This window comes from Glycine max, chromosome 6, assembly GCF_000004515.6.
Source record: "Glycine max cultivar Williams 82 chromosome 6, Glycine_max_v4.0, whole genome shotgun sequence".
Taxonomy (NCBI): Eukaryota; Viridiplantae; Streptophyta; class Magnoliopsida; order Fabales; family Fabaceae; genus Glycine; species Glycine max.
Window position 1 is genome coordinate 18,791,311 of NC_038242.2, and position 71,516 is coordinate 18,862,826.

General features: G+C 33.6%; 5 protein-coding genes, 1 long non-coding RNA gene and 2 other non-coding genes across 11 annotated transcripts; 7 read left to right on the plus strand and 1 right to left on the minus strand.

The window, feature by feature from the left end:
* The first annotated feature begins 7,684 nt into the window (after nucleotides 1-7,684).
* LOC102661850 (uncharacterized) lies at nucleotides 7,685-8,652 on the plus strand. Of its 2 annotated transcripts, none has more exons than XM_014776606.2 (3): nucleotides 7,685-7,958; nucleotides 8,060-8,184; nucleotides 8,419-8,652. In XM_014776606.2, the coding sequence occupies exons 1-3, from the start codon at nucleotides 7,834-7,836 to the stop codon at nucleotides 8,616-8,618; spliced, it is 450 nt and encodes a 149-aa protein (XP_014632092.1). In that variant the 5' UTR covers nucleotides 7,685-7,833; the 3' UTR covers nucleotides 8,619-8,652. The 2 variants fall into 2 exon arrangements, with proteins under 2 accessions (XP_014632092.1, XP_014632093.1); XM_014776607.2 differs by having other exon boundaries at nucleotides 8,428-8,652.
* Nucleotides 8,653-19,102: 10,450 nt separating this feature from the next.
* LOC100813657 (ATP synthase subunit gamma, mitochondrial) lies at nucleotides 19,103-25,056 on the plus strand. 2 transcript variants are annotated; one of them, XM_006581953.4, is made up of 9 exons: nucleotides 19,103-19,375; nucleotides 19,495-19,538; nucleotides 19,717-19,869; nucleotides 20,074-20,187; nucleotides 21,167-21,294; nucleotides 22,010-22,132; nucleotides 22,331-22,450; nucleotides 24,249-24,370; nucleotides 24,733-25,056. In XM_006581953.4, the coding sequence occupies exons 1-9, from the start codon at nucleotides 19,281-19,283 to the stop codon at nucleotides 24,800-24,802; spliced, it is 969 nt and encodes a 322-aa protein (XP_006582016.1). In that variant the 5' UTR covers nucleotides 19,103-19,280; the 3' UTR covers nucleotides 24,803-25,056. The 2 variants fall into 2 exon arrangements, with proteins under 2 accessions (XP_006582016.1, XP_040872562.1); XM_041016628.1 differs by having other exon boundaries at nucleotides 19,107-19,381.
* Nucleotides 25,057-51,391: 26,335 nt separating this feature from the next.
* Nucleotides 51,392-55,898, plus strand: LOC100814193 (phosphoserine phosphatase, chloroplastic). Of its 2 annotated transcripts, none has more exons than XM_006581954.4 (8): nucleotides 51,392-51,529; nucleotides 51,655-51,886; nucleotides 52,203-52,335; nucleotides 52,422-52,529; nucleotides 53,879-53,972; nucleotides 54,832-54,981; nucleotides 55,057-55,110; nucleotides 55,510-55,898. In XM_006581954.4, exons 2-8 carry the CDS (start codon nucleotides 51,664-51,666, stop codon nucleotides 55,633-55,635), a joined length of 888 nt encoding a protein of 295 aa, XP_006582017.1. In that variant the 5' UTR covers nucleotides 51,392-51,529; nucleotides 51,655-51,663; the 3' UTR covers nucleotides 55,636-55,898. The 2 variants fall into 2 exon arrangements, with proteins under 2 accessions (XP_006582017.1, XP_014632094.1); XM_014776608.3 differs by having other exon boundaries at nucleotides 51,454-51,529; nucleotides 51,624-51,886.
* An 809-nt stretch (nucleotides 55,899-56,707) lies between these two features.
* On the plus strand, nucleotides 56,708-60,089 carry LOC121175072 (uncharacterized). The gene is made up of 2 exons (XR_005892076.1): nucleotides 56,708-56,780; nucleotides 59,733-60,089. It is a non-coding gene; the product is annotated as an uncharacterized lncRNA (long non-coding RNA).
* Nucleotides 60,090-62,845: 2,756 nt separating this feature from the next.
* Nucleotides 62,846-66,985, plus strand: LOC100800319 (glutamine--tRNA ligase). Its single transcript, XM_026128727.2, has 4 exons — nucleotides 62,846-62,971; nucleotides 63,065-63,151; nucleotides 66,615-66,812; nucleotides 66,902-66,985. Exons 1-4 carry the CDS (start codon nucleotides 62,861-62,863, stop codon nucleotides 66,983-66,985), a joined length of 480 nt encoding a protein of 159 aa, XP_025984512.1. The 5' UTR covers nucleotides 62,846-62,860.
* Nucleotides 66,986-67,131: 146 nt separating this feature from the next.
* On the minus strand, nucleotides 67,132-67,851 carry LOC102661275 (uncharacterized). Its single transcript, XM_014777137.2, has 2 exons — nucleotides 67,549-67,851; nucleotides 67,132-67,338 (listed from the first exon to the last, which is right to left on the minus strand). The coding sequence occupies exons 1-2, from the start codon at nucleotides 67,849-67,851 to the stop codon at nucleotides 67,132-67,134; spliced, it is 510 nt and encodes a 169-aa protein (XP_014632623.2).
* A 1,058-nt stretch (nucleotides 67,852-68,909) lies between these two features.
* Nucleotides 68,910-69,070, plus strand: LOC113002039 (U1 spliceosomal RNA). Its single transcript, XR_003267567.1, has one exon. It is a non-coding gene; the product is annotated as a U1 spliceosomal RNA (small nuclear RNA).
* Nucleotides 69,071-70,009: 939 nt separating this feature from the next.
* LOC113002050 (U2 spliceosomal RNA) lies at nucleotides 70,010-70,205 on the plus strand. The gene has a single exon (XR_003267578.1). It is a non-coding gene; the product is annotated as a U2 spliceosomal RNA (small nuclear RNA).
* Nucleotides 70,206-71,516: the final 1,311 nt, after the last annotated feature.

Here is a 71,516-nt window from a genome sequence, read left to right on the forward strand (position 1 = left end):
ACATATTGCGGTGGATTTTGAGAATTTTCACTAGTATGGGGTGGTCGATACATAACATATTGCGGTGGATTTTGAGAATTTTCACTAGTAGGGAGTGATTGGTTTTGCAAATAGCCATAGTAATATTGATAATATTATATTGATTGGGATCCATTTTAGAGAGAATAAAAAAATTGACACTTGATAGCAACAAAAAAATATATGCAGTACAAATGAATCATGCAAAACATGCTCAACAATGCACAATTTATAATGAACAGTGCAAGTGCAACACAGTGAAAAAAAATACACAACGGTCATATGCACATTCAACGGTACAAATGCCAAATTTCACAATCAACGGTAATATCTACAATTTTAAAAAAAATTGTGATAAAAAATTTGTGATAAATGGTACAAATGCCAAATTTTACAATCAATGGTAACATTCAAGCACTTTTTTCGGAACTTTCCCCACCTACTGACCTTTCACTCTACTCTTTCCTCCAAAACCTGCTCCTCTCACCCACTCCTTCGAGTTCCAATGCACCACCAACAACAACAATCACCACTTTGTCCCCTCTCTCCTTCCAATCCCACCCCAATTCCACACCATCTTCCAAAACGCGCTTCACGACAACCCTCTCCTCCTCAGGGCTTGAAGAGAAACAACCCTCTCCTCCTTTCAACCCTCTAGCTTAGGGCTTGAAGAAAAAGAAAAGGCCTAATGGCACACCCGCCACGCTAGACGTCTCCGACGACGCTGTTTCGCTCAAGCCCCAGCACCACCAGCAGCTCCACAACCACGGCAACAAGGCCAAGCACGTGTGGAAGAAACACGTGTGGGTCCTCCTCCTCTACTCTGTCACACCCTCCACGCTTGACGTCTCCAACGATGTCCTTTCATCTACGTTGTCCTCTTTGTCATCTGGTTGTGGGTCTGCAGCGGCTTCACATTTTTTTGGTTTCCTTTTTGTCCCTTCTTCTTTCTTTGGTACACAGGATTTGCTTCTTGTTGTTTTTTTTTAATTTTATTTTATCCACACTTGATAACTATGAAAGTCGGTACTCTTTAATTTGTGCAATTTTTTTGTAAAATTTCATCTCTGCGTTTGTTTGAACTGTTCATCTTCTTCCTCTTTGTTGTTCTTGTGGTTGGAGAGTACAAATTCTATAAAATAATGATTTTTTATTCATAACAAACAATTGCTTATATAAGGAACCAAGAGTCTGCTTAAGAAACCGAACCTGTCACATCATTGTACTCCAATGCAGAAAAACTCACAAGAGACCGTTTCTTAACCTAAGAAACCATGGAAGCACCTCCGATTGGAGATGCTCTTAATATTAAAAAAAGGAAATAACTTATCAGTTAAACTAAATTGTCCATATATTTATATTTTTTGAATTAAATTAATCATTTTTATAGTTTAGAAATAAAATTGTCACCTTGAGCAAACTAGAGGTGACTATTTATCCTATTAAAATTATAAAAATAAAAGTGAAGAATGCAAGAAACGTGAAAGAAAGACGCATGTTGAATACGCATTTTCCTAACAAATGGAGTGATTGGAGCACCGAGAAGACACGGAGTGAAAATGATCCTAAAGTGAGGGGTGCCACTCCTGCGTTACTCTTTTTTGACAAACAAAATGATTTCTTCCATATTCTTGATATTTCCTTTTTTTCTCTTTTGTCCTTTTATCTTCTTTTTTTTGTCTTTTTTGTCAACCCAGAGAAAAAAAGAAAATGAAAACTTGTTGAGAAAGTTTCTCAACAAAGAACCGAGCATGTGACGGTTCGAAAAAGAGCTTCTTCTCACTCAAACCCTTTTTCGTGTTATGGGGTTAACAATTTTGAGTTGAAGAAGGTTTTCATCATCAAAAAAAGATTTAATTTTGTTTTATACACACATTACTCATACTCATACACACTACTATACATTGCTTTCATTTTTCTGAAAAAATCAAAATATTATTACAGTTTTCTCATCACTCGAGAACGGTGGGACCCACCCCTGTAATCGAACCTTCACAATGCAGCAACCACCATCACCCAAGGAACATCACAAAGTAAACAAAAAAACAACACAAAAGCTCATTGTAATTTTTACTTTCTCTTTATTTATTTATTCATTTTTTTTTCTTTCTTTCTTTATTTTTCATTTTTATTGTTTGGTTTTTCGCTGTTACTAAGAACTTAATATTGGGGGTGACTCGAAGAGCAAGGTTGTTGCTGGGGTTTATCTTCTTCTTTATTGTAGCATTGTGTTGTTTAATTCGTTTCAAGAGTAAAAGATTCACATCACTAGTTTTTTTTTGTTGTCCTGGGAAAAGATGACGGTTGTTCCCTAACCCACTGGATCCTGGGTCACGGTGTGTGACTGTGCTGGTTCAATGAAATTTTGCATATGATAGAATATTTTTCTTCCAACACGAGTTATTTCATATTCAAGGATCAATTAGGATTTCAACCCTAAATTACTTGATTAAGGAACACAAGCTTAGGGGTGGGAATAGGTCAGGCCGCCCTACAGGGGCCTATGACCTGGCCTACATAAAGCCTAGCCTGAACTGACCTATTTAATGAAAAGGTTAGGCTCAGGCTTTAGGCCGGCCTATATATATATATATATATATATTATTTTTTGGGTATCAATATATAATATTATTTTTTGGATACAATTAATTTTTTTTGAAACTATCAGACTTTGATTACACATTACTGCTTCATAACTTCTATTCCTATGATCAAGGACTTTAATTACAATTTAGGTGTGAGTCATGTGCCCTTTTATATTCTTCATTATTTTGATTGACTTTCCTTTTTTTTAACTTTCCTATTAGATTTCTACTCCATAAAATATTAAATATTTATTGTGAAGAAGACTTTTAAAAAGGCTATCAGGTCAGATCCGGCTTTTAAAAATGTCAGGTCGAGCCAAAATAAAAGTCTTTGATATAGGTCAGGCTCAGGCCTCAAAAATCCATCGTAGGCTAGGCTCAGGCCTTTCAAAACCTGGTCTGGCCTGACCTATTCCCACCCCTACACAAGCTGCTACCACTTGTGTCAACTATTAATGATACATCACTAGTTAGTTACTTACTACATTTTGAAGAATATTTGTCGTTAAATAAATGTAATAATGAGAAGCTTTCATGTGATGCTCCAAAATTATTGCTGACGTTAGGGTATAGTTGGTGATTATTGATTACAGCCATAATTATATGAGTAAATAAGTTGCTGAAATCGCCCCTTCATCTGGGAACTGATTGGCTAATTAATTGCCAAGCTTGTACGTATGTATGAATCATATGTGCCCTGAGCTTGTTGTGGGTAATGGGGCTTCTTGATTTTACAAACCAATAGCAATTTCTTCAAACTCATTTTTTTCCCTTTACAAAGTAACAATCAAATCTAGTTTTGAAGCTATGCTCAAGGTTTCTAGGTTATCACATTAGAACCTCACTGGTTGTGAATTGTGATTCCATTCATGTTTAGCTTTCCCACTTCACTTGAGAATTATAATTTGCTTCTTAATTTTCTTGGGGTTTAAATATGTTTTTAGTCTTTGTAAGTTTGTATTTTTTTCAATTTTAGTTCCTATATCATTTTTGTTTATTTTTAGTCCATGTAAATTTGTGCTTTTTCAACTTTGGTCCTTGCAAGATATTTTGTTCATATAAATTTGCGTCTTTTCAATTTTAGTTCATTTAAGATTCCATTGGTTTTTTCATTTTTAGCCCCCATTAGTTTGTGCTTAAAGAAACCAAAATTGAAAAAGCGCTCACTTACAAAAACTAAAAATTAACAAAAAATCCTACGGGGATAAAATTTGAATAAATACAAACTTAAAGGGACTAAAAATGAAAAAAAAAATACAAATACCAAAATTGAAGAAGCGTGAACTTATAGGAATCAAAAATATATTTAAGTCTTTTCTTGGATATCAAGTTTCCTCCAAAGAGGATTTAGTGTCTTCAAATAGAATGTCTGCCTCAAGCAGAGCTCACCCAATTAGCATTTGTATTACCATACATCTCTGCGTGTCACTTATTTTTATGTAGTAAAACTTTTCTTGAGGTTAATAAAATCAATGGCATACATGTTCACATACAGCAAAGGGAATTTCTGGTTTTGTTATTGTTAGATGGTTAATTAATTTTTTTATCACTTTCAACAACCTTGTTTGCAAGACATTTTTACTTATTCCACATGTTAATGGGCGGTTTCAAGATTTATTTTTATTAAAAACGTTTTTTTTATAACTTAGCTGTTCTTTGTACTAGATATTTATTTGTGTTTGTTGTCCCTTGCAGGCTGAAGTTTGCGATATATGTGGCGCTCATGGATTTGACGAAACAATTGTTACTTGTTCTAAATGCAACATAAACAGTGAACATTCGTAATGATCTTCCATTGACCTTTCCCTTTTTTCTACTTATATTCCTTCTTTTTGTGTCTTTGATTTTTCTGAACTTATTACTTTCTTATTTTGTTGCCTTTAAGAAAGATTCTTAATACTAAAAAATTAGGCCAGCGGTACTTATCTATTTGAATTTGCATACTTTTGTCCGGAAGCTTGAGAACTTAAAAAACCTTAAATATACTATCTGCATAATTAGTAATATCAAAGAATGATTAAAAAAAATGAAAATTTACAATTTAATTTGGCCACATAATTTTACACATTTTCTATGACTTGACAGATTATTGCTTTTGGCTTTTAACCAATGGTTTCGATATTTGCCTTTGTAGTATAAGTGCAGCATTAGAACCTTGTTTCTAAATCAATGTTATTTGCACTCCTTTTCAGTTACTGCATGCAATTTAATACCTTAATAGTTCCTATAGACTGGATTTGTGAGCCTTGCAAATCCAAGGATGTTTCAACTTCACCACGTAAAGTGTATCAGGATATTGGCTTGAGGGCTTCTAAAATGCGATGGCCTGTCGAAACAGGGAGAGTGAAGTTCCTTACCGAGAATGAAGTCATGAGACTTTCTTCGGCTAATTTTCCCTTGCCAACGACCCGGAAGACTGTTGGATCCAAAAATGTTTCAAAGATTCCCTCCTTGACTCCAAAATCATATCCTTCCATATCTCACCTCTTAAAGTACTTGGGAAGCATCCAAGAAATGATGAAGTACATAAGAAGTCAATGACTAATCAACATGCTTCCTGCTCATTATCAAAAGGTGAGAATTTCTCTCCATATTTGTTGCCACCCCTATTCTTCTGTTCTTTTAGAAACAACACAAATCCCTCTTAACATTTATGATACATGTTCTAATTCTTAAAGGCACAAAATTTTTAAGCGGAGGCTGAATTTTCCTGGGTTTTAATCTGATTTAATGGAATTAAAATGTTGTGCTTGCTGATACCTGTTAAGTCAATTTCCTAGTGTCACTGCTTGGATTCATTTTAATTGTATGATATAATTAAACAGAAATAGTCTTTAAGTTAATAACTTGACTTGATTGTTCTGAAAATTTTATTATACATTTAGTGAGCTAGATTTAGTTTTCATCCATTGACACTGACTACGTAGAACCCCAGTGTGACTGGTTTAGAAAGAATGTTTAAAGCCTTTGCTGTGAAAGTTTACCATGAGGTATGTGTTTGTGATTTCTTTTTATGAGACTATGGATGTTGTAGGACCACCAAAGGAGTTTATAAGAGAAAATCAGCTACCCTTGGGTGGAGCAACACCTGGTAAAAAAGTTCAAACCCATGATGCTCAGAAAGAAAATCCTACAAAAGGGGCACCTTTTGAAGCTTTATCAGCAGGAAAATCTTCCCCTATTGTCGGTTCAGGCAGGATGCTTTTCTCGTTATGTCTGATGCTTTTTTCTATTGTTTGTTGCATTTACTCAAGTCTCTTCGTGCAAATGTGGGCATGTATATTAGTATGTATCATGATATTAGTTACTTGTAGCCTGTGGGTTTTGAACTATCATCTCTTATTTTATTCCTTTTATTTTTTCTCTCTCTTCTTTAGGTGGTATCCCTCGTGCTGCTGCTGAATGTAACAAATCTAATATTGAAAAAAGTGGCCTTCAGAGTGTTCAGGAAAACTTAAACCTTCATTGTAAATTTTTACCCTCTTCATTTCCTGCTTGGAGGTATGTACCTCTCTTCCCTTGTCACTGATAACTTTTTCCCCTTAAATTGGTCTTCCTGTCATTTTCATATTAAATTCCAATCTGTAGTAACTAGCTAGAATTAAAGTCTCAAATTTCCTTTCAACTTTATATTTTATTGTTTACTAATTACAGTGACATCTTTCAAGCAATATCAGAAATGACTATGTACATGGGTGCATAAAAACTATATACATTTACATATGTGCAGTGTACTTTTGTCATTTGTGATCTTTTCTCTAATTTTGAATATTTATGTTTGGGGAAAAAGTTTTTCTGCGTCCCTTTATAGTGGCAAATATCAATCCCTTGTGACAAATACTGGCATCTTAGGGTATAAATATAATTACAAGCCATCACAATTGCAAAACTTGGATTCTTATTTTTGTTAAATAAATGGTGGTGAGCTTGTAAAGTTTGTGATTAAGTCCCTAGACTTCTAATATTTTTTAAGTTCCTCCTTGTAAATGACATTCTGTTAGCTATTGGTAAACCACAGGAAACTTGTATGAAAACTCAGCATTGGGGCCTATAGAATTAGGTTGAATGTCAATAGGTCCCTATAGGAATAATCACACATTACAATTTTTTAACAATTCTCAATGCTTTTTCCCTGTTGCCATGCCTAGAAAAGATACACGAGAGATATTAGTGTAATACTTATTGAGAAAGAGGAGATTGAAAATCTAATAAGGTTATTGAGACACTTGCATAGAAGGTTACTGCAGACACCAATGATGAGAGCAAATTGCATGTTTTTTAACCTTGTGACAAGAGATAGAACATGACCAAGTACACTTAGGAGATTTTTAAAAGGGATCTTGTCGAATATTTTAGTATTTATCTGTGTTTGGTAGCTTAGTTGGTAAGCTTTATTCAGAAGGTAGCAGTGTATTGTCACTGTCAATAGTCCTTCTCTCTCTTGTGTCTTGTATATATATGTATCATTTTGAAATCAATAGAGAATGTGAGAATATTTCTTAACTCACCTCAGTCTTCAAGTGATCTCATGATGAATAATATCCTTAAAAACTTCGTTTTTAACTGAGCCAACTGCATTGTGCGATCCATGTAACTAACCTCACCTAATGATGATGCTATTTTTTGATTGTGGTTATTATTACAAATCAACCTATTGCTGCTTATAATTATAAAAGCATGTTTCTTGTGAGGGGTGATGATAGTTGTCCAGATATCCTAACAAATCCCTTCTTGACTCCATGGTGCACTTATGCAGATCACTGTCCTCTTTGCTGCTGCTAAATTATTGAACATTTACTTACTACTTCTTCCCTTTCTTGAAGCTGAATTTGTTATTACCAAATTGGATCTTTCTGGCTGCCCGAAAACAACTTATGTCAATAGAACATAGGCTAGATCCTTATTTCTTTTATTTCTTGGTCTCTTGGATCCAATCTTTGATTGCCAAAGCATTTATCTGAAAATAGAGGTTGTTATGGGTACCACGTGCAACAGTGCAAGTGTCAATCATTTTAGGAATGTATTGCAAGTATTATATGACACTTGCAAATGCTTTGCATTTAGTTGGGTGAAGATTACAGTTTTATTAATCTGAAATCTAACATGTTGACCATTATCTAGGGGTCAATTCCAAATTCTTCAAACTGCTGCATCTAGTGAATTTTATGATGGGCTTGAGGCCCAACCACCATGCATTGTTAACAAGAAAGCATACAAATTTTCAACAGAAATGCCACCAGTCCTTCAACTGGAGTCACTTCCTGTGTTGAATGCCTTGACTGACATATTCCAGGATAATTCTCCAAGGCTTCAGGATATTGCATTGTATTTCTTTCCATCAGAACTTACTGAGAGGTCAGCTTTTACTTCTTATTTTGATGATCCTTTTTTTGTGCCAGCCAGGGAAGTTACTGTTGTTTATGCTACTTATACTACATGTTCTGAATTGAATGTAGGTCCAGAAAGAACCTGGATAGCATATTGAAGTTTATGAATGCTGAGAAATCAATGCTGAGAAGTTATATTAATGGAGTAGAGTTGCTGGTATTTACCTCAAATCAACTTGACATGGACTCAAAGGGTATGTAAACTGTTTTATGCATTAGCTCTTCTCTGCCACTTCCTTAACACCCTAATCTACAATTCATTTCTATGAATATTGATATCAAAATTAAGATTAGAGAGAGCAGGTTCAAAATATTAAATTTTTCTTTTGAAAATTGTTTTTTTGAATTTGTTTGTCGCATTTGCCTGCATGGCTCAAACAGCATTTATTACTGCATTTTGTCTTGGCGAAGATAACTAGTTTGCACAGGTGCTATAGCTGCAGTAAAGACTCGACATTTCCTGTGGGGATTGTTTCGCCAAAAGAAAATTGATAAAGCTGTTGAAAGAGTACCTGACCTGGAGCTAGTTGATATGGACATCGATATGATTGGGGGAAAAAACATGGTAGGGAGAGCTGATGACGTTCAAAATTATAAACCCAAGAGTGACATTCCTCTAGGCTTTTGAAGAATTTACCAAAATGTCTAATATTTTATTTGTACGAGACAATTAATTTCTTGTATTTTAATTTTTTTGTTTGGACAAAGTAATTCAATTTCAATGAAATTTAAGTTTTCATTTTTAAATATTTATTTAAAAATTAAAATTTCAATATTGAATGAAAATAAATATGAGTCATTTTTTAAATAGTTAAATATTCAAAATAAATTTAATGTTATAAATATATAATAATAATTTTTTTAATATTTAATAGTTAAATAATCAAAATAATTATAATGCTAAATAATTTTGAATCTTACACAATATTCTTGTAGTAACACACAAAAAAATTTGAATTAAATAATACTGTAAAATTAAAAGATGAATGATATATAATTCTTTATTCTTGCTAAAAAAAATTAATTACCTAGTCTCTTAATAATTTTAAAAAACATATTAAAATTAAATAATTATGTAATTTAATGATAATTATCTCATACAAAATTCAAATGATACTAATTTTAACAGAAGAAAATACTTTAATCCATGTCAACACCTAAAATCATATATCATCAACATTGATATCACTTCACTTATAATATTCAATAATTCACTAATTATTTTACAAATTAGAGGATCCAAAACAAATAACATAATCAAACAATTTTAGAATAATAAATTTTTTTCTCTTGCTTTGTAAGAATGCAATTCCTCTCTATTTTTTGCTCACGATAACCTGACATAGAAAAAAGAAGATAATATAGTCACAACAGGAAAGACAAAATATCAAAGGTAAATAACTATACTGAAAATATCAGTTGAAGTAATTGCATTGTTAACTATACTAGGATCCATTTCTTCTCAATCCATTTATCAGACCACCATGTTAAACAATAAAACTAGCACTGATTTAAGTTGGCATCATAATCAAGTTTGGGACATATTCACATGTTCTGGCAATTCAGATAGATTAGGTTAAGAATCCCCAGAACAGTAAAAGGATAGACTATAAGTTGATTTTAAGAAAATTGTGATATTTCTACGGGTGATGCTTATGAAAATTATGAGGAATTTAAAATACTATGGAACTCAATTGTTAACAATTGAATACCCTGCATTTGTAAAAAATCTCATTCAGATAAAGTAATAAGATTTGTTTAATTTACAAAATTTCTTGTTCGAAAAAAGTAACTAAGGTTGTGTTTGGAATTTGGATAGAGAATTTTAAAATTCTAAGAAATTTAAAATGTATAGAAATTTAAATGCCTCAATTAAATTCCTTGAAATTTTAAAATACATAGTTTAGGTAAAGCAATATAAATTCCTAGTGCTCTAATTTTTATTTTATTTTTGGATAAAACACATCAGCTAGTAGCCTGTGGTATGTGCTACGATACATGGAGACCATGAAAGGCTCAAGAAGGGTGACAAAGTAGTAAAGTACAGATAATAAGCTTTGGTGTTGGCTTTAAATGAAACAGTTGTTTGTGGGAGGTAAAGAAGGATCTGGGGGATACAAAATTACACATCAGTGAGACAACTGCATTGATGGTTGCACGTTTGAAATTACTTGATCCCAAAAATTTTAGAAACACAATTGGGTAAGATATCACCTTCTATAAATTACATTGAGGAGACCAATTAAATAGTTGCAAAAACATATGAAAAAAAAATACTAAAGGAAAGATTAACAGCCAATCAGGAACCTACTTGCCATAGAAACCAGAACAGATAAAAAAAAGAAGAAGATGATAAACAACGATTTATACTTCACATTAGCTCAGGCATTTCATCAAATAGGTTGTAGGCAAGTAGGCAAGTATGCAAGTTGGTTAAATACTAAAACCCCCAAAGTCCTAACAACCAGCCCAACACAAGGCATCAACTACCATTCAACATGATGTATTGTAGGGAGACTTGACCATAACAACCAGTCATACTAACCAGCCCAACTACCACTCAAATCGGAGGCATGGGTGGGTTACAAAGCTAGATTTATAAACCAAAGTTCTTATAGAAGAATAAACACAAGCACCTAGAGTGTATGGTCTGTTCCTAACAAATTTGCAAAAATTCCCACAATACAAATTAACGAAATCAAACAATGAGCAATGAAATCAAACAATAAGTACCCACAGTACAAAATCAATGAAAGCAAACAACTAAATAAAAAATAAATCACAAATTAACGGAAAAAAATGAACACACCATGGCACAACGAGAGTAGGTCGAAATCGCAAGGGGAACTTACTTGAGAGAGAGCTAGGTGTGGTGCATGAGGGTGGCTGAGAGGGAGAGAGAGGTACGGAGAGAGCTAGTATGCTGAGAGGGAGAGAGCGCGCTAGCATCGTGAGAGAGAGCGTGCGGCTGAGAGAGAACTATCATCGTGAGAGTGGCTGAGATGGAGAGAGAGCATGTGGCTGAGAGGGAGAGAAAGCCTGAGAGTGGCTGGGAATTTTAATTCCTCTATTTTTGGTGAGAATTTGAAATTCTGTCAATTTACTTTATTAAAATGCTTCAAAAAAATGATGACATTTTAATTACTTCTAAAATACCCTATCCAAACATATCATTTTACAAGGAAGCATTTTAATATCTCAGTTAAAATACTTTACTCACTTTAATTGCTCCATCCAAACACACACTAGTCTGTTTGGATGGATTATTTAAAACAGGGAAAGTAATTTTTTAGAGGATTTAAAATTTCTAAGCCTAAAATTTTCTGTTTGGATGTCCTGTTGAAAGGAATTTGAAATTTTAGTATTTTAATGGATAATTCTCAATTAACTAAAATTTTGGAATTGTAAATCCTGTCTAACAGACGTAAGTGAAGGCGCCGGCGAGGCCACTCGTGGCGGCACCAATGAGGGCACGGTCGAGGACGAAGAGGGTTTTAAGGAGGGGCTTTGGGGTGGGCCAGGCCCATTTGGAGGTGGAGGTGAAGGGGAGAGTGGGGGTGTGGGAAGAAAAGTGTGTGAGGAGAGAAGGGAAATCGGTGAGGGTTGAGATTGAGAATTGTGGGGTTTGGGGGAAGGGAGGCCGAGAGAGGATGAGACTCTAGCCGAGAGAGGATAAGAAGGTGTGGTGTACTTGTGTTGGGTGTAATGAAATTTGGGAAATGAAAGAAATTTAATTTCTTTATCTAAACAAAAAATTTTGAAAATGAAAAAAAAATTAATTTAAAAAGAAACAAAGAATCTTGACTCCATGTCCATAGAGGAACTAGGTGGAACATTGAAGGTTCATGAACAAGAACTACAATAGGATGAGGGAATCAGAAAAGGAAAATCTTTGGGCTCTGAGTGCACAAAACATCAAAAAGTTCTCAGCATCCACCTTTATATCAATGTACAAGAAACCTTTCAATGCATCCACATCTTTTGATGATGAATCCGATGAAGAAGAATCAGACCATGAGATCAACTAGCCTTTTTAACCAAAAAGATAAGAAAGATGTGGAGAAAGAGAGGCAGATCTAACTAGAGAGGCATGTCCAAAAAGTCATCCAAGAGATAGAAAGGACAAAGAGAAAAGCTTTATGATCTATTGTGAGTGCAAGAAGCCAAGACACTTCAAGTTTGAATGTTTAGACCTAGAAAAGACAAAGGACAAGAAGAAACACTTCAAGACAAGAGACAAGAAGGTGCTCATGAGAATATGGGAAGACTGGACCGCACATCGTCTAACAAAGAGACAAAAGAAAAAGCAAATTTCTGCTTAATGGTTGATACAACATCAAAAGAGTCTAAGTTAAATTCAGATGAATAGGTAAATCTCAATGACCCAGAAACTCTAAAGTTAACTTACTATGAACTTCTTTTCAACTCGTCCATTATGTCTAAGGCTTACAAAAACTTGAGGAAGGATTTCAAAAACCATTCTAAAGATCATATCAAGCTGAAAAAGGTTCATCAAGATATGAGTTCCTTAATTGATCTTTATCAAAACAGTAAAGTCTACGACACCTCGAAGGAAAATAAATCCTAATGGGAAATAAGGTCTCAAAAGAATGTGATATGTTAATGGGAAACTCTAAGATATTAGAAGACAAAATTCAATCTGTACAAACAGAGCTAAAACAATTAAATGAGCTTCATGATTTTCTTAATGAAGAAAGGTATGGCCTATGGAGGGAGTGTGCACAATACCATGATTATGATAACTTGAAAGAAAGTAAGCGTAATTTGTGGGTTGAATGTAAAACTTATGAGAAAACCCTGAAGTTTCTAAATGATAAGCTTGATAAGAGTGATGATCTTAGAGGAAAACCTCAAGATATAGAAAAACTTCATCAAGAGATTGATTTTTTTTAAGAGAAACACTATCTAAGTTTGTTGGAAGCACTGAGAATCTTGACAATATGTTGAGATACTATAGATGTCCTTCTAATAGATTTGGACATGGATATAAGGAAAATGCTTATGTTCATAATGAGAAAACCACTATATGCTATTTTTGTGGAAAGGTTGGACACATGACGTCCAAGTGTAGAAATCTACCTAAGACAAAGTCATCCAATGCTTTCAAAACTAACAAAAGAAGACCCAAAAATATTTAGGTACCTAAAAATAAAATAATTCCCGTTGTAGATATTCTTCAACCACAGTAAGGACACACCAGTCATGGTACCTGAACAATGACTTCTCACAACACATGACAGAAGAAAAGTGTATGTTTCAATGTTTGACCCCAATGCATGGTGGAACAATCACTTTTGGTGGCAATCAGAAAGATAAAATAACAGGAGTAGGTAAGATAAACATTGACTCTTATCCACATATAGAAAATGTTTTATTTGTTGAAGGTTTGAAACATTATCTACTTAGCATAAGTCAATCATGTGATAGTGGACATAATGTTTCCTTCAACAAAGAAAGGAATGTTGTCTAGAACAATGATGGCTCAATACTGTTTACTGCCAAAAGAAAAGGTAATTTATACAAGATTAACCTGGGTGAGCTATCTAAGCAAAATGTAACATGCTTGCTGACCATAAAAAAATATCTGGGTATGGCACAAAAAGCTTGGACATATTAGCTTGAGATTAATCTCGAAGCTACAAAACCATGACCTCGTGAGAGGATTACCAATGTTGTCATACAAAAATGATTTGCTTTGTGAAACATTTCAGAAAAGGAAACAAATCAAAAACTCATTTTCAAGTAAAACATTGTTTACACTTCAAGACCTCTAGACCTGTTACATCTTGATTTAATTGGCCTACCCAGAGCCTCTTCAGATAGTGGTAAAAGGTATGGTATGGTCATAGTGGACGAATACTCAAAAGATGGACATGGGTTATGTTCCTTGCCCACAAAGATGAGTTTTTTTGAAGTCTTCTTTAAATTTTATAGAAGAATTCAAAATGAAAAAGCAGTATGCATCACTTCAATCAAAAGAGATCATGGTGGGGAATTTGAAAATGAAAATTTTCATCTATTATGTGAAGAAAATGGTATTCTTCATAACTTCTTGACTCCTAGAACACCATAACAAAATGATGTAGTTGAGAGGATGAATAGATCATTACAGGAAATGGCAAGGACCATGCTTAATGATAATTCTACACCTAAACACTTCTGAGCTGAAGCAGTGAATACTGTTTGTTATTTACAAAACAAAATTTACATAAGACTCGTCCTAAAAAAGATTCCATATGAACTATGGAAGGGACGAAAACTCAACATTTCATACTTCCGTCCCTTTGGATGCTAAAGTTTCATTCTTAACACTAAGTACAACTTGGATAAGTTTGACACTAAGTGTGAAAATGGAATATTACTTGGTTACTCTGAAACATCTAAGGGCTATAGAGTATACAACTCTAGAACCTCAGTAATGGAAAAAGATATCCATGTGAAGTTTAATGACACCAAGTCTAATACAAAAATATCAAAGATGGATGAGTCTATTACAGATTTAAGATTGGACGATTGCATTGGACCCTCAACAACATTTACAACAACAAATCAATCAATAGAAGTAGACGCATCCAACCAAAACATTGGACCACCCTCAGTAAGTTAGAAAACCAAATAGGTGAATCCTAAAAAAGAATCATCCAGAGAACCATATCATAGGCGACCCCTCAACCAAGGTCCAAAAAAAGACATCTCTCAAACAACAAGGTCACACAACACTCATATATGAAATTGAACCTAAACACATTGATAATGTTATGGAAGATGAACGTTGAGTCAAGGCCATGTAAGAAAATATGCGTCATCCTACACTATGGCTATGGTGGTTGTCGTCAGAAAATATGCGTCATCCTTCCTAAGAGAGAGTGCATTTTGAAAGTCCTTCCTCAAAAAGAGTCGTTATGCGGGAAGAAGAAAATACAAGGAAGAGAAAACACATTCTCAGAATGCGAGAAGAAGAAAAGGCAAGTAAAAAAATGAGTCCAATAGGTAAAAAATGAAAACTTCATATGACAAATCTGTCTGTATGTCTCACTTTTGGAGAACCAATCAAAGATGGTCATGTTGGTAATTATTTTTGTGACATTTTCGTTCCTCTATGTCACGTGAGTTTTTTCATTAACGGTAACGGATGGAAGTTAACGGATGAATTTGTCGCATTTTTTTTTTACTTTTGGGGATTAAAATTTGATTTTTCATCTTTCGGGGATGAATTTGTTAGTGTACTATACATCCAGAGACAAAAATGACTATTTACCTTTTAATAAAATTTAATAAAATATTATTTAATTAATTTTAAATTAATTAATCATAATTAAACACTATCTAATAAAATAATGAGATCTAATTATATATAATAAATTAATCTCATAATTTTCTTTTATCCAACATTAAAATAAGTATATCATTTATCAAGACCAAAACAAGTATATCTAATAAAAAATTTAATGTAATTAAATTTAACATAATTAATATGTAAATAAAATATAGTTAATCTTTTTATATAATTTTAATGTAATTATACCTACTATGATATTAAATATTTTAAAAATGATAATTAAAAGTATGATACTGAATATTTAATATATAATTAAAAATATAATTAATTTTTTTACACAATTTTAATGTAATTATATTTAATTTGATACTAAATATTTAAAAAATGATAAATTTATATATGTTTATATATATATATATATATATTATTGAATAAAAAATACTAAGTATAAATTTGCAAATTTATAATTTAATAAAACCCATGCTCAACACAAATATAAAATCTAATATTTATTTTTAGTTTGAAATCCTATAAAATCATTTTTACTTAGATATTGTATAAAATAATTTTATGAATAAATACTATTTTTGAAAATCTTTATATTATATAATTGATATGTTTATACTAGAAATTAATTAAATATAATTAGTTAATATATTTATTATAAAATAATATTTTGTCTTTATGTTTAATAATTTTATTTATGAAAATTTTGTTAATTAATATTTATAGAATAAGATTAAATATTATTTTTACATAATTATATAATAAGTATTTTAATATTAATTTATTAAATATACTTTAATTACAAAAATATTACATACGTAACAATATCATAAATTAAATTAATTTTTATAGTGTTGAAATTTTATACATAAATACATTTGAATAAATTACATAAGATTTGTTTCTCATAATTGTCTCCTTTTATTATAATAAAAAATTAAAATATTTGTAATTAACTTGATCAAAAAATATACATATGTGATAATAATTAATTTATTTAAATTTTAAATATGAAGATTTACTTGTTTTAATTAACTTAATCATATTTAAATGATTTTTATGAACTAAAAAATAGAAGAAAAAAAACATTTACAATTTTTTCTATCATATACAGAGAGTATTTTCTTTTCTAACTTGTTTACTATAAAAAAATGAAGATAAATATATATTTCAAAATTTTATCAGATATACTTGGTCTAATCTTGATAAAAAAAATGTTATAATGTTGGATAAAAAATAATTGCAAGATTAATTTATAAGGCATAGTTAGATCATATTATTTCATTAGATAAATTTAAAATTTATTAGATAATGTATTAATTACAATTGATTAATTTAATGCTTATTTGATAATACTTTTATTGAATTTGATTAGATGAATACAAAACTAATTAGATAATACTTTATTAAATTTGATTAAATGATGTAATAATGTAAATCACGTAACATTACATGATTGAGTAATACATAAGTCATTACATGATTGGATAATACATAAGTCATACAGGTGTGACTAACTTGTTTTCAAGTCACAATGAAGTAACAACCAGATTTTAAAGAGTTTTAGATCAAGTAAGGAAAATGCTCGAAATAATTTTTTGCCTTAGTTATATTTGAAGGTTCAATTTGACTTTTTAATTATTAAAAATTCAATTTGATTCATCAATTGTTTAAAACATTTCAATTGGGTCATTCAATTATTTTAAAGTTCAATAAGGTCCTTTAATTATTTAAAACATTACAATTAGGTCCTTTGTAATGAAATATATAAATTTTGATTTTAAATAGTTGAGATACCTAATTGATTTTTTTAAAAAGAGTTAAAGGACTTGATTGAATTTTTTAAATAATTAAAGAACCTTATTAAACCTTTTAATAATTAAGGGACTCAATTAAACTTTTAATAACAATTAAGAAATTAATTATATAATTAAGCCTTTATTGTCATAGGTCAGAGACCACGATGTTCCCCAACATATTGGGTCATGACTAATTCCACTCGGAGTATATGATTGTTGTTTGTTCAAGAGAATTTTACACATGTGGGAATCAAACATGAATTCTCCCACTAAGTAGATTATTTTCACTCATGTGAACATAGCGAAGTCTTGTACCACTCGTCAACCCGTTGATTGTTTAGAATATTTTTTTATAACCATGGTATTGATATAAAATTATTCCCGCCGAAAGTAGTAACAAATATTCTTCGGGGACCTCGAGTGCACACAAGGTAACTATTTTTCTCCTAACACGATTTATTTCATACCCGAGAGCCAGGAACATACCGACATTAATAGGAGTTGTTGCCCTGGTTTTTTTCCAATTTAAAAACTTAATATATTAATATTATTTATTTTATAGAAATTTTGTTTTTTTATTGAGTAAAGAAATCTGATTTAAAATTAATAATAAGTTTGTTCTTGAAAAATGAAAAATACAAATTTAGTCCTTGAATGTGCAAAAAATGCGACAAATTAGTTTTACTGTTAAATTTGTAAGATTATTTTGTCATTAAGTTGTAATGTTCAAGGATCAATTTCAGAATAAATTATATTTTTCAATGACCAATTTCACATTATGTTGTAAAGTGTATTTTCATTAAATTAAATTATCTGTAACACTAATTTATTGCTTTTTTTTTTTACACATTTAGGGATTAAATTAAAAAATTTCATTTTTTTGAAATCAATTTATCAACAACTCACACTTGCATGGGCGAATTTGACTATTTATCTTTTTTTTTTTAAATTAAAATTATTATTCAAATAGATTTGATCTCTTAACTTTATTTTTTAAATAATAAATAAATAATATTTTTTAAAGAAACATCATCTCAATATTATATTTTATGAAAATTTAGTTATTATATGATCAATTTTTATCTCTTAGCTTTTTTAAATTGTAAAATTAATAGTACTTTTATCCTTTTTAAGAAATTTAATCTAAATATTGAACTGTGACTTCAGCAAGATCGACAAAGATCAAGAGATATTGTACCTTACAGATTTTTTTAAATTCATATTTTTATTTAATATTTTAGTAGCAAGTTTATACTTGGTAATAAAATGTAAGGTAAACTTTTATTGAATACTTATTAGTATATATTGAAAAGAAATTGTTGAAATGATAAATTATTGATTATTTTTGGAACACATATAAAAAAGACATTATGTGTTTTTTTGGGTGATTAGACATTATGTGTTTTGATAGATTATTAACATAATTTAATGTATTAAAACATCAAATTAAAAAATTAATGGTATATAGCTGTTGAATGTATTTTATTTTTTATAATTGGTCCTCCCTCTCTTAAGAGTTTGGGTCCATTTATATGAAGGACTAATCAGGATTCATGTCTTTTAATTTTGGTTAAGTAACTCAAACTGTTATTATTTATAAATATTTGAGTGTAGAAACCATGAAGTGATGAAGTAAAAAAGAAAACAAATTGGTTAAAAAAACAGAAAAAGAAATATATTATCGGAAATTAAGTCATCATTAATCACCTTTTTTAATTAGGAATTAGGTAATTGTTTTATCAAAAGAGAGAGAAATTTTTAAGTGTTGTGTGCAAATAATTGTTTTATATGGTTGAGTATACAATTTTTAATTTTAAAACACGATCTATTTAGATAAAAAAAATAAATAACCAGGGTGGGGGCTTGATAAATAAAAACACAAGACGAAGCCACTATTTTATTTAATTAATTAATTTGTTGTAAATGTAAATTACAAATTTGCAGTATTTTTTTTTATCAATATTTTGCCAGTATTTACTTACCTAGTTAGCAGTAACAAACCATTTGGAAAAAATCGAAAAGTCCGTGGGATTTGTGACAACACAACGCTGTAAAGTACTCCTCAATTCGAAAACGCAGTGTTTTAGCATTGTTCCTCAACACACACACACAAAAAAAACTCCCTTGTATATTGTTGCAGCTCTAGCTAGGGTTTCGCAAGTGCGATCCAAGAAGAACAACGACGATGGCGATGGCTGCAGCTCTGCGTCGCGAAGGAAGGCGTTTGACCCAACCAATCAACGCCCTCCACTCTTCTCTCAATTCCTCCCTCATCTCTCAGTCAGTGTTTGTTCCCTTTCTCTCATTATTCTTCTTTATCAAAGTTCCTAACTCTTCGATTTTCGAGATCTCGATCGATTTCACACACTAATCGAACTTTTTTGGTTTCTCTCTTTCAGAGACCAAGCCCCTCATGGCGCGCGCTCCATTTCCACTCAAGTTGGTACGATCCGTTTTCTTAATTTCGTTCTGCAGTGAGTTTTTTTGTTTTCTTTCAGCATTATGTGATAGAGATAGAAGGTTGGCTTAGTGGTGAAGGGAGAAGGGAACAAAAACTAATAAACTAACAACTAACGTTTGTGGATAATTTTTTTCCCAACGTTATGTGATGAATAATGCAGTGAGGAACCGAATGAAGAGTGTGAGGAATATCCAGAAGATCACCAAGGCCATGAAGATGGTTGCCGCGTCCAAGCTGCGGGCCGTTCAGACCAGAACTGAAAATTCCCGCGGCCTCTGGCAACCGTTCACCGCTCTTCTCGGTGACGATCCCAGTATGTTTCGCGATCCTATAATTATTATTGTTGTTGTTGTTGTTGTTGTGATCTATTTTGGGATCTTAATACATGTGAAACTCCTTCATTGGAATTTTTTTATGAATTAGGTATGTGGTGTGTTACTAGTGTGTTTGTTGTGTGTGGAATTTAATTTTATTTGTCTGATGCACTGACCTTGTTTTGGTTTTGTGTTTGTCTAAGGTGTTGACGTTAAGAAAAACGTTGTCGTTACCATCTCTTCGGACAAAGGTCTTTGTGGTGGAATCAATTCCACGTCTGTCAAGATAAGCAGGGTTTTGAACAAATTGAATTCTGGTAATTTTTGCATTTGGGTGATGTTAAACACTGTTTTTTGTTTTGTTTGACTGGATTGTTTTTAGAATGTTAAAATTGAAAGGGTTTCGAAATGTATAAGTTTGTAATGTTTGATCATTTTATGAGCTTAAATCTCTGAACATAATTCGTAATGCATGTTCCCAAAATATTATTTACCTAGATTATTGGGATGAAAAATAGCAGATGAAGATGATACATGTATACTGCTTGTACAAGGGTAAATTTGAAATGGTTCATATTTTAAATGTCTAGTACAAAGTTTTGGGTGTTGGTTCACATGCAGATGTCCAGTTTTGGGTGTGTTAAGATATCTCACTTTGTTTAGGAATATTGTTAGAATACTTTGGTAATTCTTCAATCCTGAGCTATCTTTTGGGTTCACATAGGCCAAGTCCATTTTTAGTATAGTATCCGACTCTATCCAATTTAATGTCTATAGATGTCCAGTCCAACCAACTTCACTCTAGATGTTCGTCTACAGTGTGAAGGGTGTGTTAAGATTTCTCACATTGGCTAGAAATATGAACAGAATTCTCCTTATAAGGCATGTGGAAATGACAATCTTTCTCACTTGAACTACTTTGGTGGTTGAGCTAAGTCCAGTTCATTTATAATTGCAGCGTTGCTCACCATTTTTTTTTTTTTGTATTCTGAGTTTTACTACTTTTAGCATAAGTATAAACTTATTTGAGTCCTCATTTTCTTGACTTATGTTATTATTTATTTGTATCAGCTTAAGACTATGACTTTTGACTATTAATCATGAATATATCTCAAATTTGGATTTTTTTTTAGCATTTTTATGTGTAGTAGTATAAAATATTTAATTTGTATTTAAAATCTTTAGAATAGTGGCCATCCCACTATCAACTATCTCACTAATGTGTTTTCTGGGTTGACCACTACTATCCGAAATTGATAACTATGTTTCTAATTATATACAATTTTACTACAATAGGGCCTGATAAAGAGACAAAATATGTCATATTGGGAGAGAAGGCTAAGGCTCAATTGTTGCGTGACTCAAAGAAACAAATTGCGCTCAGCCTTACTGAATTGCAGAAAAATCCCCTGAACTACACTCAGGTTTGCTTGTTGTGTCTCTCTGCCACTCATTGGTTAAGTATTACATAATTAAATTTCTGCTTCTACATTTTCTTTCAAGAGCCTGTGTGTTTTAATCTACATTGAAGTCTGAACATTAAGTTTTCTTTGAATTGATTAGTTCAAATGTAATTATGGTAGAGGAGCCAAGATTATGAGGATTTTGACAGTTTGGTATTTTTATTGGCTACCTTTTTTAAGGAAAAAATGAATTAAGCAATGAAAAATAATGAGGTTGAGGTGGACAGCAGTAACAGAATATCTTATACATGTGAACTTTTAGTGTGCTTTTGAATCTTAAATTCACGGGTTTTACATTTTTTATGCAATTAAGTTCTCAGCTGATCTTACATATTAAATTGTTGAAAGAAAGATTGCAATTATGACCTTCCTTTAAATGGTTTTAATTACTCATTTTCTGATTGAGCCTAATATGCTTATTGGCCTTTGTAGCCAACCTGACTCAGGTGAATAGGGCTTAGTTATTGTTGTTGAAATTCAAACATAGCACATGTTTGGTTCAACAATTTTTTGGGGATTTTTTCTCCAGTCTTAAAGCTTTCTTAAGATGAAGCTAAGCAAATGTTTTTCATCCGCAAAATAAGCTAGTTGAATACATAAATATGGATTTTGATGATTTACAGAATCTTGCACTGAAATGTCTCCACTGCCCTATGCTATTTGTTGGATCTTTCAGGTGTCTGTCTTGGCAGATGACATTCTAAAGAATGTGGAGTATGACGCATTAAGGATTGTTTTCAACAAATTTCATTCTGTTGTACAATTTTTGCCAACAGTTGCAACTGTACTGTCTCCTGAGGTACTTCCATTTGTCAATTTTTTTTCCCCTACATTTTTCAAATTTTGTCCCTTGAGCCTAACATCTAATCTTGGCAAAATTTTGGGTTTACAGTTGCTTTGCATGTAGAAAGGCCTGAAGGGAGTTATATTTTGCAATGATAGGCTTTGGTATTATGCTATTTACTTGTTCAATCTTATGAAGGTGATTTTCATGTAGGTTATTGAGAGAGAGGCTGAATCAGGAGGAAAGCTTGGGGAATTGGATTCATATGAGATTGAAGGTGGCGAGACAAAAGCTGAAATTCTTCAGAATCTGGCTGAGTTCCAGTTTTCTTGTGTGAGTAATTTTCAAAAACTTTGACAAACTATGCTGCTGGCTTTTTTTTTCTTTTTATATTTATTTACTTTATTACACTAATGAATATTATCTAAACATCCGATTCTGATCAACTGAAATTTTAAAAAGCAACAATGCAAGGAAATTTACCCGTACGAGTTTTGCTTTAGGAAATTTTCCTCTTGTCATGTTAGTAACATTTTTTCATTTATCTCATAGGAAATGAAACTCAGAATATTTTTTCATACATGTCAAAGTGGTTGAAAAGAAAGATATCTTTTACATATCCATCCAATTTTTCAACTTTTCCTAAACGGATGGCAAAATAAAATTATCGCTTGACTCTTGAGGTATATGCAACCTTATCTCTGCAAGGTAAAAGGTTGTTATAGAATTGTAATTGGTGGCCTCTAGATTAGTTTTAAAAATTGAACCGGTGATCAACCCAATCAAGTCACTGGGTCAATTGGTCAAACCAATGGGTCGCTAATTGACCTGCATGACTTGGTTTGTATTCAAAAAAATTGAAAATTTTATACCGGGTCTTTAAAAAAGCAAAAATATCACAAAAAAATTAGTATAATTTCACGAGCTCAATATTCAAGTTCAAATCTAGATTAATATTATATTATTTATCATTCATAATTATTTTAAAGATTATATATATATATATATATATATATTTTATTATGATCTTTTAAATTTTAAATATTTAATATAATAACCCCCAAAATGGCAGTTTTGTCTGCTAATGTTTATATATGTTTATAACAAAAACATGTGAAGATGTATGAGAGACCTGAGCACCAAGGATGCACGACCTGCAATGCTAAAGTTGTAGTAGTTAGTTTTGTAAAAAAATGTTTTTGGCTAGTTGTATTATAGTGTGACAGCATTGGAAGCTGTGCATGTCTATTACGTGAGACAATGCCTAGCTGTTGTGCATGCAGATCGAGAAAGTATGCTGCTGAAGCAGATTTAGACAGCTAGGGCTATTGTGCACTGATCGAAAAAGTAAAGCTGCACAAATAAAAAAAATCAAGTTTGGAAACTCGGTTCAATAACCAGTCACTACATCTATCGGTTTGCCGGTTCATTTGGAAACTTGGCTGGTTTGCTCCCGTTCCCAACAAGTCAAGGACACGAACGATCCAATAACTGGCTCGGACCGGCTGTATCAGTGGTTTTGGTTACCTGTCCAAATGGTCGGTCCAAGTCGGTTTTTAAAACTATGCTCTAGATTGTATATGACATAGACTAAACTACTAAAATGTGTGATTCTTCCTTTGATGGACCTTTTCATGGACAAATCCTGAATTGATTTTCAACCTCAATATGGGTACAAATTTTGATAAACAAGATTCACTCACTAAGGTGGACATAAGTTCAGTTTTTCATGTTTCACTGCCAACCCCTTTCCTTTTTCGATTGTTCTTGTGGTTGCTTTTTTGTAATTCAAACTGTAGAGGATTCCTGAGTTTGTGACAAATACACTTTGGCCTTGTGATCAGATGATTTTCTGAATTCATGGATGGAAAACTACTATGAGCTTTTTGGGATATTGATATCAGTTTTTTTGTTTTATATACACATAATATAACTACTCTTTCTATCTATTAGAATAAAAATTTCAGAAGAACTTTCTTTGGTATGCTTTTACTTTTTAATGGATTTCCTTTTCAGCTTTGTGTTGTTTTCTTTTATATACCTATTGATTTAGAAATGTTATCTTGATTTGAAAGTCTTTCTTTTGACATCATGGTCTACTTTTATTTTTACACTACTTTGCTATATATAGGTCATGTACAATGCTGTGTTGGAGAATGCTTGTAGTGAGCAAGGAGCAAGAATGTCTGCAATGGACAGCTCTAGCAGGAATGCTGGGGATATGCTTGATCGTCTCACCCTCACCTATAACAGGTTTCCTTTTCTTTCTCTTCTTCTACATGCATATTTTAGTTGGTACCGTCTTTGTTGGGAAATATGAAAAAATGACAGGAAGACATCCGTTCCCTAGTAGGCACCAGAGAGATATAAAAAGAGGTGTCTTGGTATGACACAGAAAAGAGAGACAAAAAAATGTCTTGCTAACTGACATTGGTTTATGAATTCAACCGTATAGAGTTTTTATTGGACTACACCTTATTAATGCATCACAGTGTAGTACGTTATTCCCATGTAATCATGTATGCATGCATGGGCTTTTTAATAAAAAAATTTCAATTAAGAGTGTTAAATTATGTTATGATTGGACTCACTGGTCTTTGTTTATTTTGTGGCAGAACTCGTCAAGCATCAATCACCACTGAATTGATAGAGATTATCTCTGGAGCTTCCGCACTGGAAGGTTAATTACAGGAGAGCAATCTGTGTAATATATTCAACAGTGGCGCGATATTAAGATAATATCGTTGGATTCTTTTGAAATTTGTTGGTGTCATTTTTTTAATCTTACTTGACTTCTGTAATAAGTGTTCCAAGGTCAAACCCATTGTGGGGATTTCTTGGTTGAGACTAGATATTTCTGGAATTGTGTTTTTGCAGTTGAAGATGGAGTCTGTCTTTTTTTGAAATGACTCATAATAAGATTTTTCTAATTTTAATAACGATGGGCCTTCATATCTCATACAAATACGGGTGTTTGAGTAAGAGTTGTGTTCAATGTAACATACTTTTTCATTAAAGCAACAAGTTTGTTTCAATATGTCAAAATATGGATCATGTTTGGTTATCCTGCCTCACAATGAGGGTAGGAACAAGTAAAAACTTAAATGTCAAGATTGGAAGTCATGTGTTAACCATGTCACACTATTGATTAAACACTTCTAGTTGTCCAAATTAGCTTTTCTGGGTTCAAACGGTCCTAGGATATGCATTAACATATTACTAGTCATCTCATAGTCTCTAATGCCAAATTTTACCAGCAATCCTTAAGGATTTTCCAAATTTAGCATCCAATGTCTAAAATGACAAATCAAGAGCACTATAATCATGAACTTAGAACACAGCTTTCTATCCTACTTGAGCATAAGTAAAATTCTAGGTAATTCTAAACTAGAACTTGTACACTCAGCTCCAAGATCCAGAAGACATCTAAATCGGATTTGAAGTTACTTGGAATTTAGAGCAACTAGTTATGTTTAGAAGCTTTGTTGAAGGCAGAAGAGGATATTTGTAGAAATCCTTTTTGGGGTAAGATCAATAGTCAATAGCTTCTAACCACGACTTCCATATATCTAATCACAACTTAACCACAACTTAGAACACAGTTCGAGGTTAATTAGGCTTGAGGAACTTAGTTGGTACAACTAACACCACAAAAAATCCAGTCATTAGAGGGGGCAAATCTGTGGTGGTTTTTAAAAATCATAAGAACATTATGGACTGGTTTGTTTAAACTTAATTTTTTTTAAATAAACACTTAAAAAAAATAATGCCATTTGCTTTTCAAAATAAATAAAGAAACATTTTTTTTGTTGAGAAATAAATAGAAAACAATTTTTTAAGAAACAAATAAAAAATAGAAAGTTATTTATTTTATTAGAATAAGTGCTTTTTTCTTTCAAGAAATAAATTTAAACGAACTAAGCCACGATTTTTTTGCAGTTTCTCTAACTATTACAATTTGATTTCTTTTATCTTGGGGTTTAACTATCTTTTAAGGCAGTTTCTAACCACCACACTACTTGAGACAGTCTTGGTTTATTTCACTCCATATGGGTAATTCAGAATCCAATTTCAAAATTATATTTAAATTTAAATAATGAGTTAAAGTCACATAAATTACTTATACAACTCAAATTCTAATTTAAGACATTACTTGTGTCAATAAGACAGATAAAACCATTTTTTAGTATTTCATATAATAATTGAATTGTTATTTGATTATATTTTAAACTATAACTAGATTTTATACCGTGCAATGCACAACTTTGATTAAATTATATTTTTTAATATTTATACTTATTATTATTTTAAAAATGTAAATAAATAAACTTGTAATTTTCAAAATATTTAGTATCATATTAAATATAATTACATTAAAATTTAGTAAAGAAATTAATTATATTTTTAATTGAGCATATGTTATCTCAAGAAATATCCTTCAATCACCTTTCCTCTTTCTTCATTTTGCTACTATTGATCTTCAAGAAGCAAATGACTCCATTGACGAAGAAGAAATAAGACATACAAGCTCTACATGGAGCAACTACATCATGTGGTATCAGAACATCTTCATCTAGGTGATGTTCTTTTACTTCCTCTATCTTTTGTTCGGTCAATTCACTTTAATTCCTTGTTCTTTATCATCTTCTCCACGTATCTTCTCCATTGTCTTGTGGTTTGGTGTCGTTTTGAGTAGATTAAAAAAAATGATTAAATCTTAGATCTATACTTGTTGCATTTTTATGGTTCAAATTTTATAGATATACAATTGAATCATGTTTTTGTGTTGATTTTAGGTTTTATAATTTTTCAGTCATAATCTTCTTGTGTTGAACCTTTAGATCTCAATTTTCTTGCAAAATATTGATTAGAAAAGAAAACACAAAAATCCAAGTGTAAATCACTTCATTCATGTTGTCTTAGAGTTATGTTTAGTCATAATAATTGTCACACTATGTTCTAAGTTTATGTTGAATTTTGATTTTGTTGATTGAATTCTAGATACATTTTTTTTTCATGTATTCTTGCAATTTTTAGCCTATGATTCGAATTTTGGGTCTAATTCATGCATGTCATTTGGTTCATGACATGTTCTAAATCAATTCCTAGAAGTAGTATTGTTGAACTTTTCTTGTTTTCTAAGTTTCTTATATGATGCCTATGAAGAAATTGAGTTGTGGTGCTGAGTTGTGGCTGGAATTGTGAATAAAAATAAGTCTTAAGTTCTCTTGAATTGTGTTATCCAGGACAATTGAGCATAAGCAAACACAATTTGTAATTATCCAAGCCTTAAGCAACATAAACACTATTCTTGATTTCTAGGTTAAAATTCTGGTTGATGTCAGTTTTGGCACACTGTCTTCTTAACTTCGCTATGACTTGAATACTTCTAGTTTTGATTTGAAATTTTAACGGGATAAAATAGACATCTGGACAAAAAAAATGGAAAAAAATGAACAAAAATGAAAAAGAAATGAGCAAGAAAAGGTGATAAAGATTAACGCAAAACACACATTCAAAACAACAAAAAAAGAATAAAAAAATGTGTATGCTTGATTTGCTTGAAAATTATTCATTATTTTGAGTTGTATTACAAGCCTATTTGACTTCTTCGAGTTGTTCATCTTTTAGATATGTTGCCAAATTAAGTGTATTGAAACTTATCACGATTTGTTCTTTCTCAAAGTAACACAATCGTGATCTAATACATATATGAAATGTATAAATTCAAAATAAAAATAAAAAATATAAATTTATAATTATTTATATTAAAATTTATTAAACCTTTGCTTTGCACGAGTTTATTTTTATCTAAATATAAGCGGATAATTTAAATGCATAAAGTATTTTTAAAAAATTATCATTTTATAATTTATTATAAACAATTCATTTAAATGGAGTTTTTAAGTATTATGTGTATTTTAAAAAAATATAAGCATATTAATGGTCAAGTTTTTTTGTGATATTATCATTAAAAATATAATATATCAAATATTATAGTTAATTAAAATAAGTTATCAAATATTTTTTTTATAAACTATTTCATATTTATTAACATTCAAATAAGAGAGAAATAAAAAATATAAAATAATAAACTTAACTCCAAAATCGTCAAAGATATAAGTCTAATTTTGTAGCATACAATCGTAATATCAGTTCTAGGAAAAATCATAATAATAGTGTGAGTAATTTCACACTTATACGGGATAGAAAAGGAATAACAAAAAATTATTTTTATTTTCAAGTTTATTTTCTCCATGTGAAAAGTATAAAATAAAAAAGAATCTAAAAATAATAAATGTGAATATATAATACAATATAATTATTATGTTTGTCTATTTAATTTATTTATTGTTAATATGTAGTATTTTTTAAATGTATTAATTATCAAAATTAAAAATTTATTTTAAATTTATTGAAATACTTTAATTTTTATTAAATAGATATAATTGTTAATTATTTTAAAATAATATTTTAAATAATTTTAAAGATATTAACTTTAATTACGTGATATTATTAAAGAATTGAATTGACTAACCTTGGTGACATCATAAATTAAATACTCTAGTTTTGTATAATTAAAATTATAAAACATTATTATTATCATTGTTGATATCCAGAGAAGTGCTCAACACACAATAAAGCAATACCAACGAATCAGGAATATTGCTATTTATAGTAATTACATTATCTCTTATTTTATTAGTTTTCTCTATTTCTATTTAATAAAAAAATATTTTATCAAATCAATTTTCCAAATTCTTTTTTGTAATACACCTAGTTATATCTTATATAAAAAAGACACTTAATTCATTTGTCTTTATAAGGATGTTATTTTTTCTTATTTTAATAAAAAAATTAATAGTATATTTTTATTAAATTGTGTAAAGATAGATAATAATAATAATGATAATAATAATAATAATAATAATAATAATAATAATAATAATATATTATAAATATGTGCATAAATTATATAAATAGATTTTTTCAAAAAAATATAAATAGATATTTTAACATGCTATATTTATTAGTTGTGTCCAAAAAAAATATGTGCATAGATTGTATAATAAAGATTATTAATGTGAGTTATTTAATCTTCCAACAATGTTATATCAAATTGATTCAGATCAATTGTTATTATAGAGTTTAGGTTTTGATCAACAGTCAAATTTCAAGTTTAGATTATTTTGTCAAATCAAAGACTATTATAAAGTGTAAATTTTGATTTAACCATAGTAAAAGTTCAATTAAGTATCTCTCTCTCTCTTTACATACACACTTATTTTGTAATAATTGAGGGATCTAATTGAACTTTTGCAAAAATAATTAAAGGACCTGATTTAATTTTTTAAAATAATTAAAGGATTTTATTGAACCTTTTAATAATTGAGGAACACAATTAAACTTTTAATAATAATAATAATAATAAAGATAAAATAGAAAAATAATCACAATAGACCATCTACAATGCATAGTTGTTTAGATAGGTTGCTTATCATAATTTTGTGGGCATTCCAATTCCATTTAGATTTAAACACTCTACATGAAATTCACTCCAATGTTAAGATTATTGAAGTGAATGACTAACTTAATTTTGCTTAAAGTTAAACAATGTTAAACAATATTACTTAAAGTTAAACAACTCATATAAGTACTTTCATTGCAAATGCGTCAAACAACTTGTTATTTATTAGTATTAGAATTAGATGTCCGTTCATTCTGTTTTCTCTCAATATTCTTGTTATATATACTTTGTACTTTAATACAGAAATTACATGAAATGTCCTTTTATTATTGGCTTTAATATCCAAGTATCTATTTTGGGAATGTAAATGTTGAAGAGACAGGCTTTGATACTGAGATTTATGTCGTAGCTTTACATTAGGTATCTTACAATTATAAAATGGTTCTATAGATAAATAATGCATGCTCAGTGAGTGAGCTATAAAAATATATGAATTACAACAGAGTAATGAAGGTTGATGACCTTAGTTTTCTTTAGAGCTGTTTCTTGTCTCTAACTGACTTCTGGATCTATTATTCTATGATAAAAAAATAATTTGTTTGCCAGATTAATCGAATTGCTCGTTTTGCGAATTAGATTGCTCAGAAGCATCAATGGAAACTTTGCTATGTTGACAAAGCCAATGTACTAGAAGTACTTGTTGATGGAGTAAGACATTTTATTCACGAATATTGTGGAGTTTTTTGCAAATTGTATTACACGTGCAGAGAAAAAAAGTATTGTGTTTAAAACATGCTAAAAACATTATCAGGCGTGATATATTATGTGGTAATTCTAAGGAATACTGTTGCCTTGTGTGTGTGTGTGCTTTTTTTGTTTTTCCTTTTCCCCAATTTGGTTGACAGATTTTCAAGGCTGAGTTCACATGTGTTCCATGGTTCACCTATGACTCTGCATGCCTTTGAGCTTATCTCAGGGCCTCAATCTTAGTAGTCCTTTTTGAGAAGCAAATGATATGTTTATCTTTATAAGAAAATCAATCAATTGTAATTCAAGAGGGCGAGCCCTGGTGCAGCGGTAAAGTTGTGTCTTAGTGACTTGTTGGTCATGGGTTCGAATCCGGAAACAGCCTCTTTGCATATGCAAGGGTAAGGCTGCGTACAATATCCCTCCCCCATACCTTCGCATAACGAAGAGCCTCCGGGCAATGGGGTACGAAGTTTTTTAATCAATTGTAATTCAAGGTGGTCCTCTGCACTTTATAAGAAGTTGATGTTCATTATGATCAATGAATGAAAAAAAAAAAACAAGTACTAAAATTTGTTGATTTTGTCTGAAATGTCTGCTTGTTCCGTTCTTTTGGGCATGTGATTGATTAGAACTTATAGTATGCAGGGTTGTAATTTAGTTACCGTACCTACTCATGTACCATAAGCAACATGCTTCCTCCAATGACATTTGTGATGGCAGCTGGTTATTTAAAATTTTAAATACACAATCAGTGAATCTTAATTCTTTTCCTCTGAATTGCAAGTTCTTAGGATTTGAGATTTTGTGGATGCCTCAAGCAAGGGTCTTCCTCTATTATCCATCTTGGTTGATTCTCTGCAACACCTCGAGTCTTTTGGGGTGAGCAATTTATTTTTTATTTTGCTATCTTTTTTATATAATTGGTTTCTTTGGGTGTTCATTATTTATGTGGAAACTAAAAACGGGAATTAGTTTCGGTTAGAAAAATAAAATAAAAAGAAAATGTAAAACCTTAAATTAAATAATAAAATATTTTTTTTGCTTGTCTTTTTGGTTAAAGGGGAAGAGAGATATATATAGACACAACCAAACAATCTTGTTACGGGCAACGTTAAAAAAAAAAAAAACTTCAACACCTTGAGTGCTAACAAACCAAAACAACAAATATATCCCAACGTGCAAGTGGAACCTCCAAAAAAAAAGAATTTCAACAAATAAAATATGATTGGAATTAACCACTAAGCTTAACAAAAAAATCTTATTACATTAAAAATCAAAATAAAATAAAACAAATATTTTACAAAATTAATATAAGTAATATATTTTATAAATTTTAAATTATAAAACAAATGTTTATTAACATTTCCTCACATAATTTAAAATTTTAAAATATTTTTAAAACACAATTTGTACAAACGTGAAATAAAGAACATGTGATATTCTACTTTAGTGTAAGGAACTTTTCGGGTTTAAGCCTTATACCTAGTGTTTATGAACTTTCACTCGAGAAAAATGTAGAGACCTAATTGTCTTGAATTACACCTTTTTTAACCGGACTTTATTACACAACGTCTAGAATATTGACGTTCATTTAGGGAGGTTCTAATAAGTAGTTGCGCGTTACATGGCCTTGTGCATGTATCTTGTTTTGTGAGTGTCACTTAGAGATTAACTCATATCTCAAAGAGTGGTTTGTGACCCCACCCCTACAATAATTGTCATCGGATTCATTAAGAGGTATTTTTTATACCAAAAAATACACATGTGTAAATACCTCAACCTTAATATTGTCACAAGTTATAATATATCTCGTCATAGTAATGAGAAAAGGAACAACTCCGTAAAAATTATTTTGGTGTACTTTAGTTAATAAACAATTTTGTTGTCACTCGTTGAACTCTATTCATGATATCACCAATCACATAGAGACGGGTATCCATTATTGTAACTAAATAATGAGCTTTAGTCTCATTCCCCTCGATGACTCAAATACTTGTTGACGCGTCAATCTTTTTTGTAAGTGGATCCACAACATTGTTTTCTGACTTGACAAAGTCAAGAAAAATAACACCATGAGAAATCAAATTTTTGATAAACTTATGTCTCACTCTTAAATGTCTTTTTTTTTCATTAAATTTTTTGCTAGTAACTTTAGATATAACAACTTGACTATCACAATGCATTGAAATTAGAGGTATAGACTTATTCAACAATGACAAATCACATAACAAATTTTTAAGAAACTCAGTCTCACTAGTATTAATATCTAAAACAATAATTTTTGCTTCCATGATATAACGTAAAATAATAGTTTGTTTTAGAAAATTTTCATGATACTGCATCATCAGCTAAAGTAAAGACATAATCACTTGTCGATTTTGTTTCATCAAAATCAAAAATCCAATTTGCATCACTAAATCCCTCAACAACAGCAGGAAAACATGTATAATGAATGTCATAATTAATGGTTCCTTTTAAGTATCTAAAAACCCTTTCTCATGCAATCCAATGAGAATGATTAGGATTATTAGTATACCTTCCTAATCTACCAACTGCATATGCAATGTTAGGCCTAGAGAAGTTTGTCAAATGCAACAAATAACCAATAATATGAGAATATTTATGAGAAGAAATTCCTTTACTCAAAAATTTCTTTAACCTAATGGATGAGTCAAAAGGCGTAGAAACAAGTTCCACATCAAAATAATCAAACTTCTTCAATAACTTTTAAATATAATGTGATTGGGTTAAAACCATGCCATCATCTTTCTTTATAAGCTTAATACCCAAAATACATCTACAGGACCAATGTCCTTCATATTAAAATTACTAAACAAGAAAGACTTCACATCATTTATGAAATGCATATTACTGTCAAATATCAATGTCATCCACATACAAATATAAAATGACACATCCATTATCATCAAATTGCTTCACATACACACATTTATTACTATTATTGATTTGAAAATCATATGAAAGAACAACTTGATCAAACTTTTCATGTCATTGCTTTGGAGCTTGTTTTAAACCATATAAAGATTTAACAAGTTTGCAAACTTTCTTTTCTTTATCCAGTCCTACAAAACCTTCAGGTTGACTCATATAAATTTCTTCTTTTAAATCACCATTTAAAAAAGCAGTTTTTAGATCCATTTGATGAATTTACAAATTAAAAACACAAACAAGTGCAATTAAAACTCTAATAGTAGTAATTTTAGAAACCAGAGAATATGTATCAAAGAAATCTACACCTTCTACTTGTTTACAACCATCACAACAAGTCTTGCCTTAAATTTTGCTATAGATCCATCAGTTCTTAGTTTCTTTCGGAAAACCCACTTACAACCTATACTCTTATAACCAGGGGGAGATCATTTAGAAACCAAGTTTTATTAGTTTTAAGATAACTCATTTCATCATTAATCACTTATTTTCCAAAAAGGTGCATCAATTGACCTTATGGCCTCACCATATGTTTTAGTATCATATTCAAGTAGAAAAAAAAACAAAATTTAGAACCATAATCCTTAGTTTTTAAAGATCTTTTACTCTTCCTAAGTTAACAAAAAACGTCCTTATTAGCATTATTACAAGATGGTAAATTAGAACAAGAAGTATCACAAACAAGTTTAGACAATTTATTTTTCAAAGGAAAAACATTTTCAAAGGAAGTGACCTCTCTAGATTCTCTAATAGTATTATTAGAAATTTCGGACACTTCAGAATTAACAATCAAGAATCTATAAGTAGTATTATGTAAAGAATATCCAACAAAAAGACAATCAACAGTTTTTGGTCCAATTTTCCTTTTCTTAATAATAGGGATGTTAACCTTTGCAAGACACCCCCACACTTTAAGATATTTCAGACTTGGTTATCTTTTTCTCCATAGCTCATAAGGGTTTTTTTTTTTTCAAAATTTTTATAAGGTACCCTGTTAAGAATATGACATGCAAAATATAAAGCTTCACCCCACATATTTTTTGGCAAACCAAAACTTACAAGCATAACATTAATCATATCAAATAAGGTACGATTCTTTCTTTCCACAATACCATTAGATTGAGGAGCATACGAAGGTGTCACTTCATGAATAATATCATGCATTTCACAAAAAGTACTTATGTCTAAAGATGTGTATTCTCCACCTCTATCAGAACGTAGAATTTTAATTTTTCTTTCTAATTGATTTTCTACTTCTGTTTTATATACTTTGAACTTATCAAACAACTCATTTTTGTGATTAACTAAATACACATAACAATATTTGGAGAAATCATCAATGAAAATAATAAAGTATATCTTACCACCATGTGTTAACACATCATTACTATTACATACATCACTATAAACCAATTCAAGCAAGTTAGTTTATCTTTCAATACATGTAGTAAAACCCTTTCTAGGTTGCTTTGCTTGAGTACATGTTTCACATTTTTTTTTAAATCAATGGAAGCTTTAGAGTAAGATTAAGTGCATCATCCTTTTGATAGAATTCAAATTCACATGTCCAAGTCTAGCATGCCATATATTAGAACATTCAACATTTACAACAAAAGAAAAATGCTAGATATTTTATTAATAGAAAGAGGCATAAGATTTAACTTAAACAAACCATCACAAATGTAACTTTTATCAATAAAAACATGTCTAGTAATAACAACTCCATTGGACTAAAAACAACCTTGTACCCTTGTTGGACTAACAAAAAAAGTATTTATTAAATTTTTCCTAATATCATAAATGTGATAGACTTCATCTAAAACAAGAAAATTTACTAAAAATAACTCTAGTTTTGCTTGACCTTCTCCTAACACATGTGCCATACTCCCAAAACATTTTAAATAATAGTAGAATTTTGTAAAGAGATAGGTAAAATATCTACTGTTTGAGTTATGTTCATTTTATTGCTTTGTGTGTTGTATTTTCACATGTTTATTTTTTTAGCAAGGAGCTACATATATATAGGCAACCAATCACCAATGAGTAGCAACAAAATACTTGCAGCAATAACATTAAGGAACAAAAAATAAAAACCGAACAAACAATAGTAGCAAAGTAACTTTAGAATATGACATAACATAACAATGCAATATAACATATAATAAGCACAAAGGAAAATAATTTTTAAGGGAGAAATTTTAAATAGTCTGGGTTGAAGCGCTCAAACACTATCCTTAGAGAGAAAACACCCCCACTACACTGGTAAGGAAATTTGATTGCGCTCCTCTCCCAAGATATGACAACTCATTGGTTCTGATTATGTGCAGCGAAAGAATTCCCAAACTTTCTAAACACCAATGCTCTTACTCTAAAAAAATATTTTTTTTATAAGAAGAGGAAGAGAATAAATTGAGAGAAAAAGACAAATGGTTTTATTTGTTTGTGTCTTTTTAGCTAAAAGAGGGGAGAGATATACCCAACAATCTTGTTAGGTGCAACGTTTAAACCAAAATAAACAAATATACTCCCAACATGCAGACAAAAAAAGAAGAGAATCTCAACAAATCAAATATTGTTGGAACTAACCACTAAGCTTAACAAAAAAATCTTATTACATTAAAAATCAAAACAGAATAAAGCAAATGTTTTATAAAATTAATATAAGTAATATATTTTATGAATTTTAAATTATAAAACAAATATTTCCTAACACTTTCTACTTTAAGTACTAAAACCTTATTCTTATTTTGTAGATTCATTGAGTGTTTTCCCACCAAAGAGTGTAAAGCTAAGAAAACCACTTGCAATCAAACCCTAGATCAACTCAAAAGAATGTTTGCTATCTTCTCATGGTTTGTTGTCATCATCTCTTTTGCATCTTTATCACATGCATAGTGTACAATTCCTTAATTTACCACTCATCATGTTCTCTATTTTGCTCTGGTCCTAACAGTGTCTATCTTTACAATTCCTCATTTTTCAAATAGTAGATTAATGCTTTTGTGTCTGATTGTATAAGATAGTTAAGGACTTGTTTAGCAATATGAAGACATAAGATAGGAAAATAATGATGAGAGAAGTAAAGTAAAACCATAACACACTCAGTTTCGTTAGGTCCATTTCGTTAGTTGCATTGGAGATTTGGAGAAAGGAGTCATGTACTGCTACATCTAGTTTTGTTATTAAACTAAATTGAAAAATGGGAAAGTAAAAATTGATAATCATGTCATAATGTGTTAGCAAAGCATTAGACACAGAGGCAAACTCAGGGGCAATTACAGGAAATCATACAGAGGTGTAAATAGCAAAATAAGGGAAAAGAAGAATTACAAAACCAGCATACCTTCAGGATTATGTGTGATGACCTGCTGAGCTGGCATAGGATCTTGCTGGATAGCCTTGGTCTGCAGCTGGGAGACAAGCATAACAAATTTTGTTATTTTGTAATATTTCCTAGCCAGCACAATTGTAATTCTGTTAGTGAGGAATTACAATATAAATAAGCATGTATTTCACTAGCAATGATCAATGAAAAATATCTTTGCCTTTCCTTTTCTCTTTTGTTCCTTAGGAGGTTCTGGACCCTCGAAGTCTAGGTTTTGTGTTGTTAACATTTTGGTGCTCTCGTTGCCATGTCTGACCCTCTCCACACCACCACATCCATTGAAAAGCTAGAAGATGCCATCCTTGAGCTCATTTCCTTGAACCTCACCCTGGGGGAATCAGTCCACTCTATGAACCTTCGTTTCGACACCCTACTGCAACACATATCTTCCCCTTCCTCATTACCAACTTCGATTACCCCCTCCGTGCATGTTTCTTCCACCACACATGTCACCAACCATAGAATGAAATTAGATGTTCCTCGATTTGATGGAAATGGCCCTCTTGGTTGGATCTTTAAGATCAACCAATTTTTTTACTATCACCACACCTTGGAACAGGACAAGCTCACGATAGCCTCGTTTTATATGGAGGGTCGAGCCCTTGCCTAGTTTCAGTGGATGACCAACAATGGTCAATTCACTTCATGACCGATTTTTCTCTAGGCACTCCAGACACGATTCTCACCCTTGCAATACGAAGATCCCACAGGGGCACTCTTCAAACTCACACAAAAAGGGTCAATGGCTCAATACCTGGCTGAATTTGAAGAACTTGCGAATCGTGTTGTCTGGCTCCCTACGCAATTCCTTCTGAGTTGTTTCATCTTTGGCCTCACTCCAGAGATTCAGTGGGAAGTGCAGGCTTTGCAACCCCTGACGTTGGTCCAAGCGGCCGGCCTTCCGCGCCTTTAGGAGGAGAAGCTTTCCGAGGGGAGAGCCTTCACCAAGGGACTGCCACCGCCTGTGATGCCTGTTACTCTATTACGTTTGTTGTCCACGAACTCTTCTGCCCTACCATCACCCACGCTCCTTTAACTGCCATCGCCACCACCACGCCTTTCGAATCCTAGCCTCAAACACTTGTCACCGGAGGAACTTGCGTCGCGCTGGGACCGCGGCCTGTGCTTCAACTGCGATGAAAAATACCATAGAGGTCACAGTTGTGCCTCTAGGGTTTTTTTCCTTGTCGGGGATGCTGAAGACCCGTCCCTTTCTAATATAGACTCTCCTAACCCGCCCTCTAACCCACCATATGTGAGCGACCCGACCCAGGCCCAAATCAATTTCCATTCTCTCGCGAGTCATCTGGCCCCAAAAACGCTCCACTTACTTGGCTCCATCACCGACCACCCTGTCGTGATTCTTGTCGATGGCGGTAATACACATAATTTCATCCAGGAATCGCTCATTGCTCATTTGGGATTTTCCTCTCGTGAAACTCGACCATTACGAGTTATGGTAGGGAATGGACAACATTTGGAGTGCACACGATGGTGTGAGGCGGTCACCATTGACATCCAATCAACTCAGTTTACCCTTGATCTCTACGTCCTCCCCATCTCTGGCGCCAATGTCGTGCTTGGTGTTCAGTGGCTTAAGTCTCTTGGACCAGTACTCACTAACTACAACACCTTGTGCATGAAGTTCTTCTATGCGGGTCAATTGGTGGAGCTTAAAGGAGATCGTGAGACCACCTTCCACTTGATGTCGCCACCCCAATTCAATAAGGTGCTCAGGAAACAAAGTCCTGGTGTTTTCTATCACATTGTGGTCCTCAGGGATGACACTTCTGCCAGCTCCCGTGACGAACACCCCCCAAAAATTCAGGAATTACTCATCCGTTTCCAAGTCCTGTTCCAACCACCGTCTGCTTTACCGCTGGAGAGACTGACTAATCATCACATCCACATGCTTCCTCAGGCAACCCCGGTCAACATGCGCCCCTACCGCTACCCCCATTACCAGAAGTGTGAGATTGAACTTCAAGTGGAAATGATGCTCCAGAAGGGCCTCATTCAGCTGAGCACCAGCCCATTTTCTTCTCCGGTCTTGTTGGTAAGGAAGAATGATGGCTCATGGAGATTTTATGTTGATTATCAGGCTCTTAATACGCTCACAGTGCATGATCGGTTTCCCATTCCGACCATTGATGAACTTCTTGATGAATTGGGGCATACTCGTTGGTTCTCAATGCTTGATTTATTGCAAGGCTACAATCAGATTCGCATGCACGCCAATGACATCCCTAAGACCGCCTTTAGAAATCACCATGGGCATTACGAATTGAAGGTAATGCCCTTCAGCCTGTGTAATGCGCCATCCTCCTTTCAAGCAACGATGAATCAAAATTTATGACCATTTCTCCGGCAATTTATCATCGTCTTCTTCGACAACATTTTAATCTACAGTGCCTCCTTCCATGAGCACTTGCGGCATTTGGAGACTACGTTTCAGGTACTTCTCGACAATCAATTTGTCCTTAAGTTATCTAAATGTTTCTTCGCGCAGTCACAGGTCGAATATTTGGGCCACATTGTCTCTCAAGGTGGAGTGGCACCGATAGCTGCCAAAATAGGAACCATTGACCAATGGCCCACACCTCAGACGACCAAAGCACTTTGCAGCTTCTTGGGGCTCCTTGGGTTCTATAGACGCTTCATCCAGGGGTACGCCACCATCGCTGCCCCTCTAGTCAAGGCCACAACAACAGAACCACTTAAGTGGAATGCAGAAGCCCAATCTTCTTTTGATCAACTCAAGAGAGCCTTGTCTCAGGCCCCTGTCTAGGCCCTGCCCAATTTTCAATTGCCTTTCACTGTGGAGACGGATGCGTTAGGGGTGGGCATGGGTGTAGTCTTATCCCAGCAAGGCCACCTGATTGCCTTCTTCAGTAAACCCTTTACTCCAAAGCTTCTGCGGGCTTCAACATATGTCAGGTAACTCTTTGCAATTACGACAGCTGTTAAGAAATTTTAGGCAATACTTACTCGGTCAGCGCTTCACTATTCTCACCAATCACCGGAGTTTAAAGGAGCTCCTCACCCAAGTGATTCAAAGCCCGGAGCAACACCTGTATCTTGCTCGTTTGATGGGCTTTGACTATCAAATCAAATATCGTTTAGGAGCCAACAACCAGGTGGCTGATGCTTTATCTCACCTACCTGAACAGAAGGTGCCCATATGCATGGTCCTGTCAGTACCTTGCTTAAGTTTCCTCACTAAAATACATCACCAGCTCTCGACCAACCAAGAATACCTTCAATTGCGCAAGGAGATCGAAAACTGCCCTGCCAAATACCCTGACTTCAAGCTCACTGACAAATTAATTTGACACAAAAGTCGAATTTGGATGCCCTAGGGATTGCCCATCATCCCTACCCTGCTTACTGAGTACCACTCAACTCCCACAAGGGGCCACACCGGTATCGCAAAAACATTGGCTAGGCTCTCTAAGAACTTTTATTGATCTGGCATGCGTGTAGATGTTACTCAATTTTTTGCAACTTGCATTGATTGCCAGCATACTAAGTATGAGAGAAAGCAAATTGCAGGCCTATTATGTCCTCTGCCAGTGCCTCATCGTCCTTGGGAAGACCTCTCTTTGGACTTCATTACCGGTCTGCCACCATATCATGGCCACACAGTCATCCTCGTGGTTGTTGAGAGATTTTCCAAGGGGATTCATTTGGGGATGCTTACTCCTTCACATACGGTCCACACTGTTGCTTGTTTATTCATTGAAACTATGGCCAAATTGCATGGTATACCTCGCAGCCTGGTCTCTGATCGCGACCCACTCTTCGTCAATAACTTCTGGCAGGAACTTTTCCGTTTGAGTGGCACCAAATTGCGGATGAGTTCAGCTTACCATCTCCAAAGTGATGGACAAACTGAAGTTCTGAATCGCGTTATTGAATAGTATCTGTGAGCCTTTGTCCACCAGCGGCTGGGAACGTGGGGCAAATTGCTGCTGTGGGTAGAATGGTCACACAACACTTCTTGGAATGTTGGAACTGGCACCACTCCATATGAAATAACGTTTGGCCGGAAACCTTGCACGATTCCAGATTACATCATAGGCATTTCCGACATTGCCATCGTCGAAGCTATGTTAACCGATAGGGAGGATACCTTCAAGTACATTAGGAAGAAGCTGCTTAAAGCTCAGGGTTTAATGAAGCAGTACGCCGACACTCGACGTCGTGATGTTGAATACCAAGTAGGTGTCTGGGTGATGCTCAAACTTCGTCCCCATCGACAAACTTCTATTAGAGAACCATAGGAGCACGTCGGCAAACTTGCAAAGAGATTTTATGGGCCTTTTTCGATCACAAAGCGCATTGGTCAAGTTGCTTACAGACTCCAACTTCCGGCAGGAGCGCGCATACATCCGGTTTTCCATTGTTCATTGTTAATACCATTCAAGGGAACTCCACCATCAGATACCACTGGACAGCTACCCGAGAAGTTCTTTGGCACTCAACCCATCATTGCCCCTCTAGCAATCTTGGACCACAGACAAATTTCGAATGATCCTCCACGCTGGGAAGTATTGGTCCAATGGCAAGGACTCTCTCCTGATGATACTTTGTGGGAAGAATGATCCACATTATGTCAGGATTATCACCTTGAGGACAAGGTGCTTTTGCAAGGGCCATGGAGTGTTAGCAAAGCATCAGACACAGAGGCAAACTCAGGGGCAATTACAAGAAATCATACAGAGATGCAAATAGCAAAAGAAGGGAAAAAAAGAATTGCAAAACCAGCGTACCTTCAGGATTATGTGTGATGACCTGCTGAGCTGGCACAAGATCTTGCTGGATAGCCTTGGTTTGCAGCTGGGAGACAAGCATAACAGATTTTGTTATTTTGTAATATTCCCTAGCTAGCACAATTGCAATTCTGTTAGTGAGGAATTGCAATATAAATAAGCATGTATTTCACCAGCAATGATCAATGAAAAATATCTTTGCCTTTCCTTTTCTCTTTTGTTACTTAGGAGGTTCTGGACCCTCGAAGTCCAGGTTTTGTGTTGTTAACATAATGAGAACTTGCAAAAGTTGCAAAGGAAACAGTAACATGGTACCCCGTGGTGCCACTTACAATTGAGTGAGTTTAGTAGGAAAAAAGAAACTTGTAGACCAAGCCATCTTTGCAGGCTATTTTTTTAGTTTTGTTTCATATTACTCTTTCAGATTTCTTAATATTTACCAGCATTTTCTTTTACTGTTGAAGATCTAAAACTACTTTATCTTTTCCTTGACATTGTTTGACATTTTTGCCTTCTGATTATAGTTGTATTTGTATTAAATTTCAATCTTATTCTTTATATATTTGTGGTTTCCAAAGACTCAACAAAAGTTCAATGGAGGATATCGTAGCTGGTGTTCATTGTTCTTGAGTTTTAGTGATTTCTATAACCACAAACAAGGGTATCTTGTGGGGAACACATGCATGATGCTCATATTTATGTCTCTGATTTTGTACCTAAGATTTAAGGAGAGTCTTCTCAAAAGTAAGAAGTGGTTTCCATGAGATGGATATAAATGCTGCAATTAGGTTATGCTATGTCTTGGTCGAATTGTTCCATGTATGATCCTACACTAGTTTTGGGGAAAGGCATGCACAAAGTTTTCATTTATGTACAAATTATGCTGCAAAAGTAGTGACTTGGGTATAAAGATAATTTTTTTTTGTTAAGATAAAATATAACAGTTAACTTTAGTTTAAATTTAAAGATCATTTTCTTCTCAACATTTTGGCTAATGCTTGTTACATACGTTTGATTGTATTTTATATGTCACATATAATATGTGAATAATAATGAGTTTAATTTTGAGAGACTTGTATAATATTAATTAATTAGATATAACATTAAACATAATTTTTTAAGTAATTATTATAAAATTAAATAAATTTTAATTATATAATAATTTGAATGTATACGATATTATGATATAAAATAATAAAAAAGAGATATACAATTAATAATTTAATATGATTCATAAATTATTTTTTACTTTTGACAGCGTGATTCATAAATTATTTAATAAGTTAAAAAAATATGAAAAAAATAGTTAATACAATCAAACAGGATAATGTAAATCCTCTTGTATTTGTTTTTTATCCGTTATCCTACGGATAAAAAACAGGATAAGGTGAAAAAAATATGTTTATTCATAAATTCTTTAATAAAGTAATTTAAAAAAACATGTTTTTAAAACTAATTAAAAAATGATTTTTCTTTTATTTTCTCATTTCTAAAACAGTTTTTAAAATGAAATTATCAGATCATTTTTTTTACAATAGGAAAGTAAATTTTTTTTTTACAAAACAGATTTTAAAATACAAAAACTGAAAAGCGAAATAAATAGGCCCTTAGTTTTTAAAAGAGAGCATTTTGAAAGAAAAAAACACAAGGATATATATATAGGGGGTTCAAAATGCAATTGAATAGTCCCAATTGGGTCAATGGGTGAAATAAATCGGATCCTGATTTGTGAGTTGTGATTGATACATATATATATATATATAAAGATTGCACTAATACTGTACAATGTCATCTAATTGGATTCTAATTTTATAGTGTCCTCTTATATATATAAAGTCTGAGTTTATTTGTGTTCTCATTATTTTCTTATCCATTACATCCTCCTATGCTTTTAAGAGAACCTCTTTACAAATGGCAGAATCCGCTGAAAAGTAGTCTGTTTTGTTAAATTCTACTATTTTCCTACCCATAAATATATCCAAAACCCATTCAGAAAAAATAGAAAATCTTGTAGAATATTCATATATTTCAAAAGACGCTCAAATCTCTGAGTCTCTAAATCCCTTGCTAAGTCCCTACAACATATTTAAAAGACATCATTACCCGTTAAGTTCTATCACCAGTTTGATCACTACTAGAAGATCCCATATGAAAGAATATGTCCAGTCTTCAAGAATGGACCAGTGCTCTCTAACTGCTACTTCTAAGGAGCAATATGACAATATTGAGATCCCTTAACAACTTATCAGAGGTTGGCAACAACAGGGATACACCTATCTTCACTATGAAGCAATTAGGCTAGTGTTATCCTTACATGGCAGAAGAGGACTTCCTGTGACTGCTAGAGTCTCCCTTCAGGACTCCAGTTACATCCACTATGAAAATGTTGTGATCAGAACTGTATTAACTACTCTCCATGCCGGAAGTGTAGTTCTCACCATTTTCCCAAATTACAACATCAGTTTAAGAGATCCTACTCTCCCACAAAGAATGAAAGTCCAAATCCATATCACTGGAGAAGAACAAGTATCCGAAGCTCGTTCTGCTACCTTGCATCATTAGATCATATATAGATTATAGAATCATGTTGTCAATCTATCTATGCCTACTAGCCATGATAGTGCTCTCTTTATCCTGGCTAATAATCAGGAAGAAACTCCGTCTATTGTCCAGATCCCCAGAAACATCTCTAGAAACTGTAGGAGCTTATCCCTCTTCAATGGGTGACCGGTTACGAGAAGCTCAGAGAAAATGCTAAGTCTCTTAGTACTTCTCAGGCCACTTTCAGAAGATCTGTAGATGGGCTTGTAACCACGACCTTCAAGAAACCAAATGAAGCCAGTAGTAGCAACTCTTCAGAGGTTTTTCATTCTTTAATGATAAAACCTAAAGTTAAAGAAGACAGTAGAATGCCGATATTTGTCGTCAAGGCAGATGGAAGTGTGATATATTTAGATAAAGTAAATGGACACTTTATTGTTGGATCAAGTGGCCTCGGAATAATTAAGAAGGGGGGTTGAATTAATTATTAATGTACCTTGACTAATTAAAACTTATCCTTCTTAATGTTACTAGATTCAATTAGGCTTTTACTACTAAGTTAAGAAAGTATAGAATAGAAAAAGAAACTTAACCAAAAGTAAAAGCGATAATTAAATTGCACAGCAGAAATTAAAGAGTGTAGGGAAGAAGAAGACAAACACAAGAATTTTATACTGGTTCGGCAATAACCTGTGCCTACATCCAGTCCCCAAGAAACCTGCGATTCTTGAGATTTCTTTAAACCTTGTAAAAATCTTTACAAGCAAAGATCCACAAGGGATGTATCCTCCCTTGTTCTCTTTGAACAACCAAGTGGATGTACCCTCCACTTGAACTGATCCACAAGAGATGCACCCTCTCTTGTTCTCAATTACAACAACTCAAGTAGATGTACCCTCTACTTGTATCGCAAAGGATGTACCCTCCAATGTGTTAAGACAAAGAATTCTCAGGCAGTTAGTCCTTTGAATCTTTGTAAGGGGAAACAAAAGATATCTCAGGCGGTTAGCCCTTTGAAATCTTTTGTTTAAGGGAAAGGGAAGAATCAAAAGAATTCTCAGACTGTGTCCTTTTGAATTCTCTAGAAAATGGAGAAGGGAGACACAAAAGAATTTAGGCGGTTAGTCCTTCGTTCTTTTGGAAAAGGGAGAAGAGAGACACAAAAAGAATTTAGGCGATTAGTCCTTATTGTATTCTTTTTGGCAAAAAGAGAAGAGAATGAAAAGATATAGCACACTTTTGTTTTTTGCAGAATTTTCACTTGCAAAAGAACAAGGTTTGGAAAACAGAAAATTTAGAAAGCTTTTTGGCAAAGGAAGAAGAAGAAAGATGAGTAGCAAAGGTTTCAAGATTTCTCAAAAGTTGTTCAAGAAATTGTTCAAAAAGTTATATGAATGCAAGTCAAGGTCTTGTTTTTATAGACTCTTCATGTCTGGTCAAGAAAACTATTGGAAGAGTTATAACCTTGAGAAAATCTTGAGAAAACCATTGGAAGAGTTACACCTCTTGACCTTTTATTCAAAACTTGTCATTGGTAATCGATTTCCATAACCATGTAATCGATTACACAATGCTTTTAAAGAAAAGATATGACTCTTCACAATTGAATTTTAATTTCAACATTCAGATACACTGGTAATCGATTACCAATATATTGTAATCGATTACACCATTTAAAAATCATTTGGAATGTAGCAAATTCAGTTAAAAGTTTTTTGAAATCAAAATTTAACACTGGTAATCGATTACAGGAAATTGGTAATCGATTACCAGAGAGTAAATACTCTGGTAACTTAGAAAAATTTGAGAAAACTCTTTTGTAAAACAAAATTGTGCTATGTTTGGTTTTTGAAAAATCCTTATCAATACTTCCCTTGTGAAGTCTTGACTTGTTGCTTCTTGATTTCTTCTCTTGAATCTTGAATTCATCTTCTCTTGAATCTTGATTCTTCTTGATGTCTTTTCTTGAATCTTGAAATCAATCTTGATCTTGAACTTTTTGACTCATTCTTGAAATCATTCTTTTGGGTTCTTTCGGGCTTTTTGTCATTATCAAAACTACCTGACTCATACTTGATTCATCATCATGAAGCTTGCTTCTACATTTATTTGGGATGTTGCTCCCAAAATGTGTGATTCAGATTGTTCCTGTGATGATCACGATGGAGACACAGACGAAGATACGGATGATGATGATGAAGATAGATGGAAGCCAGACCAAGGCCTTGCAAACCACCTCCACCACCACAAAGGAGGAGTGACCCTGAAAATGGACCATGGACGGGGATAAAGAAGAAATATCCAGAAGACCCTTTTTGGAAGGAAAAAAGGATGGCAGAAATTCTAGGTTGGAATCATCCATCTCTGAAGATTCCTGAAGCACCTATACCTTGCAAGATGTTTTCTTCCACATCCTATGATCAAGAGTTTCCATCTCTTAACAGAAAAACAGACCCAGTGACAATATCAACCAAGCCCTACATAATTCCTACGGAAGTAGGGCCAGAAGGATAGCTCAAAAGCCCTAGCCAAGCTGAAGAAGTTTTAAACTGGCAGACAGATAATGCTAGAGCCCAGAATCATCTCTTGACAAAGATAGATGAAAAGATTGACAAGATATGTACCCAAGTGAGCACAAATGATAAAAAGTTACAGTATCTATCTGAAAGGATGAAAAAACAATACCATCCACTTTCCAAGGAAATTTCTCGCCTTGTAGAAGAATGGAGAAAGACCACTTTCAGAGCAGCTTCTGATGCCAAAGAAAGAGAAATAAGGAGACTTAAAGCTCAAGTCCAGGATCTGGATCGATACATAGAATCAAAGATGATAGAAAAACAAAAGTATGTCTTAGATCCTTATTCCTTTTTAACCCCTCCTTCTCCTACTTTCTATTCTCCGTTCCCAAACCCTTCAGACTACTTTTTTTCCCAAAGCTAGTCAGTCTTGGTCTTTGCTCACAGCCTTAGCTTATAAGAAAAAACCAGAACCTCCAAAGAGAGAATCCATATAAATTAAATATATATCCCCAAGAGTCAGCCGAATCTCCCACAAGATTAGGAGAAAATAAAAAAAAAATGACCCCCATGACTTTCAAGATTCTCAAGATCCCTACTCCCAGTTATCGATTCAACAAAGGCTAGAAGCCTCAGAAGAATCTGATGAAACTAGAACATAATCTGATGAATCTAAGGAACAATTTGAAGAATCTTCGACAAAAGCAGAAAAATCTTATTCTGATGAAGAAGAAGAGGTTTGATACATGGACATCTCAAACATTTTGATGGCTCGCTCCACAGAAGAACCATTCTATGATTCTCCTGTAGAAGAAGAACCAGTGATCTCAAAGGGTTCATCCTCCAAGCCAAATGTAGCACCTTGCCTTTGATGATACTCCCCCAAGAGATTGGAGAAAAAAAAACTCATTAAGATGGGAGCATGGCTCGATACAGAATTCATGAAAGATGCAGATCCGTAATTAAAGATGTTGTCAGATGACGGGAACATTGAAGGAATGGTACCACAATCTAGGAGTTGTGTGCCAAAACCAGTTCCATGAATTGGGATCTACTGCAGCTGTTCTCGGAACTCTCCATCAAGAATTTATCGAAGAAGGAAAAATCATTGAAAGAAAGATCACACAATAATTCTTTGAGATGAGGTGTTGTTCTTTAAAAATAAAAGATTTGGACAGACACTTCCAAAGAATGAATAAGAGATTTTATCTTCTCAATGGTCTCAATGATCCTAGCCTGAAGAATACATATGTAGCTTCGTTATCAGAAGAAATACAATCAAAATTGAACAAGATGGTAGCGGCCGCCCAAATGGATTTTTCTACCATGTCTATGGGACAGATCCATCAATTCACTCTGGAGGTCGTTGACAAATTTTGCAGACAACATCAATATTTCTCAGACATCATGAACAGAAAAGTCAAGTATAACAGATCATGCAAAAAGCCTTACTTGGAGATCAAATGCAGAGAGAAGACTTTCCATTTCTCACCAAAGAAAAAGAAAGCCTTACAAGCTGACACCAAGGGGAAAAGAAGGACATTGAAGTTTTTCAGGAGAAGCCAGAGGAAAGGAAAATCAAGGGGGCAAAGATGTCTCATTTGTTGTCCTAAGAAGTCACAAAAAGCCATCAGACTAATCTCTCATCTTCAAATCCGTGAATATGATGATATAGAATCTCTGTACTCTGAACATAGTGAACTAGATGATGAGACTGAATTTGCCTTAAATCAGACAGATTCTTCTGACGAAGAATCTTCAGCTCCTCCAATTCCCATCTTCTCCATACAAGAAGTAACAATCTATCAGGTCGACGATTCCTCAACCATGTGTTGAAATTCAAGTGTTGGAAAAAAAGTTTGAAAAACCTATCAAGGTTATTGCTTTTATAGACACTAGAGGAGCTCAAAGGACGATGATGGATCCAGATATTCTTCCACAAGGATATTGGAAAGATCAAGTAGCCTATTTTGTAGCAGTTGATGGGAAAGTTTTTAGAACTGACTTAGTAACACATGCTCCGATAGGCATCAAGTTTTTCCCTGATTGTATCATCTGGACCAAAGTCATTGGAAGAAAATTGCCTGATAGAGACCTCCTTGTCGGAATGGATGTCTATACTACGGCCAATAAACTCCAAATACATTCTATCGGGATCAAATTCAAGAGAGAATTCAAGCCTTTTTCAAAAATTACAAGGCTATTCCCTTTAGCAGAAGCCCCGCCAGAAGTTGGAGAGTTTAAACAAAAAATTTCCTCCCTATGCACAGACGGTCATGAAGAGATTTCAACCATCCATATCCTTTGTGGAAAAACAAAGAATACTTTGTTGATCTATCATTCAGACTAAACGAAGATATCAATCTAACAAAAGCAACCCATCCAGGGATGACACCTTCCGACCTACAAGCAGCCAGACAAGAATGCCAAGAAGATCTGCTGAGGCAAGGATTGATTGAGCCAACCTAGTCAAACTGGGCATGCCAAGCTTTTTATGTAGAAAAAAGAGCTGAAAAATTAAGGGGAAAGAAAAGGTTAGTCATTGACTATAAGTCTCTCAATCATTTTCTTAAAGATGATAAGTTTCCAATCCCAAAGTATTTTCAAAGTTTGATTTAAAATCAGGTTTTTGGCAACTTGGCCTAAAACCAGAAGACCGGTATAAAACAACTTTCTGTATTCCAAATGTTCAGTCCTACCTTTTGGTCTAAAAGTAGCACCCTCTCTTCCAGAAAGCCATGACCAAAATCTTTGAACCTATTCTAGAGAACACTCTTGTCTACATAGATGACATCCTCCTTTATTCAAAAGATATTTCCTCTTATAAAAAATTGTTGAATCAATTCTTTGAAATAGCCAACCAGCATGGGATCATGCTATCAGAAAAAAAAAAAAGATTCAGCTTGCTCAATCCTAGATTGATTTCTTAGGGATGCATTTCTTCCAGGGTACTTACCAGCCTCAGCCTCACATAGCTCAAGAGCTGTTAAATTTTTTTAATAAAAATCTCACAGTCAAACAGATCCAACAATTCTTGGGAACTGTAAATTATATCAGAGATTTTATCCCCAGAGCAGCCCAATATACTAGTTCATTATCCAAACTTTTGAAGAAAAACTCTTCTCCATGGTAAGAAGAACAGACGATAGCAGTCAAAGAAACTCAAGAAGATTGTCCAAAATCCCCCAGCCTTGAAGATTCCTGGAACAGGCCAAAGGATATTACAAATTGATGCAAGTGATCATTATTGAGGACCTATCATGATAGAATAAGAAGGAGAGAAGAATTATTATTGTGGCCATGCCAGTGGACAATTCAAGGAAGCTGAGAAACACTATCACACTACATTCAGAGGCCTTGACGTAAAAAATGAGATCAAGAAATTTGATTTTCATTTGAGAGGACACCAGTTTCAGGTTTACATGCACAATTCATCATTTCCAAAAATTTTGGAATTTAAAAAGAAGATGCCACCAGATCCTCAAATTTTAAGGCTCAAGGATTAGTTCTCCATGTATGATTTTTCTTTGAAACACATAAAAGGGAAGAATAATTTGATTCAATCCAGACCCAAACAAAAGACCATTAAGGTGATAACTTCCACTCACTCCTTCCCACTGATATTCATCGTAAAACCATTATCTGAAACAGCCAAAACTGTTAAGGTTTTCCCTCCTGAATTGATTACTCATACTCCTGCACAGATCCTTGAATATGCTAAGTCTCATTACTCCCATTTTATTTTCTGCATGAAACCATGAGATTCAAATACACTCCAGCACAAATATTTGACCTTGAGATACCCTTTGGAGGTATATTTGAATTGTTCTGTGAGATTGGGTGGGATTTGTGTGAACCAACCATATGGGCCATTTGGTGTAATACAGTACAATGTTCAATTCCCATCTCCATAAAACCTTTGATGCAAGTGTTCTCTAGAATAGGTTCAAAGATTTGGTTGATGACCATTCCACATTAGAACAAGACTGAGAAGACTACAATGCTCAATTGATGGAAGAATTGCTACACAAAAAGAGATATCCTTATCACCACCCAGTGTACGGAAGTCTCACCAGATCAGAGGTACAACATTACAACTTGTCATTATCCACCAGGTCAGACTAGTGACTTGAAGAAAACTTGTATATGGGTTTGTCGTAAAGAGAGTAATCTTCATGATAAGGATGATCGTAATCCTATCCTCGTGTCATTGTGTGCCACGTGTCAAGTCGTTTAGAAGTTGTCTTATCTTAAGTCTACTCAGTCTTATCTTATCTGTAATAAAGTAGATTCTATGTTATCCGTTGTTGTAATAATCTTATCATTCCCCAGACAAGACTTTATACGTTAGTATCCATTCCTCTCCTATATATACAGAGGATGGGTCTGTATGTTGAGGCCCACTGAATCTAATGATACTCTCTTCTTATTAAAATGACTCTCTTCTAAGCTCCTTTTTTTTTTTTTTTTTTTCTGAAACTGAATTATATAATGATAATCATTTGAAACTCTCACCGGCTAGTCTCCTCTACACTCGTCTCTTTGGAGGATCTTGTGTATCGCCAAATATGGAGATCAATTAGTGGGTTATCCCTATGGTATGTGGATATCTTGCATCAAAGTATTCCTATTCATTTTAATCTTAAATTATAATATAATTTATAATTTAAAAGTATTTATTTATTGAATTATAAATTTTAGTTTTATGAAATAAATATTTATTCTGTGCAACACACCGTCTCTTATACTAGTAAGAATGTATTCATTTTTTTTAATCATATAATAAGTTAAAATCAGAATATATTGTAAAATATGTTAAAGATCAAAATACTGAAAGCCTCAATGGTTTTTGAGAAAGGAACATGAAAGGAACATCCTAAACAAGAAAACGACATAGTTTCAAGAAAATAATAAAAAATAAAAGAAACATTATTCCATTTTTTCATAGACATTGAGGTTTAACCTCAGTCACCAGCCCTCTCAGATTTTCACACGCGCCTCAAACGCTTTCACTTCTAACATCTGCAGAAGGTACTCAATAAGATTCATACACTCTCAAATCACACCCTTGGATCCTAAATTCTAGCACCCTTTATCCTCTAATGGGATTTTGATAAATCAACAGTTTTTTTTTTGTCCCTGGATTTGGAAAACAGCTAGTTTCCATGGAAGGTTTGGTGAGTTCTGGGATCAACACGGTTCGTGTTTTTGGCATTACAAAACACCAATCTCGTTTTCTTCCTTCATCAACTCTGCATCTGAGGAATAACAGTGTGTGTGGATTTGGAATTGGGGTTGAGAAGAAGAAGAAGAAACAGTGTTTCGTTGTGGCTGCTTCTGTTGGTGGCTCCAAAGTGGTCCATTTTGAGAATACACTCCCTTCCAAAGGTTATTATATTATAATATTTATATTTATGTGCTATATGTATTCATGATATTATTTTGATGGAAACAAGTCGCTATTCCTAGTGGTATCAGACCCGTTCCCCTTAAGCAAGGTCTCAGGTTTGAGTCTTTGTGAATGGAAAAAACGTGGTTCCCCTTCTAAAGGTGACCAGTTAGGTTTTCAGACGGAGATTAGTCATCGGTAAAACTGGTGATACTCCGGACCAATAACATGATAACAAGAAAAAATGATATGATTTGATGTTATTTGCTTTGTGTTTTGGTGGAACTATAAAGTAGTGTTGTTATGTGATGTTAGAGGTTCTTGAGCTTTGGAGAAATGGTGATGCTGTGTGCTTTGATGTGGATAGCACTGTGTGCTTGGATGAAGGGATTGATGAGCTTGCTGAATTCTGTGGGGCTGGAAAGGCAGTGGCTGAATGGACTGCTAGGTTGTATTGTTTAACTGGGATTTTGTTTTTTTAAATTTCTTTTGTTGTTTTTGGTATCTGATTTGAGTGTTGTTGAATTCTCACAGAGCGATGGGTGGTTCTGTTCCGTTTGAGGAAGCCTTGGCTGCTAGGCTGTCTTTGTTCAATCCCTCTTTGTCCCAGCTTCAGGATTTTCTTGAACAAAAGCCACCAAGGTATGAAGGAGGGAGACTGACTAGTTTTTTTTAGAGTCTTTAGTGTTTATTTGCTTGAAGGGATTTGACATATTGGTGAAGAACAATAAACTTGATTGCTTAATGTATGAGTATTTGATTTTGATTTGGCTTTTAACTGCAAAAACTGAAAAAGTGACATGGACATTTCCTTGCGAATTCCCCAATTATTCTTGCCTTAGGTTATTTTAATTTAATAGAAGGGGAGAATTGGTGTGACTGTTAGATTTGTTGCCTTGTGACTAGCAGGTCACAGGTTCTGGAATCAGCTTGTAAGGTTGCCTGTAATAGACCTGTAATGGGTTTGACATTTCCCAGGTGCTCACCATGGCAAGAGCATTATAGCATTAGGTTGCACTTATAGGCTTTTGATTTGGTAGCATTGAAAGGATTTATTTTCAGCATTTTGTATGGAGTAATGCTACACACCAGAAGAAAAAATTGACAGAATTTGGCCAGTGTTTACCTAGATTCAGATAGTGGTGGTTAAATACAACAAGGTGGTGATGCTTAGTTATCAATTCAAGGTGTCAATATCAGCACAAATTAGTCCTGGCAAAATATTTCTGGATGTATAATATTTTTCCTTTTGTATGATATATGACCAAACATCCTAATGATGGAACCTCACTTTCTTCAACACTTTGCAGTTTCTGTACTTGTGCAATGTCTTCCTATAAATGGAAGAGATATAATGTTAGTTGTATACTACGGTTACGGTCTACCATTGACTATCAAACCCAGTTTTCTGCATTTGTGTCTGTTTGACATATCCATTCATGTCTGATACAGATAAATAAGGTAAATTGCAAGGTTATATTGACAGATTCAAGAGAGTGGTCACCCCTAGGATGCCTGTGTAACCACAACCCTTGTGGGCACTTTCTAGCAATAACCAAATTCCTGAAAAAGACATGTTTTTCCCTACCTAATGCATATTTGCTCACATAATGCAAGTTTTAAGATTATTTGCTTTTGACCCCTAGCAAAAAAGTGCTGCATGGTTTCTAGAGCTAAAAGTTATATTCCTCTGTATTCTAATTATATTTCTAATTATTATTCAATTATGAAAAGGAACAACACTCTACACTTGATAAATTGTAAGTGGTGTAGAGAAATGATATTCTATGACAAAGATTTATGGACTTATCCCTAGTTAATACCAACTTAAACTTTGATGAGACAAAGGGTTGGTATTTGAATCACCAAAGCTTGACTGTTTACTTTCTTTCTCTTCTCCTTCTAATCTTTATTTCTTCAATGAGTATCTTGACATGTTTAGTTCAGACAGATTTGGATTAATGTTTATGATTCTACTTCTTATTATGCAGGCTTTCCCCTGGCATTGAAGAGTTAGTCCAGAAGTTAAAGGCTAATGGCATAGTTGTTTATCTGATCTCTGGTGGCTTCCGTCAAATGATCAATGTATGGAGAATAGTTGTAATTAATGGTTTTTCTGATTCAGTTTGGGCCCTGGGGAGTAAATCAATAACATATTGTGAATTGGATAGACTTTTTAATCTTTATAGCACACTGCCATTGAAAATATTTCAAAACTAATACATACAGTCCTTGCAAGCCTGTAATCTTTAAGATTAGCACAATGTTACTTCCTACACATATCACTTGCAAAATACATCTAAATCTCAATTTTAATTTAGAATGTGGAATGAAGCTTGATGAATTTTGAATTGTGTATCAGGGAGGGGGGATCAAATCTGATATTGGAATTTTGATCAGGGCCTCTTCCATTGCCCTTAAGCCAGCTGCAAGTCTGTTTTGAAATGCAATGAATATAGTTAGCAACTCGTGTCTATGTCTTCCAATGCCCTTCCCATGCAAATGCTTTTCATAGCTTAACTTTGTCATGACATTAAGAATTTTATGCAGTGCTTTTGACATTTGATATGCTCTATTTTTTTTTTGATCGGCAAAAATAAATATTTAATTATATAAATAGGATTGAAGTACCAGAGGTACTTTGTACATAGATAGGATTCCATAGACATGGTTCCTCGGTGAAACTAATATAGTTTGATTAGGAACCATATTATGGCTACATATGTATTATACAGCTACTAAAATCCAAATGAAAGCTACCCTCTACTGATACAAAAAGCCTTGTGGAATATGACTTGACCAATGATTAAAGTGAAGTGTGAAGTCTTTCTCAGAATTCCTAAGCCAAGTCCAAATTAGGAACCTTAGTTTTCTATGCTCTATGTATAAAGGATGATGGATTAGGTACCTTAGTTTTCTAACTACTTGCATACTTCTTATGAAGCCTGTTGCATCAATACTTGGGATTCCACAAGAGAATATTTTTGCCAATCAACTGCTATTTCGAAGCTCTGGAGAGTTTCTGGGGTTCGATAAAAACGAGCCTACTTCAAGGAGTGGAGGAAAAGCTGTTGCAGTCCAACAAATCAAGAAGGTTCAGCCCGCCTGTTAATTTTTTGCTTTCTTAACTACTTGCATTGCTTGTAAAGCTGATCAAACTGATTTTCAGGCTCATGGTTTCAAAACTTTAACTATGGTGGGGGATGGTGCAACTGATTTTGAGGTAAGAAAAATCCTCTGCAAATTTCCTTCTAATTTTGTGATTAGACTTGTTTTAATCTAAAACTACTGATATCCAACACCTTTTAATAATTTTATGATAATTTCTTTTGCTTCTTTGTACATTGTCCTGTTAAACTAAACAGCTTTTAGATCTCACACAAAAGGACCAAAAGTAATGCTGAATTGTTGATGAGTCAATCAACTTGTTTTTATAGATATTTTGGCCAAATTGTTGTGTCATGGTTAGTTTTTTTTTTTATCAGTAAATGTTAGTAATTAGTTTGTTAGTTTTTGTTAATGAGAGATATTCGAACGTATTACCTCTAATTTGTTAGTTGTTTTCTTATACTGTATTCATGTATGATAGTAATTTATATGAATTTTATCACCACACATATAGGCTCGTAGACCTGGTGGTGCTGACATGTTCGTTTGCTACGCGGGTGTTCAACTTCGAGAGTCTGTTGCTGCAAAAGCTGATTGGCTAGTTTTCAGTTTTAAAGACCTCATAAATTCGTTGGGGTAATGAATTTTCTTTTCTTTTTTTTTTCTTTTTTTCATTTGTTTCCTTCTGAGCCGGCCTGAGGAGTTTCCTGTATTTTAAGAGGATGGGAATGCAGTCACCATCTCACTGTTTTGATTTTTTTTTTTTGGACTTACGTTTTATTGATTTATTTAATTTATAAAAAAATATTTAGGGGGGCCATTCTCTAGACTTGACTTTCAAGTGTAGAGAAATCTTTCGGATGATAGAAGAGTGAGAAATCGAATAAATGTACATTTGATGTCTTTTCTTACTAATTGCCATTAAATTTTCTTCTAGGTAAATTAGGTTTATTCTTCTTTCATTGATTAATTTTTATTTTTTATGTGTTGCTTTTGTATGTTTAAATACACTTCTGTAATACGTTGTGCCAAACAAGACTGAATCTTGTAAGTGTTGTTTAGTGGATGTTATGAATGACTTCCGTTTCTAGCATTTATAAATGGACCCTTTGCAAATGGTAAGCACAGGTCTACCCAAAAGTTACCTGTGAATAATAATTCTATTTTCTAGTACCTTTTCAAATGCATTTACCTATGCCTTCTAATAAAGTTAGTTAAAAGGATAAAAGTTCTAGTTTCGTTTTTTTTTTTATTCAGGGTGGTAAAAAAATGTGTTAATTTAACTAAAGTGACCTCCTTTAAAAAAAAAAAAAAACCTAAACTGACCTAACAACACTGGTGATGACAATTCAATTCCATTATCTACTATCAAATCTATTTGGGTATGGGTTTGCTTATCTATCAAGTTATAAAAAACTTAATGGGTTGATTGGATTAAGTCACTTTTTATTAGATGGATAATGAACTATCTAATATCTTATGGGTGATGCTAGGTGCATTCAATATTATTGTTGGTGCACCCAGCATTTTAAGTGAATGGACGAAAATGTTTTTCACTTAAAATTTAAAAGTTGTACATTCATTTGTACTGTTCACGCGTTTCGTACGAGCTTTGTCTTTGCATCGTTTCCTTATCTTCGTTGTGTCGTTCGAGCTTTTTCCGTTCTTGAGCTTCTTCTCTTCCCTGCGTCGTTTCCCTTTCTTGAAGGTTTGTTTGTTGCGTATTGGGTGGTTTGTTGTTGGCATTGAGGACCTGCATCTTCGTTTTGTTGTTCCACCGTCGAGGTAAACTTTTTCTCTCCATTAATGGTTGCGTTTTCGTTTTTGGTATTGTGTGTTTGTACGGATCATGAGGCATATGGATCATGATCATGTTGATCCGTATTAGTTATATGGATCATGTTGATCCGTATTAGTCATACAGATCATGTTGATCTGTATTAGTCATACGGATCACGTTGATCCGTATTAGTCATACGAATCACGTTAATTCGTATGAGCATTTTTAATTTAAATAAAATAAAATAAAAAATAGTTATTGTTTGAAAAATTATGTTTTGAATAATGTTTTTAAATAGGTAGTTTATTTGTTAGTTTTGTTTTAAAAATAGGTATTGTTTGTGTTTTAAAAAACAATATTTTATATTGCATTGTGTTATCAAATAGTTATAAATTTTAATAGTAAATATATGAATTTTGTAGTTGTTTATGTTTATTTTATTTCAATGAAAAATAGTCATATATTATTTAATTATTTGTTTGTAAATAGTTTTTGTTTATTAGATAAATGAAAAAAAAATATTGAATTTCGACCAAAAAATGTATGCGTGTAAAAATTTGCAGATTATGGTTAGAATTAGAGGGTTAGGTCGTGTCTTAGGCAGAGTTATAGGTAGAGTCATGGGGAGAGAGGATCGTTATTCAGATGATGTTCTCCAGCGACGAAGGTCTACACCATCCGCACGTAAGCAGCGGGAAGCTGCCCCTGTTGCTGAGGATGCTCCTGACGTGGCTGACGTGACTGAAGATGTGACGTGGCTGACGTGGCTGAAGATGTATTCCAACATGCTGAAGAAGCAGTTGATGATACTGAGGGGTTTCCAGGTGGGCCGCGTGACCCATCAGTGTTGGCTGCCTATGGCGACCATGTTGCAATCATTGTATGTAATGGAGAGGTATTTATAATTTTTAATGAATTATAGTTCTTAAGTATTTGTTATTATTTAAATTATTCATAATTTATATTGTTATTGTTAAAATTATTTAAATTTTTTTCAGGAACGTCCTGAATTGAAGCTATCCTCCCATGGAAGGAAGGTTCAGAAATTTGGGAGGCCTGCTCCTAAAATTGAAGGGCTAGTGGCTGCCACATGATTAAGTCTTTTGATCGCATGTTCAGTGAACACTGACAATCGGAGACTTATATATGCTTTTGTGGAGAGATGACATAAGGAAACGAACAGTTTCCATCTTCCTGTTGGAGAGGTGACCATCACCCTTGATGATGTGGTCTCTCTGCTTCATCTTCCTATTATAGGCGCATCCCACAACTTCAAGACTCTGCATGTCGACGAAGCGGTCTTGATGTTGGTGGAGTTACTTGAAGTCTCCGGAGAGGAAGCTAGAGCTGGGACAATATAATGTCATGGGGCATACGTACGCTTATTGTGGCTATGAGATATTTATCGGAGTAAATGTGAGACCACCACAAATCTGTTTTCTTGAGCAACTGATCCAGCCCACTACAAAACATCATCTCGGATAACAAACACCTACAATGCAACCCACACAATTTTAGTCTTCAAAGGGACATTCATTTTATCAATTTAATAACAATAATGAAGATTATTTATTACCCGAGAAGTATTGAATGCATCCGAACAATCAACATGTTGTTCTTCATTCACACCAACATCATGTTCATTTTCATCATCCATATCAACTTCTTCAGATATTATACTGTCATACATCCATTGATCGTCGTCCATCTTAACAACAGATTCAAAAAATTTCACATCACAAACATACAACACCTAACCGCACTATACATATACTATCATACAAAACCGAACGTAATTTTTTACTGCATACCATTTTATAAACACTACAATTCAAAACCATATATATTGAAAACCAAAAAGCCAATATCAATATACATACGAATTATTTCAAATGCATGTATAAACAAATAATTTTTATTTACAAAATTTACATCCTAACATATTTATAATGAAATTTTTTACCAATTTAAAAATCTGAATATACCATATGGATCAACTTAATCCGTATGATTTATATGGATCAATTGATCCGTATGATTTAAACGGATCAATTAATTCGTTTAAACATACGGATCAACTACGAACTCGCGTACATTCGATGACGTCACTATCGAACCAACCACCGCAACAATCACTATCGACCAGTATCACTTTCACTTTCATCCAAACGGCACCTCACTCAATGGGAAAAATCAACACCAAAGGAGCCACCAATCCACAAAGTGAACCACATGAAATGAAAACGGCACAGGCAACTTATTAAAGAGGAAGAAGACATAGGGGTAATTTTAGAATTACTAAAAACTATTGGGTGCACAAGCAATAAAGCTGGTGCACCTAGCAACACCCATATCTTATAATTCATTGGACCAAGTAGATCAAATTTTTTTCCTTAAGCAATCTTTAAAGAAGGAGGCATAGACTCAATGTTTTTTTTTTTTTTTGGGGGGGGGGGGGTTGGGGAAGGAAAATAGTGAATTTTATTTTATATTTTTTTTGACAAAAAAAATCACTTTATACAAGTGAGCTGCATATCTATTAGTATTAGTAGAGATTATTAATTTTTTATTTTAAATTCGTTTTCCTTTTCTTTTATATGCTATCGGAAGAGAGACAACTTTTTAGCTTTTGCATAAAAAATAAAGAATAAGCATCAAAGGATTAAAGATTAAGATATTTCTATAGTATGTAGTTGTATTTTTGTGTGTTATAAAGAGTAACTTAATGCTCTAAAGCATCTCCAACATTCTGGACTCTTTGAAGATGTCTTTTGGAGTTTTATCGCCTTATATCTTATTTTATTTCTATCATCCTCTTTTAATACATTTCAATGGCATGAATTAAATAAATAAATATATGTAACATGATTATAATTTTAAATTGAATTGATTTAATGATCTGAACCTAATTTTGTTCATGATTTTCAATCAAATTGGGTTGGAACTGGAAAAAAAAGGGTTTGTATCAAGTTCAGGCATCTGTATCACATGATATAGTTCCTTGGCATCTCAGGACGCGTTGGTTGAATTGTTGGGCACTTACTCGCTCCATGCAGTTTTCTATTTCGCACATTTTTCGTGAAGGAAATGGATGCATGGATCGGCTTGCAAATTATGGTGTGACTCTCAAGGTTCAGTCTGGTGAGGCACCATCCCTAGTCTTGTCTGAGAACCCTTTAGTGTAGGGATACATATGGGTTACTTAATTTTAGATTTGGTTGATCTTTTATGTTATTTTCCTCTCCAGACTTTGTTATTGTACTTTTCTTTTTCATATTTTAATAATATTTGGCCAACGACATATGATAGCTTAAGCTTGGTACCAAAGTTGTTGGGATGTCAAGTTTGCCTTGATATTTGTTTTCTAGAGGTTTATTCAAACATGACGATATCTAGGGTGCACCGTGTGTAAGTTGGATCTTTTTCTTCCCTAAATTTCATGAACGGGGATTTATTACATATGAACTATTGAGATTTTTCCTTTTTCCTTTTATCTTTTTTACTTTGAATATAATTTAGATTTTTCTATTTTTCATAATCTGTAATTTTAATCTTTTATTTTAAAATACAAACATTTAGTCTTCTTATTTTTAAAAATCTGTAATTTTGATCCCCTTTAAAACAAAGATATTTAGTCTCTTACTCTAGTAGATTTTGATCATTTTCTCAAATAGAAAGCATTGACTCTTAAGAGATTAACATTGAATATATGAGTGTATGACGTAGATTACACAAATTATCTTGTAATACATCAAGTTAATTTTTTACTGACCAATGCCTTTTGAATTTGATGGAATGAAAAAAATTATGAATTTTAAAAAATCAGAGGATTAAATATTTTTATTTTAAAATAAAGGAACCAAAATTACATTTAAACCTACATAATATTCAGATTCATTGTGACATCATAAATGGTTTCTAACAATACTTTCTCTATTTTCATTGGAAATATTCATTACTATTACATCTACTTATCAATTCAACCATTAATATATGCTTTCACAGTTTAATATCGCAAGCTCCTGGAAGTAGTACCAAATTCTGGTTTTGAAACCCTAAATATGGTCCAACATCCACCAAACAACTACAAAAATTCTTAATAGCTTGAGCATTGTTGGCTCTTTGAAACGCCACTCTTGCTCCATCACAACAATGGGGAGTTAGAGTAGAAGAGCCTCTGTTAACTAAATAAGGCACACATTGAATAAGTAATGGCCCATACCCATTGCACGTTGGAGGAACTAGACAAGCAATGAATGTTGTTACTTCCATTGCTACAAAAAACGCGAACGTCGATGCTTCTCGGAGTTCAACGACGGTGCACGGTCGTCTTTGAATGAGACGTCGTTGTAGGCCTCCGGCCAGTCTACGACGGTCTCCTTCCACCATTTTAGAAACACACGATTCCTGCGACGGGGATGACTGGAGGCCCGTAGTTGCAGGTTCGCCTTCGAAGACGTTGCCAGCACGAGGAACGACGTTGAAAGGTAAGCTTTTAAGGTCGGGCTATGGCAGCACCGATGTAGTGTATAACAATCAATGCTTGAAAGGTAAGGTCTACTACGTCGTTGACCGGCAACGACTGCCATTGAATGGTTGGTCAACTACGTCGTTGCTGTTGAAAGCAACGACGTCGAAAGGAACCTTGCTACGTCGTTTCCAGGGGAGGAACGTCGTTGAATGCATGGCCTTGACGTCGTGTCTGGGAGAGGAACGTCGTGGAATGCATGGCTACTACGCCGTTTCGCGAAGGAGACCGCCGTTGACTGCATGGGAAAAGCTACGTCGTTGTTGTCGTAAGCAACGACGTAGATTAAGTTTTTTTTTCTATTTAAAATTTTTAAATTATAAACGTTATTTGTATAAACGTAAGTAATATGAACTCGAAAATTTTAAATTATTATTGTCAACTAATAATTATTATGATAAGTAAATATAATTTTTGTGCTAAAATTTTTGGTTTTAATTAATTTAATATTATATAAATAAGCAAGATAATCCATGATATTATATAAAGTAAAATATATATCAACCAGTATTTGAAATGTAATTAACCTGATGAGATTAATAAATAACAATAATTAAACATGATATAATATAATAATAAAAAAAGTAAAATGTACTAATAAGCTGAAAGTATATAAATTTGTGTAGTATATATTATCATTTTACTTAATTTAAATTTATATTAATCTTAAGCAACAATAACATAAATAATGATTATGAATACAAATAGCCATTTAACAGTTGTTAAAATATTGTAACTTAATCATATTAACAATTAACAATAGATATAATTAGATTTAACAGGTAATTGTTAAATTTATTAACAATAAACATAATATATTAGTTGCCAGGGAAAGACTGTGGTTCTTGAAATCAGTAACCTTCTCAATTTCTTGGTACTGGTTTGACCAAAATTGTTGGAGCTGTTGCTGAAGCTGGTGTTAGAACCATATGCTAATTGAGCTCCACTACCATAGATGGGTTCTGGCTATGCCCTTGATTCCATTCTGCTTCAGATAAAATCAAACATGCAATGACACGAGTGCCTACACTTTACACAACCAAAATAACAAAACATGCAATCATCAAACCAAAATTTTCAATATATTAGTGAGTATACCATGATAAAATATTCACTTTCACAGGTGCTCGATCTATTTCATATTTGTATAAAATTGTAATTAAATTGTTAATTGTGTAAGAATGTGGCATGGCTTATTATTATCTTTCAATTCATATCTAAATTGTGTACATGGGAAGATATCAATCATCTCCTCACAAACTTTTAGTATGCTCAACTTACGAACAAACGAATATTAATTTATAAGTTTCTTTGATTGATCACGTTTTATATTTTTTTTTTTCAAGAGGAATTCTTATTTCTTTGTGAGTGTTCTTGGTAAGCCATTCGAAAAGTTTTTAAATTTCTATGTCTAGTTTGATAATTTGAGTAAAATGTATCATTTTAATACTCTTATAAATTTGAGGAGCTTTGTACCTTTTTCTTTCCAAAACGATGAGGCCCTTAACAAGTCTATAATTTGACTAAATGCACTATAACTTTCTTTGTTCCAAGTTGATGGCTTGTGGCGCTTCCAGGTATGATGATACAAATCCTGAAGCAGAAAAGAAAGAGTATATTGATCACATTGAAGAAAGTGTTCAGTGGATGGGTTGGAAACCATTCAAGGTATGTTGGTTTGTTTTGTAGCACCTCTTGGCTCATGTGATTGTTCCAACTTAACTATTTAGGTGTTTAACAGCTTTGTGATAATATTTGCAGATTACTTACACAAGTGATTACTTCCAAGAATTGTACGAATTAGCAGTGGAGCTCATAAAAAAGGGTCATGCTTATGTTGATCATCAGGTTGGTATCTAAACATCTGAATAGCTTATTACTTCAAATATTTAACTTGTTTATTTGTGTAAAATGTTTCCTTTGTTCTTCCTTTTGGGTGGATTTATAACCTGTAACAGCCTCTAATTAATTGATTTATTTAAAGCACTAATTCTGAGCCCTTTGGCAGTTTATTCTGAAAATCTCAGTTGCATGGAATTATATTATCAACCCTTGTGTTATAAATTTGTGTCCTCATGCCTAATTGTGAGGACATCTCTTGTGGTATTCTCTTTCTTATTGTTATGTGTGGTTTCACCGCTATTTAGAATTTTTTTATATAATTTTTTTATTGATCATGTTTTTCTTTTGCATTGATATCTTTTCTTTCCTTAAAATCTAAATTACTTTTAAATTTTTATATTTAAATTTTCTTTTTCATCTCAAATATCAGTCACTTGTACTATCAAATTAATTCTTTTAATTTTTTAAATAAACTTTTTTCTCCCTAAATCTAAGCTATTTTAATATGTATGTTGATAAAGGAGGTTGAGATAATTGCATAATGTGATTGAATTTGTATTGGTTGCAACAAAAATAAACTATTTATTAATGACTTGATTGTAGACACCTGATGATCCAGGTGTCTACAATCAAGTCATTAATAAAGGATGTTATGGTGAGGAGGAAGATCAATTTTATGTGCCTACAAGAAACTAAGTGGACAGGTGAAAATGCGAAAGAATTAGACAACTCGGGATTTAAGTTGTGGTATACGGGAAAAATCAGATCAAGAAATGGGGTAGGGATTATTGTGGACAAGGAGTGGAAGAAGGATGTCGTGGATGTAAGAAGAGTAGGAGATCGTATCATAGTCTTAAAATTGGTAGTGGGACAGGACACCTTTAATGTTATTAGTGGGTACGCACCTCAGGTTGGGTTAGCAGAACACTTTAAGGTAAAATTTTGGGAGGATCTAGAAGGGGTACTTCAGGATATACCCCAAGGAGAGAAAGTTTTCCTAGGAGGGGATCTCAATGGACATGTAGGTAGCGTGGCTAGAGGTTTTGAGGGGGTGCATGGGGGTTTTGGCCTAGGGGAGATGAATGGGGAGGGTAAATCCATCTTGGAGTTTTCGGAGGCTTTGGATCTTTCTATAGCCAATACATGGTTTAAGAAAAGAGAGGAACATCTTATCACTTACAAAAGTGGAGGGACATGTTCTCAGATAGATTTCTTCCTTATCAGGAAGTCTGATAGGAAGTATTGCTTGAACTGTAAAGTTATCCCGGGAGAGAGCTTGACTACCCAACATAGAGTGTTGGTTATGGATGTAAGAATTAGAGATAGGGCAAAGAGAAGAAGTCCTATGGTAGCACCAAGGATCAAATGGTGGCACTTGAAGGGTGAGAAACAAGGAATCTTCCAACAAAAGATATGGGAGGGTTGGTGTGGACAATCACAAGGAAGTGCAAATGATATGTGGAACAAGATGTCCCAAGAGATTATTAAAGTGGCTAAAGAGACGTTGGGTGAATCTAGAGGTTTTGGACCTAGGGGTAAAGAATCGTGGTGGTGGAATGAAAATGTTCAGAGCAAAGTTAGAGTAAAAAAGGAGTGTTTCAAGGAGTGGTCTGGGTGTAGAAATTCTGAAACTTGGGATAAGTATAAGATAGCTAGAAATGAAACCAAAAAGGCGGTGAGTGAGGCAAGAGCCCAAGCTTTTGATGGACTATACCAAGCTCTAGGAACCAGGGACGGAGAAAGATCTATATATAGGCTTGCTAAGGGTAGAGAGAGGAAGACTAGAGATTTGGATCAAGTAAAGTGTGTTAAGGATGAAGAAGGCAAAGTCTTAGTGCATGAAAAAGATATCAAGGAAAGGTGGAAGGCGTATTTCCACAACTTATTTAATGATGGATATGGATATGACTCTAGCAGTCTAGACACAAGAGAAGAGGACCGGAACTATAAGTACTATCGTCGGATTCAGAAACAGGAAGTAAAGGAAGCGTTGAAAAGAATGAGTAATGGTAAGGCGGTGGGGCCAGACAACATACCTATTGAAGTGTGGAAAACTCTTGGAGATAGAGGTCTTGAGTGGCTCACCGAACTCTTTAACGAAATTATGAGGTCAAAATGCATGCCGGAGGAATGGAGGAGAAGCACGTTAGTACCAATCTATAAGAACAAGGGGGATATACAAAATTGTGCAAATTATAGGGGAATCAAGCTCATGAGTCATACCATGAAATTATAGGAAAGAGTGATCGAACGGAGATTAAGAAAGGAGACTCAAGTTACTGAGAATCAATTTGGTTTCATGCCGGGAAGGTCGACCATGGAAGCGATTTATTTATTACGGCGGGTGATGGAGCAATATCGCATGGCCCAACAAGACTTGCACTTGATTTTTATTGACTTGGAGAAAGCGTATGATAGAGTGCCTAGAGAGATTTTGTGGAAAGCTCTAGAGAAGAAAGGGGTTAGGGTTGCATATATTCGAGCTATCCAAGATATGTATGATAGGGTATCGACTAGTGTTAGGACACAGGGTGGAGAGTCAGACGATTTTCCCATCACAATTGGTTTACATCAAGGGTCAACCCTTAGCCCCTACCTTTTTACCTTAATTCTGGATGTCCTCACGGAACAAATCCAAGAGATAGCGCCGAGATGCATGCTTTTTGCAGATGACATAGTCCTCCTTGGAGAGTCGAGGGAGGAGTTGAATGAGAGGTTGGAAACTTGGAGACGAGCTCTAGAAACACATGGCTTTCGCCTAAGCAGAAGCAAATCGGAGTATATGGAATGTAAGTTCAACAAAAGAAGGAGGGTTTCTAACTCAGAGGTGAAAATAGGAGACCATATTATCCCTCAAGTCACACGGTTTAAATATCTTGGGTCTGTAATACAGGATGATGGGGAAATTGAAGGGGATGTGAATCATCGCATTCAAGCAGGATGGATGAAATGGAGAAAAGCATCGGGTGTGTTATGTGATGCAAAGGTACCGATCAAGCTAAAGGGAAAGTTTTATCGGACTGCGGTAAGACCGGCGATTTTGTACGGAACAGAATGCTGGGCGGTCAAGAGCCAACATGAGAATAAAGTAGGTGTAGCGGAGATGAGGATGTTGCGGTGGATGTGTGGTAAGACTCGACATGATAAAATTAGAAACGAAGCTATTAGAGAGAGGGTTGGAGTAGCGCCTATTGTAGAGAAGATGGTGGAAAATAGACTTAGGTGGTTTGGGCATGTAGAGAGAAGACCGGTAGACTCTGTAGTGAGGAGAGTAGACCAGATGGAGAGAAGACAAACAATTCGAGGCAGAGGAAGACCCAAAAAGACTATAAGAGAGGTTATCAAAAAGGATCTCGAACTCAATGGTTTGGATAGAAGTATGGTACTTGATAGAACATTATGGCGGAAGTTGATCCATGTAGCCGACCCCACCTAGTGGGATAAGGCGTTGTTGTTGTTGTTGTTGTAGACACCTGATGAGATAAAGGAGCATAGGGAGAAGAAATTGAACAGTCCTTGGAGAGACAGGCCAATTTCAGAGTCATTGAAGCTCTTTGAGGATATGAAAAATGGCAGTATAGAAGAAGGAAAAGCCACACTTAGAATGAAGCAAGACATGCAGAGTGATAACTACAATATGTATGACCTTATTGCATATAGAATTAAGGCAAGTACTCAACTACATTTTTTTATTGCTCAAATTTCTAGGAAGATAATGATTGATTTCTTATGATGTGAATGCTTTCTGCATTTTAGTTTACCCCACACCCTCATGCTGGAGACAAATGGTGTATCTATCCAAGTTATGATTATGCACTTCTCACATTAGGTACACTATAATAAGTCAAATCAATTCATGTCCAGATTTTCCTATTGGTGGTGGGATTTATTAGTCGGATTAAACAGGATTAGGTACACCATAGCAAAAACATTGTGTGTGTACTGTGCACTGTGTACACTAAATGTTAACAATAACCTACTATCAACTAGTGATGAGCAAAGAAATGAAGGATATATACCTGATGAGGTACTCGTACCGAAGATGAATCTTGATATTCAAGTCTTTTGGAATTTGAACCAGAACTAGCAAGAGAACTACTAGCAGTGGACAGCAGTGAATTATACTCTTCCTCCATTCTCTGTAATAATATGCCCTTTGACAATCCCTCCATTTTCCTCCTCAAAATCTCCACCTGTAAATTTTAATAAAATCTATGAGAAGAAAACACCAAAATAACAACAAAAGACAACTGGAGAATAACAAAATGCTCTATGGCATGGTTGGACAAAATACGTAGCAGATAAATGTAGAAGAATACCGGGATGTTTTTTTATTTTATGGAGTTAACCAAAACTCAATACATGTTTTGAGGGCAAAACATTAAGGTTTCTTTCTTACTTACATTTAGTTTTCCACTTGCAACAACGTTATCATCAACTATGCTACTTCTTTTAATTGACAAGCTTATGTTTTCCATCTCTTGAAACTCCCTCAAACAAATCTCATCTGATGACCCTCCAATCTGCTCCAGTCGCCTCTGCAGAACAGAAACCTGCTTGTCAAAATTTCTGTTCTTCCTGGCCCCTAAATCCTTGACTTTCGACCTCCTGTGCAATCTCTGAAGTTTCAGTGTCAACTCATGAATCTCCTCATCCAAAACCATATCAACATTCTTTCCTTCACAAATCTTGATTCTTCCCTGCATTCCGCATCGCAAGTTAAAGATCAGAAGGTCCAAATCATAAGAAAAGACAACTAAAAGCCAAACCACTGAAAACTATAGTTATGATGCACAAAACTCACATTTCATTCAACACGAAGGCTTCAGCTTCAACAAATGTTGCTTTCACAGTGTGTTGTTATGTTTGACAACTAACAAAATAGATTTAAGTGATTAACTGAAATCTGCATCATTTCATTCAATGCGGAACCTGACTAATTCAATATTTTGTCAGTATTTTAATGTAATGTAATTCCTCAATAGGGTAAACTTTGTAGTAAGCTTCCTAGATGGTAGAAATAATCCCAAGAATAAATACCAGCTTTATGCATGAAATCAAAATGGACCCTGCACTGTCCAATTCAAGAACCTTGCATCACATTGTAGTTAAGAAATTGGACACATGATTCCCACATAACACCCGGTTCAAGGGAACAGTTATTTTAACAAGAGAATCAATTGAATTCATGTAGTTCATACCTAACTGCTGGCGAAATAACTCATTCCTAATTAACTTACACAGGAAACAAAAGCCTGTGAAATAGATTGATGCTATCATTTGGACTTGTTGCTGCTTCATTTTGGTTTGGCTTGACTGATTCATAGATGCTAAAATCAATGTAGAAAAACTTACATATTACAATGTTCAGCAAGAAGGTTTGCTACCTTTTTTCATAGCATTTTTGGCTTTTAAAGGTACAATCCAAAAACTGAAAGAACAACATCACCTGCTGTGTAATCTTGTACCATTAAAAACAATAGAAGACACAAGAGCATATATGAAGAGAGTTCTACATGCCAAAGCAGTAGCCAACCCCTCTCAAGCCACCATTGTTTGTTTTCAGTTATGATTCTGCAACAAGATTCAGCACAACACATGTTGATAATGACTCAAGTTTGGAAGGAGCATATTGCAACTTGAGAGTAGAGACCATGGATTAATTAGAAAGCCAAATCCCTCAGAGCTAGCCCCACATCGAAAATATGAGTCAAAGTGGTCTGACGAATGAGTTATAAAAGAGAAGTGTATGGCATTGAGTAACATACTTACCTGGGCGGGGTCAATGGATGATCAAGAAGGTCTATGGCCTAGGGAAGTGACTTCCATTGCACTTTGGAGGGGTGCTTTCCTAAGGTCTGCCCAAGTGGCAGAGCCTACGTCATAATTTGTGGTAGTGGGAGCCTGCGTTCGCGCGGCTCCCTATCAATGCAACTTACAAGTTTTGTTTTTATATTTAGATTTCTAAAACTTTCGTAATTTGATTCGTTCTGGTAAAGTGGTGCTAGGCTACAGGAAAAGCTACTCTTACACTAATTTGGTCTGCTATTTGTTAGTTTTTCATTCTCCTATGTGAAAGAAGATTGTAGTAATTTAAAGAAACCAATCAAATGTAAACAGATTAGTCATAATGATAGGTCAAAATACTAAGAGGAAGGAGATTGAATAAATAAAAGATATCAGCCAATATAAATTAATTTAAATGAAATGTGTGTATTATTTAATAAAACATTAGCAAAACTCTCATGATGAAGTTGACACCAGTTTTAAATTTTTCTATGGACCCATGCACGAGGGTCAATATATATCCATAACTTATGAAAACTCTTTTTTTTTTCTTCCTTCTAATAGGCAATGAAAACTGAGAAAATTGTGTTGTTTTCATTGTCTTTTCTTTCGTCAACCTTAGTGTTATTTACCAACAAGATGGGCTCAGGTGCCGGGCTGACATTTTTCAGAAATAACTAGCATGAATTTTAATTCACAACCTGTGTAAAAATTCATATCTGAACACTAAGAAATACATACAAGAGATCTTGTTCTTCTATTAGTAGAATTTTAAATAACCCTCTTCCATGCAGGAATCAGTCCTATCAGTTCTAATAATCCATGATGATTAGCTAAGTCAGAAGAATCAACATAGTACGTAATAGTAACATATCCAAGTAAAATATCAACGGGAAGATTATAATGTGTTTGAACTTTCATTAGTCTCAGATTTGAACTTTTATGTTGCTGATCTAAATTTTTAACCATGTTGCTCTTGGCTAGGATGTTGGGATGAATTAGTCCCACATTTGTCAGAACTTTGTCAGGAAGCTGAAGCTCCCAGTATAAAATTTGAATACTTACATTGTACAAAGCATACCTTTCTCGGCCTTTTGGCTAAGATCAAGTGTAGTATCTGTTCTTATCAGTTTAATATCTGATATGTGGACCATTGGTTCACACGATATTAAATTTATTTTTTGAGGGAGAGGGTCTATTACAGTAGCTTGCTATTGAGGCTCTCAAGTGTCGCTCTTGTTTTGCACTACTGCAAGGGCCTGGCACGTCCCACCCAAGGATAGTTCAATTATTTACAAAAGACGGGAAGCAAAAGGGAAAACCATAGAATTCTCATGGTGCCAGAGGAGAAGATGTTGGGGGACCTTAGCTGGCTTTGTCTTTAATTTCTTTTTCTTTTAGCTTTTTAAACAAAATTAAAAGCCTTGATGCAGACACATTCATCTAAGCTTTTCACTTATTTCAGAACACAATTTTTTATGTTCCAAGATTTCCACTGTTTTGTGCTCAAGATTTTCACTTCTGAAGACATGATTGTTCATTCTAAAAAGCCTCATCTCTTTTCTAAAATATTTTTCATGGATTTTAGACAAGATACTACTTTTTATATATATTCTTTGGTTTGGGTATCCTTATTTATGGTTTAATAGATTTTAGGTAACAACAGGCTAGTTTCTATGCATTGTTAGTATAATTTTTCTTACACTGTCAACCAATAAAATTGATGATAAATATGACTTTTAAGGTAGTTATGATAAAAGTCAACAAATTTATTATATATGAAAAATTGTGACAGGTAGCAGTCTAAAAATCCTTTAAAGTGCATAAACTATTTACTTATTTGACAAACTTATACAATCTTCAAGCACATCTGAGCGAGATTTTATTTGCTTAACACTGACATTGAAAGTCTTCATTATGATGTTATTAAACCTTATACTTGTCACATTTGGTCTGCCGTTATAGATAGCTCCAGAAAAGGCACACAGTAAATCTCATTAAGTCTCTTTTGTTATTTATATCATTCTTTCTATTTAAACATGGTTCCCCAAATGTTGTTTATACTCTAAAAACATGTCTCAAATGAGGTTCATACTACAAACTGTATCCAGCTTGATATATTAATCATTTAAGTGATTTGTATGGTTCTTGATTCTTTAAATTGTCTAAATCATAACTGGTTGGTTCATGTTTGTCTGGAAGATAGCAAGAAGAATCTGCAAGAATGAAGATGATATGGCTTTGGTATCATTATTGGTCTTGTTTTGCATTGTTTCCGCTGTTTTGATCTACATTTCATATAGTATTTTAGTAATTAGTAAATTTTCTTCTTTGACACAATGTATCCACAGTGCAACATCTTAGACATTGAAAATCAAGACAGTATAGATTGTAGGCATATTGAATATCTTATCTAGCCAAGATATAAAATGAACAAAACAAAAACTTCCAATCTTACGTAAATTCAGCAAATGATCGCAAATGCTACAACCCAAGATTCATGTAAAATAATAAAAATAATGATGATAACATGATACCCAAGATTAATATACAGAATAGGTCTCATAAATCTTCAAACTTAAAT

Coding starts and splice junctions, on each gene's coding strand:
- LOC100813657 (XM_041016628.1), top strand. CDS start 19,281: ATGGCGATGGCTGCAGCTCTGCGTCGCGAAGGAAGGCGTTTGACCCAA. Junction 19,539..19,716: donor CTCCATTTCCACTCAAGTTG/GTACGATCCGTT, acceptor TGAATAATGCAG/TGAGGAACCGAATGAAGAGT. Junction 20,188..21,166: donor TTTGAACAAATTGAATTCTG/GTAATTTTTGCA, acceptor TTACTACAATAG/GGCCTGATAAAGAGACAAAA.
- LOC100814193 (XM_006581954.4), top strand. CDS start 51,664: ATGGAAGGTTTGGTGAGTTCTGGGATCAACACGGTTCGTGTTTTTGGC. Junction 52,530..53,878: donor CTTGAACAAAAGCCACCAAG/GTATGAAGGAGG, acceptor CTTATTATGCAG/GCTTTCCCCTGGCATTGAAG. Junction 54,982..55,056: donor CAGTCCAACAAATCAAGAAG/GTTCAGCCCGCC, acceptor ACTGATTTTCAG/GCTCATGGTTTCAAAACTTT.
- LOC100800319 (XM_026128727.2), top strand. CDS start 62,861: ATGGCTTGTGGCGCTTCCAGGTATGATGATACAAATCCTGAAGCAGAA. Junction 62,972..63,064: donor TGGGTTGGAAACCATTCAAG/GTATGTTGGTTT, acceptor TAATATTTGCAG/ATTACTTACACAAGTGATTA. Junction 66,813..66,901: donor TTATTGCATATAGAATTAAG/GCAAGTACTCAA, acceptor TCTGCATTTTAG/TTTACCCCACACCCTCATGC.
- LOC102661850 (XM_014776606.2), top strand. CDS start 7,834: ATGCCACCAGTCCTTCAACTGGAGTCACTTCCTGTGTTGAATGCCTTG. Junction 7,959..8,059: donor CCATCAGAACTTACTGAGAG/GTCAGCTTTTAC, acceptor AATTGAATGTAG/GTCCAGAAAGAACCTGGATA. Junction 8,185..8,418: donor ACTTGACATGGACTCAAAGG/GTATGTAAACTG, acceptor TAGTTTGCACAG/GTGCTATAGCTGCAGTAAAG.
- LOC102661275 (XM_014777137.2), bottom strand. CDS start 67,851: ATGCAGGGAAGAATCAAGATTTGTGAAGGAAAGAATGTTGATATGGTT. Junction 67,339..67,548: donor TTGCAAGTGGAAAACTAAAT/GTAAGTAAGAAA, acceptor TAAAATTTACAG/GTGGAGATTTTGAGGAGGAA.